The sequence below is a fragment of the Equus asinus genome, chromosome 8, assembly GCF_041296235.1.
Source record: "Equus asinus isolate D_3611 breed Donkey chromosome 8, EquAss-T2T_v2, whole genome shotgun sequence".
NCBI lineage: Eukaryota > Metazoa > Chordata > Mammalia > Perissodactyla > Equidae > Equus > Equus asinus.
In genome coordinates, this window is record NC_091797.1 from 21,339,358 (window position 1) to 21,392,071 (window position 52,714).

At 53.1% G+C, this 52,714-nt stretch overlaps 2 protein-coding genes across 14 annotated transcripts; one reads left to right on the top strand and one right to left on the bottom strand.

The window, feature by feature from the left end:
• Positions 1 to 3,221: 3,221 nt before the first annotated feature.
• On the bottom strand, positions 3,222 to 27,091 carry TMEM63B (transmembrane protein 63B). Of its 6 annotated transcripts, none has more exons than XM_044776757.2 (24): positions 26,852 to 27,091; positions 20,354 to 20,536; positions 19,994 to 20,073; positions 19,713 to 19,751; positions 18,686 to 18,776; positions 17,204 to 17,241; positions 16,065 to 16,207; positions 15,916 to 15,967; positions 15,351 to 15,459; positions 14,616 to 14,686; positions 11,278 to 11,358; positions 10,667 to 10,790; positions 9,926 to 10,059; positions 9,645 to 9,782; positions 9,344 to 9,497; positions 8,313 to 8,419; positions 7,978 to 8,064; positions 7,681 to 7,746; positions 6,214 to 6,376; positions 5,508 to 5,613; positions 4,362 to 4,529; positions 3,988 to 4,103; positions 3,733 to 3,813; positions 3,222 to 3,490 (listed from the first exon to the last, which is right to left on the bottom strand). In XM_044776757.2, the coding sequence occupies exons 2-24, from the start codon at positions 20,510 to 20,512 to the stop codon at positions 3,305 to 3,307; spliced, it is 2,493 nt and encodes an 830-aa protein (XP_044632692.1). In that variant the 5' UTR covers positions 20,513 to 20,536; positions 26,852 to 27,091; the 3' UTR covers positions 3,222 to 3,304. The 6 variants fall into 6 exon arrangements, with proteins under 6 accessions (XP_044632692.1, XP_044632690.1, XP_044632691.1 ...); XM_044776755.2 differs by lacking the exon at positions 26,852 to 27,091 and adding an exon at positions 26,255 to 26,450; XM_044776756.2 differs by lacking the exon at positions 26,852 to 27,091 and adding an exon at positions 26,255 to 26,386 and having other exon boundaries at positions 20,354 to 20,679.
• On the top strand, positions 25,456 to 39,354 carry MRPL14 (mitochondrial ribosomal protein L14). Of its 8 annotated transcripts, XM_070514856.1 has the most exons (4): positions 26,485 to 26,589; positions 26,962 to 27,130; positions 36,419 to 36,510; positions 38,852 to 39,354. In XM_070514856.1, the coding sequence occupies exons 2-4, from the start codon at positions 27,044 to 27,046 to the stop codon at positions 39,216 to 39,218; spliced, it is 546 nt and encodes a 181-aa protein (XP_070370957.1). In that variant the 5' UTR covers positions 26,485 to 26,589; positions 26,962 to 27,043; the 3' UTR covers positions 39,219 to 39,354. The 8 variants fall into 8 exon arrangements, with proteins under 8 accessions (XP_044632697.1, XP_044632694.1, XP_014692948.2 ...); XM_044776762.2 differs by lacking the exons at positions 26,485 to 26,589; positions 26,962 to 27,130 and adding an exon at positions 25,456 to 25,949; XM_014837462.3 differs by lacking the exon at positions 26,962 to 27,130 and having other exon boundaries at positions 26,453 to 26,589.
• The last annotated feature ends 13,360 nt before the right edge of the window (positions 39,355 to 52,714 follow it).

A 52,714-nucleotide genomic window follows, 5' to 3' on the forward strand; every position in this document is an offset into this window, starting at 1 on the left:
TCCTTCCAGAAGCCCCTATAAGGTGGAGTTGGGAGACCCCTCCTCTGAGGGAAGCAGAGGCATGCCGGGCAGGTGAGGAACCCAGGGGTCTAGGCTGACCAGAGCCTCAGGCTGAGGTCTTTCAAGGCCACACTGTGCAGACAATGGGGTTGCCAGGCAAACGACGCTGGTGAGTCTGCCCATCCTTATAGGAAACAGGCTCAGGTATGCTAAGGGGCCTTCATGAGGCAAGGAGCTGTTTCAAAACCTGTCTGGTTCTTTCCATCCTCCTCTTATGTTCTGAAGAAATGATCTAGAGCCTATGGGACCTTGAGGCTGACCGTGGACCCCCCACCCCCACACCTGTCCCTGGTTGCCTCAGCCCTCACAGACCATGCCAGCCGGTCCTTACGTGGGACCCCCACCCCCTCCTCATCCATTCCCTGCCCCTCACCCCAGTTCCCCAGCCTCACCTGGTCTTCTGGACTTCTCTATCTGACCTGATGAGAGGTCACCTCACTGCCCTTTCCTCATTCCCAGACTCAGAGCAGGTGGTGGGGGCATTTCTGGTTTAACCCTATGACTCTGGGGCAGGTGTCTGGTACCACGCTGGCCATTTTGGCCTTAATAATTGTGGATCCTTGTCACTCCTCTTTGGATGTCAACTTTCTCAGCTGAGCAGTAAAAGTTTAAATGAGGCAAGATGTCCCGCCTTTGGGCTGCCACAGCATCCTAAGATTTTTCACCCTTGTCCTGGCTCCACTGCAGATGAGTTGTCTCAGCTGGGACAAGGGCCCTCACTGCTGTGTGCCTCGGCTCCTCGTCTGTACATTTGGGACAGGGCTCCTCCGAGGACTCAGTCAGTTCATAGAAAGTGCTGAGAACAGTGCTGGACCCAGGGAGTGCTCGGGTCTCTGTCTGGCTTGCCCACTGGGCCCTGGGTGCCTTGGAGGCAGCCTTGCTGCTCACGGTGTCCGCGGGGCCCCGCGCAGAGCCCGACACACGGGCGTTCAGGAGGGTCTGATGAAGTGATGAGGGTGAGACAGCTGTTGGCAGCCTCAGGGGCCCACTGTGCATGCTCTCTGCTGGAAACTCCACGCACCCACTGGCTGGCACTCTGCTCCCTTACCCTCGGCCTGGCAGCTCCTCCAGCCCTGGACTTTGGGGACCCCACCTGGGAGTCTAGATTTCACAAGACTGCAGATCTGACAGCCATGTGAAGGCTGAGTCCGGACTGAGGCCCTGGCCGTCATCTCCACTGTGTTTGTGCAGGCCACCAGGAAACCCTGGCCCTCCAAGCCGTGTTTGTCTTGCGGGTGGCATCTCTCCACAGCCTGGGGCTGGACCCAGGCACTGTTGGCCTTCCGCCCCTTGCCAGAGCTCCGGCAAGCTGTCTCCGGCTAGCTGTCTCCGGCTTTCAGCTGCGTGTGCCATCTCTGCTGTTTGTTTCTTGTTGAGTCTGCAGGCCTTTGTGGGACCTACTTCTTCTCTTCCTTCTCTCCTGAGATCTCTTCTCCCCTCTGGGAGTTGCTTGCCTCACCTTCTTGTTTTCTGGGCCCTTGCGGTGGGTGGCGGATGGGCAGGACATGCTCCAGACTGTTAGGGGTCACCTGGTTGTGCTCCCTGATTTTACTAATGAGGAAACAGGTCCAGAGATGAGACGTGGTTTTCCCAGGGTTGCACAGCGAGTTAGTGAGAGAACCAGGACTGGAGCCCAGGTCTCCTGGCTCTGGTTGTGCACGCAGTATGTACTGTGTGTGATGCACGGCTCTGTGCGCCTCTGGAGGGTGAGCAAGAGTGGTCACGGGAAATTTCTTAGAAAAGGTGAATTTGAGTTGGGTCTTAGAGGACGGATAAGATGCTTTTGACGGGAGGGCGCTTTTCAGGGAGGGGCTCCTGGGGAATGGACAGATGGGCTGGAGCCAGCTCACTGAGGACCTTTCTGAGATCTCTCCCAGGCCGGTAACCTTGGGCAAACTCCATACCCTCTCTGGGCCTGTGTCCTCACTCATCAAAAGAGGAAAACCACAACTGCTTTGTAGGTCCTGTTAATGATCACCGAATTAATTACAGTTGACGTTTATTGGGTGTTTACCATGTACCAGGCGCTGGGCCAAGTGAGCACTTGACACACATTATCTCATGTAATCCTCGCAGTAAGCCCACGCCTGACCTCAGAGCAAGCTCTCTGAGGAGTCAGCGCTTCAAAGCACGGCAGTCACTTAGCATAATCCAGGTACGTAATAACCACTCAGTAAGTCATAGCAACGATGACAGCAAATAATGATGACAGTATTTGCTTGGCTACTGTGGCCCCATTTTCTTGCCTCTCCGCTTCCAGAGCAGTCCGTTAAGAGTCCTTTACTGGAAGCAGCCCTCTTCCTGGACCAGCGTGGAACGTGTGGCTTTGCATGGACTTTCTCCCCGAATCTCTGTCCGTTTGTGTGGCTCTCAGGGACTCAGTGTTGGGCCCGTGTCCCTGTCCCCCAGTTTCCTCAGGGTAGGGGGCAGAGGCAGAGCTGAGAGATGCAGGGGAAGGGTGGAGGGGGGCTGGCAGCATGCACATAGCAAGCCCCTCCCGCCACTCTCTCCTCTCACGGATGGAGAAACTGAGGCTCTGCACTGGAAGCCTCCTCCCTAGGTCATGTGGGGACGCTGAACCATCCTCCAGAGGGACAGAAGGGAGGTGGGACCCAGCCATGTGTCCAGGGCAGCAGCACAAATCACACACCTGCCTCAGAGCTTTTCTTTCCATTTTTATTTTAAAGGAAAAAAAAAAAAACAGTGCAAAAACCCATTTTCCAGTGTCAGCCATGCCCACCCCCCACCCCCAGGTCACCCCCCTGGCTCGGGGCCTGATGCTTCCTCCCTCTCAGCACCCCCTCCCCTCTCATGCAACCCATAGGGGCTGGAGGCTCTGCTTCCCTGGAGGTTCCAGGGGGACTCGGCGGGAGGAAAGAACTGGGGGGCAGCCCCTGATCCGCCTGCCCCCCCCCGTCTCCAGCCATGGCACCAGGTACCCCCTTGGCTCTCATTAACCCTTTCCTGACCACACTACTAGCCTGGGGGCACTGATCTGGGGGAGCCCTGTCCACACCCCTCTTTGCCCCGGGGCCGGCTCGGGGCTCTCCTCACTGAGGTTGGGGGGTTCCCTCCCTCCCTCTGTGGTGGGGGAGAGCGGTGAAATCCCCAGGTTTAAATATCTTAATGAAAGCAGGGGATAGGGAGGAAGGGGCTTTAGATCTAATAAATTATTAGCGTTTTAGTGTCCGTGGGGGGCGAGTGGGGCGGGGCAGGGCGTGGCCTCCAGGGCCCCTCCCTCCCCTTACTGGTGAATCTCATTCTCTATGAGGCTGTCCTCGCAAGACTGGAAGTCTGTGTCCGTGAGGCCGTCAGGCGGCATCAGCAGCTCCTCATCTTGGGACGAAGATGACGGGGGCTCATCCCCCGAGCTCCCGGGACCCCCATCCCCATCCACTTCTGAGTCCTGCAGCACCTGAGCGATGTATTTCTGAAGGGCGAGAGGAGCGGGAGTGAGAGTGGACAGCTGCCCCTATGGGGAAGGGCATGGGGGATCTCAGGGCCCCGGAACAGCCGCCCAGTGAAGCCCGGCCTCTCCCTGCCCCATTTCCCACTGCCCCTGGGGTCTGGGACAGGCTTCCCTTTCTGGAGGACTAGTGGGACACCCAGCTTTGGGGCTGAGTCCCAGTCAGAGGCCCCTCCCCACCCCTGGCCATGGAGGGGGACACTCACCGCAGATTTGGGGACAGCAGCAGCAGTCGGGGGCCGTCCATTGCTTCTGGGGTCCACGATATCTGTCTCCGTGTGCTCAATCTAGAGGGGCCCAGAATGAGTCAGGGAGTGGGGGGAATGCCCTGCCCTCAGCCACAACCATGACCCTACACCCTCTCAGCACCCCTGTTGCCCCTGCCCTCGGCTCCCAACCATCCCCTTGCCCCCACGTTGAGCCCCTGCCCTCGGCCATCCCCCTGCCCCCTCGCCCCACACCTTGTAGTTGTGGGCACTGAGGTATTTGAAGTGTCCAAAGCAGACGTGGCAGAGGCAGATGACGATGGTGATGACCAGGACCACGAATGTGAACATGGATGTGGGGGCCAGAAACCCTGGTGTGGGGGGGCAAAAAATGGGGCTGCTATACCTCTCCTCCAGGCCCCCTCCCAGTGGCCCACGCCCGGCTTTGGCCCCCTTCTGAATGCAGTCCCACACTCCCATATGCTATGGCCTCACCCTGGCCTCTCCCAGGTGCCCTGCCTGCGACCCCTGGCCATTGTGGACCATCTCATGGCCTGCTCTACTGTGACTCCGCAGGGCATCCCCCCCACCCCCCAGCTCCCTGAGCGAGCGTCGGGGCCGGCCCTCACCCGTGCGCATGGTGGAGAAGAAGAGCAGCCAGAATAGGCAGAGGATGGGCGCGGCCACCACCTGGTTCACAGCCCCTGAGTGGATCTTCTTGTCCAGCTTGGCTGGCAGGTAGGCGTAGTAGAGATTGTACCTGTCCACCAGGTGCTTCAGCAGCATGTACATGAGCCCTGGGGGAAGCCACATGGGCCCTGACCTCGGAACCAGTGCTGCCGGACCTCTGCGTGTCCGTCACAGGTTGGCCGGGTCCTTCTGAGGCCACTGCAGGGCTGGCCTCCCTCCTGCTGCCCCGGCCCCAGTACGGGATAGAGCCCAAGCCCCCGCGGATCAGAGAACTTTGGCTTCTTCTGCTTCAACCCCTTCATCCCGCAGCCCTTCTCTAGGAATTCTACTGTTAGAAATGCATTCTTTTGGTTCAACAAGCATCCTCTTAAAACCCAGCTGACTGTTTTTCTAACCTTATCCCTAAACAGATTAGTAATTAGGTGGTAAGTTCTATTTTCCTGGAGGCTGAGGGGGTGGGAGCTTTAGACTGAAGACAAGGTTAGTCTGGGAGTCTGGAGCCTTCAACAACCAGGGAGGGTGGTTGGGGGTGGGGGAGGATGTTACCAGGGGGAAAGTAGAGGCCACTAGAGGGGGTGAGAGTTGAAGAGAAACTTTGCTAAATTTCTTCAGGAGGAAGAGGGAATGGCCAGGTCACATGGCTCAGCTGTAGCGGGGTATCTCTGGCAAGGACCCAACCCCACCCTGGAATCCAAAGGTCTTTCCTGAGTTTACAGGGCTGTGTACAAGTGTGCCCATGGATCTTGTGTAGGAGCGTGTGTGTGTGTGTGTGTGTGTATGTGACGCGTGTCCAAGTATATCCATCCAGTTGAGTGAAGGCATTGGTGGGGGTGAGTAGGGCCATGTTGGGGTGACTGCCCAGGGGCCCAGCACACCAGCTGAGTCCCGCCTCAGCCGAGATGGCTTGCCCCTCCTCCCCCACAGGCCAGGCCCCAGACTGAGCCAGGGACCGGGCGGGAGGCCCGAGGGGCCGGTCTCCCAGCCGGGGCCCTGTCCATTCGGGGTGGCCTGCCTTACTAGAGTGATGCGGGTGAGGTCCTGGGTCCCCCCGAGCAGGGCCCAGGTCCCGGCGCGGCGGTGCCTACCGAAGGGCACGATGATGGGGCAGGTGATACTGTAGGTCATGACCACCGTGAAGACGCACATCATCCAGGCGTAGGCTGCGCCAAACTGGAACTCGTAGGCCTGATGCTGGGGGGGAGATGGGCAGGAGGGGGGCTCAGGGAGGGGAGGGACAGACTGGAGGGGCGCAGGGCAGGGAGGAGGGGGAGGGGGAGGGGCCAGGATCTCTGGGGCCAGGAAAGAAGCTAGGGGGAAGAGGAGCCCAATGTCCAGGGTAGGGCAGGGCAAAGAGGGGGAGAGAGCAGCTGTGGAGGAGACAGAGGTGGAAGAGACGGAGAGCAGGGTAGGCACAGTGACAGAGCGTGGGGAGGGGCCTTCAAGGGATCAGGGACTGGCAGGTGGTGGGCTTGGGAATGGGATACCCAGAGCCTCGTGTGGGGTTAGGGCAGAGGGACCCTAGATCTAGGGACCCGGACCTCCCCCAACTCCCATCATAGAACACTAGACGGTTAGAACTGGCAGGGCCTTCAGCGTTATCTATGTCAACCCATCGCTGTACATATGGGAAAGCTGAGGTCCCAGATGGGAAGGGGAAAGCCCAGGGCCGCGGAAGTCGGCTCCCTGAGTCCCAGCACCCCTGCGCCCCACACCCTAGCACGACTGCCGCTGTTTCTGGTTGGGCCCACCAGGGGGCGCTGTGCGGGCCGCGGCGGCCCCAGGCGGCCGTACCCGCTTCACGTTGCGCCTCTCGGCGGCAGAGCGCGCCAGGCAGAGCCGGATCATGTACATGAGCAGGCCCGGGATGCGCAGCAGGTCCATGGCGTTGCCGATAAAGGCTGAGGCAATGACGTAGTTCACGAAGAAGGCGCCGTTGTCGGGCAGGAACACACACCTGCGGGCACCAGGTGCTCCAGCACTGCACCCCTGGGGCACCGGTGGCCGCCTGCCCACTGCCAGCATGACCTCACAGCACACCTTCACCCCCAACATGCCTTCTTCCAGGTGGACCCCCGAGCTCAGCCCTGAAGCACCTGTGTCCCAGTCCTCCAAGAGTGTGAACCCCAGAGGCAGATGCCAGAGTGTCAAGAGACACCTCCAAAGTAAGCCCCAGACACCCTCAGTGTGAGTGGACATGGCCTCAGAGTGTGAGCCCAGAGGCACCCCTAGAACTTGTGGCCCATAAACACCCATGGAGAAAGTGCTCGAGACCCCTAAGGCCACCAGAATGTTCAGGGTATGACAGCCCAACATCTCCATAGATGACCCTGTGAGACCCCCAAAAACTCCCACGGGGTGTGAGCCCCAAGAACACCCAGAAGGCTCCTGCCTTGGAGCTTAACTTGACCCAGAGTTCCCCCAGAGTCAGCCTCAGACACCTCCAGAACACAAGCTCCAGAGACCCTCCCCCACAGGTCTTCAGAGTGGGGAGCCCAGGAACCTTTATCAATGCCCCTGACACACCAAGCGTGAGCCCAAGGTTACCACACATGGTCTAGAGCAGGAGCCCTGGAGCCTGCGGCCACATACACTGCCATGGTACGCGTCCCCCAAGACACCTTCACACTCCCAGAGCAGGTGCCCCATAAGAACACTACAGTACCCCTCTGAATAAGATCCCCAACTTCAGAGATGTTCCCAGAACTCGTGCCCCATAAATACCCCAAAGTGTGAGTCCCGAGTCTCCACAGACACTCCCAGATTTGTGAACCCAAGAGCCGTCCTTAGATACTTAAAAGTGTGGACCCCAGAGCCTGCAGGGAAACCTCTAGGAACCCCCGAGTCAGTCCCAAAGTATGACTAAGATCCCACTGCAGACACCTCTCCAAGCCTGAGAGAAACTCCCGACTCCCAGTGAGACTCAGCATACGAGCCCTAGAAGCCCTCACAGAAACCCCCCGAGTGTGGGCCCCATAGCCCCAAATATACCTTGAGGGTACCTCAGAATCCAGGAGGTCCCCGGAGAATGAGTCCCGAGAGGCCCCAGGGACATCTCCCACGTACACAACCAAGACACTCTGTGGCTGAACCTTAGGGATGACCCTGCCGGACCGCGGTGCAAGCCCCTCCCTCCTCTCCCCTCCTCCCCACTGCAGGGGTGGAAGCTTTGCCGCACCCTCCCATGGGGGCTGGCAGTGCCTCTCAGGCATACCCACTCCCACCTTCCGGTCTCTTTCCCTGGGGGCCCCGGTCACTCACTCAAACCGAATAGCTGCCTCAGCCAAGAATTTCTTGTCAAAGAGCCAGCGGAAGAAGAGGTCCAAGCTGGAGGGGAGGAGAGGAGAAGTGTGGTGGTGGGCTGGAATGGCCCAGAACACCAGGGGAGGGGAGTCCTACCCATGAGCCTCTGGGGATGCCCCCCAGACACAGGGGAGGTAAGTCAGGAGGCCTGGGGATGGCCAGGCTTCTTGTCTTGTGCCCCTAGCTCTGCAGGGGAGGTGGGAACCTGTCCAGCAGTCCCCCACCCGGGCTCCCATCCCATTCTCCAAAACCCACCTGCTCAGTCCCAGCGAGGGCAGGAGCAGCACCATAAAGATGAGGAAGGTGTAGCACTTGTGCATGGTGGTCCTGTTCTCCCCGGAGCTGGGGCAGGGGGCACAGGGGCAGAGGTCAGGGGAGCCAGCCCCTCACCTCTGCTCCCCCAGCCCGTACAGTGTCCCAGGAGGGTTCCCTAGGAAGGGGGGGCTTCCCAAGGAGAGGATGCTGGCCACCATCCCTTCCATGCCAGCTCTGGGACTGCCGGGGCAGGGAGCCTGAAGGGCAGAGGGCTGCCCAATGGGATGGGTGTCCACCTAGGAGGGCCATGGCGCAGCATGTGAGGGGTGTCTCACCGTGTCCAGTGGGCTTCAAAGAAGGCAGAGTAGTAGACGATGGTGGGGAGCAGGGCTGAGAAGCACCACAGCAGCAGGGTGGGGAAGAACTGGGTGATGATGGGGTTCTGCAGTGGCATACAGGGCAGGTGTCGGGCGGGGGCAGTGGAGTGGGCCCAGCTTGCTCTGCTGAAGCGCCCCCTTGCCCACTGAGCCCTGGGCCCCACAGCTCTCAGGGCCGCCATGGCAGTAGTCCAGAACGTCTGGAGCGCCAAGGGTGAGGTGGGGCAGGGCCATATGTACAGCCCCCCGGTGAATATCAGTGGTTAGCATTTGCGGAACACATACCACGTGCCAAGCACCGATCGTGTGCTTTACACGCATTAATCCTCCAAACGTTACCCCATTTTACAGATGAGCAAAACTGAGGCAAAAAAAGAGATTCCACGGCTTATCCAGCCAGTAAGAAGTGGGGTGGGGATTTGATTCTGCTATTATCACTCAGTGATTTTCAAACTGTCTTTGAGGTTCTAAGGAGATATGCTGTGTGTGAGGCGGGAGGGGTGAGGGGAGACCAGGCACTGTGGCCCCCTCTGCTGCCATCTGAGCAACCCTACTTTTCCACATCAGGTTTCATGTAAGATTCCTTTTGATAAAGGCATCAGAATCTAAGTCTAGAAGCCAGTGATCTGGTCTGAACCTTCCACTCTTCTGTGGGAGAGATCGAGGGTTGAGGAGAAGGGACCAATCCGAGGCCACAGGGTCAGTTAGGCCTGGGCCTGGGCTCGCTCTTCCCTGGGTGTCTCTCTAGCTGTGTGCAAACTCAAGGGTGGCCTCTCCTAGGGGAAGGTGGGGAAACCAAATGGAAGTGTGCAGAGGGGTTTCAGCCCCTGGTTGTGTGGGAGCTTCCCGGTGGGGCCGGGCTGGAAGAGCAGAACAGGAGCTGGACTGGGCGGGAGGGCATCTGGTTGTCCCCCTGAGGAGGGATCTGGGGCTTGGTATCTGTGTCTTGTGACAGAGCGTGGAGGGCTGCAGTGGGGTGTGGGCCTCACGTTGAGGTACTCCACAGGCTTGGTGACGTTGAACTTGTCCATGGTGGTGATGATGATGGCGGGGGTGGTGAGGAAGAAGAGGAGGATGAAGAGGACCACGTTGATGACCAGGCAGCGCAGCCACCAGATGAAGCCACGGATGGAGAGGTGCTCCCTGGGAAGGCAGGGGTGGCGGTTGCTACAGGGACCGAACGCCTGATTGCTCCCCAATGACACCTAGGACCTCCCTTCTCCTTCCCCCTACCCACTGGAGCCCACCAGGGCTCCATGAAGCCTGCCCCTGCCATCCCCATTTGCTCACCAGTAGATGTTCTGGGGGTCGGGGGCATAGGACACGGTCCAGTTGGAGATATGCAGGGACTCGCTGCAGGACGAGGAGCGTGGCTCCCCGCGGCAGGTGCAACCCTGGCACTTACACACGTTGAAGTCCTTTAGGATGCTGGGGGGATGGGCACTGGTTACTGCGGCACCAGCTGCTGGGGACCCCTCTGCCGACAGCTGGTCGTGAGCGGAGGAACCTGGGAGCCCCAGCTGCTCACTGGGGGACAAGGGCCGGGGTGGGCAGGCAGGGTGGGGGCTCACATGGCGGTGATGGTCTCATTGTGGAACGTGACAAAGGCCATGCCAAGAGGCTTCTCGTTCACCTTCTCCTTCTCCCGCTTGTAGTCTTCCTTCAGCTTCTGCTCCAGCTTCGTGTAGTACTCAATGGCCTCCACCTGCCGAGGACGGGTGAGGCAGGGGCTCTGGTCAGAGAGCTGGGCAGGTCCCCACAGCACCCACTCAGCACCACAGGCCAGGTGCTGCTTTAAGCTCTTTCTGTGTTAACTCACTTAATCCTTACAACAATCTTACAAGGAAGGTACAGTTAGCCCCATCCTACAGATGAGGAAACTGAGGCACAGAGCAGTCTAGAAACTTGCCTAAAGCCAGAGCTAGTAAATAGAGCACAATGCTGTCCTCTTGGCTGACCTTTTCTGATTTGGAGTTTGAAAACTTGGTCACTGCAGGGACAGGGGACAAACCCAAACAGTGTGAACTGGGGCAATGATTGTAGGAACAGGTGGGGACCTGCTGAGGGAGGGGCTGCACCCCACTCCCAGCCTGGCCCCAGCCTTGCCTCCTCTGGGAGTCTATTTACCTTTGGGTATTTACGTGCAAGGCTGGATTGTGTACGTGGGGTTGTGGGACAGACTCCACCATACGGTGCATCCATCTCTGCTGTGACCTGTCTCCCCAGGACCTTCCAACTCCTCCCCGGGAGCTCTGGGGGCCCTGAGGTCTGAGCTGAGGCCAGGTCCACCCCACAGTCAGCCCACCTCTTACCTGCTCACAGCCTCGCACCACGCAGCAGCAGAGGTGGCCACAGGGCTTGGGGTTGATCATGGTGGGGACATTCTCCTTGCTCTGGAGGTTTGTGAAGTAGAGCTTTCCCCGCTCGGCCTTCTTCCTGTGGGGCCAGATGCCCAGTCACCCACCATCCAGCTGGGGCTGGGTCACTGGGAGGATGGGTATGGAGCCCAGCTCTGGGGTCATCTAGTCCACTCCTTAAGGACAGGGGCTATCTTGCTCTTGGGTTTGTTTAGGGTGCATGGTTCAGACATGTCCCCATTCCAGGGTCTCGCCACCCATCCCTGGAGGGCCAGAAGTTCTTCCTGTAGTCTGGCCTGTAGTCAGTCTCATACTGTAGCTGAAAAAGGGTATGTCCTCAGATGGGGTGGGGACGGTGGGCCCCTTTTCTCTTGCAACAAACTCTAACCTCCAGGCCTTGCTCTTTCCAGGGCTGAATTGACAGGAACTCTGGGGGCTGAATTAAAATCAAACGCCCTAGGAAACACCTGGAAGGGGAGCCAGGCTCCAGTGTGGCAGGCAAGATGCCCTCCACAATGGGCAGGGGGCCCTCGGGTGTTGCCCCCCTGCCACCCCCAGCCCCATACCTTTCTGCATCAAGGAACATGAGGCGAGCCACGTTGTAACATGGGCGGGCTTCAAGAACCGTGCAGTTGGGGTAGGCCTCCCTGAAACACAGTCCAGCGTCACCTGCAGGACCCCACCCACCTGCCTCTGACTTTCATCCATGACCCCATCACCTTCAAGACACACCCCCCAATTCAAGCTCTCTCTTTCTTAGTCTGTGAAAATGAAAGTTCCTTAAGAATAAAACATTGACATTCCTCCTCATGCTTCTCTGAGCGGGGGAGGGTGCACTCAGAGGTGTGGAGGGCTGTGTAAGAGCAGTGTGGGCTGATGACCTGGATGTCAGTGCACACGTGCATGGCGCTGGGGAAGCCACAGCTGTGGTCTGACTCTTGTGCGAGGCTGTGACCTTTAAGACGAGAGAAACTGTTTCTAGCTGTGGGTTGTTCTCTTACCCCTGTTCCCAGATGACCTGGTTACAGTCCAGCATTTAGCCTTGACCACGGACTGACCCCAACCAATACACAGCCCAGTCTATAGAATGATCCCTGGGCCAAGACTAACCAGAGATTGATCCTGAACCCTGACCTGAGATTGACTTCTAACCCTGGCCAGAGACTGACTTTAACCCTGACCCAAACAGACCCATAACCCACAGCCAAGACTGAACCTTTAACCCTGACCCAAGATTGACCTCAACCTTGACTTGAAAATGACGAGAGATAGACTGGCCCCAACTCTCACTCCCTGGCACCTAGCAGGGCTCGAGGGATGCTTGCTGGCTGAGTGAAGGAGTAGTTGCTTTTCAGTGCTGCTCAGACACTGCTTCTTGATCCTAATCCCTAATCTAGACTGAGCCCCATCTTTTTTTTTTCCGAGGAAGATTAGCCCTGAGCTAACATCTGTCAATCCTCCTCTTTTTGCTGAGGAAGACTGGCCCTGAGCTAACATCCATGCCCATCATCCTCTACTTTATATGTGGGATGCCTACCATGGCATGGCTTGCCAAGCGGTGCCATGTCTGCCGCATCCGGGATCCGAACCAGTAAACCCCGGGCCGCTGAAGCGGAACGTGCGCACTTAACTGCTGCACCACCGGGCTGGCCCCGAGCCCCATCTTTTCAAAACAAATTTTAATGAAAAACAACCTGGTGTTAAAGATGCACAAGATATGGTTCTAAGGAACAAGATGGCCCACACAAACCCATGAGAATTTGGAAACTTACATCTGGGATGGAGGCCTTGAAATGTACTTCCCAGGAGGTGACAGACCTTTGCCCTGACACTGTTGCTGCTCAACCCATTTTAGGATTCCTCTCTGGAAGGGCCTTCACCCCTGTGGCAGGCCGAACCTCATTCTCACCTGACTAATCTCTAATCTCCACAACACAGGTTCCCTGATTTTGCACATAGGATATTCCCTAATTCTGCTGGCTGGGTCCTCCAATCCAGATAGACCCCAGACCTGGACCACAAACCCGGCCCAATACTGACAACTAGTCCATGACTCCATGAAGACAAAGGCTGACTCTTGCTCATCACCATATACCCAGGGCCCGCAGTAAGAACAGTAAGTTCTCGATAAACATGTGCTGAATGACTGGATCAATGAGACGGCTGCTCCAGAATGCTTGATCCTCTGATCCTCATCATGCCAGTTGGGACTACAGTCTCCCTAAGTCCTGCTTTTTGCTGACCACTGATTCTAATCATGGACTGTTTCCTAAACAAAACCACAGACCAACCCCTGAAGCAGACAACGTGGACCGTGAGCTCTCCATGGACACCCATCAGGCCTGGTTCTTTGTCTTGCTGGCATAAAGCACACAGTAGGTGTAAACAAATGTGTGCTGAATGAATGGATGGATGCTTGACTAGCAGGGTCCCCTCCCTTACCACACGAAGGTCTCTGGTCAAATGTCATCCTGTCAGAGTCCCCCTTGCCCATCCCACTGAAAACAGTAGCCCCTCCTGACTCCTCTCACTCTGTCCCTCTCCCTGCCTTGGTTTTCTTCTAGCACCCACTCTCCTTGGCATCCTGTTACTAGTCCATTTGTTTATTAGCTGCCTTGTCCCACTAGCAGGTACGCAGATGGGGGCAAAGCCTTTTCCTTTTCTGCTTTCTGCTCTATCCTCCTCCTACCCCAGGGCAGGTACACAGCAGGTGCATGACAGGTATTTGCTATTAAAGGGCTTGTCCGAACAGCTGACAGCTGATTCCAACTGGAGGGTAATAGTAAAATATCCCCTAACTCTGAGCACACATTGTCCTTAATCCCCACCCAGACTGCCCCCTAATGCTAATCACAGCTTGAATCCCAAATAGGACCCCAAATCGTTCTCTCATACTGACCAAGGATGATCTGAGTTTGACTGCTGGTCTGTAAATTGTATGAGGGTAGGGCCTGTTTCTATTTATTCATGCCTGGTGCACAGAAAGTGACCAATAATGCGTGCCGAATGAATGACTATTCACCTACTAATGCTGATCACAAACCAGCCATTTTCCTGAAATGCAGGGGTCTGGAAGCTGACCCTGACCAGACACCGACTCCCAATCCTGTCCTGATCCAGGACAGTGACTGGCCTCTGATCCAGGCCAACTGACAGTGGATCTGGACCTCACCAAATCCTGATCCAGACCACCAAAGTCCCTTATCAGGACCACTGGCCAACTCCTAATTCTGACCACAGACCAACATCAGACCCTGGACTGGCTCCTAAAGCTGACTTCCACACCCTGACCCCCAAGAGCCCGATGACTTTTATTCATCCTCACAGTCTCAGGGCGCACCCTTGTGACTTATGCCAAATAGCACATGAGAAAGTCGTAGAGTGGACGGATGAATGCATGATAGGACCCCTAACCCTGCACACAGACGGTCCTGACCACCTGGCACTCCTGGAAGTGCATGTTCCCAGCCCCCAAGACAGAGTTGCAGAGCTGAAAAGAGCCTCAGACGACATGCAGCCCAAGTTCTCCCGGGCCCCTTGAGGATGCAGTGAAAGCCACAGAGCTTCTCCCTGCACACAAACTCCAGAATGTCTCACACATTCTGAGGCAGCCATATACCTCAAAGGGCCCATGGACCCTGAGCCAACAACCCATGAGCCAGTTCAAGTGGGAGAGCCCTGGGGGACTCACTTTTCAAGTATTTCTCCTGTTCTTAGAAGGGCCTATCACCCAGCCCAAGTGCCAGACGGCCCTGGAGTCAGAGGATTCTTCCTCAGTCTGACCTCCACCCCCCAGTGCAGCCCCAGGCATCCAAGTGAGAGGTGTGGGTAAAGATGTCCTGGGAGCTGAAAGGCAAAGAAAGGTCTGCAGGGCCTTGGGTTGGTGGTAGGGGTGGCTACTCACTCAAAATGCTTCTTGATCTTTTCTGACTCTGCGTATTTGGAGATGCCATTGATGAAGAGCGTCCGCTTCACCTGGGGTGAGAGGGGAGTGGGTTTGCCTTCCTGAGACTGGACCCCCGAGGAGCCGGAGAATGCAGGGAGGGGCTGGGGAGTGGGGTGAGCAGAGAGGAGCAGATAGGGGCGGCAGGAGGCCTTAGGGATAAGCCAGGTCCAAGGAAAGCAGGGGAAGTGTTTCTAACAGAAATCAGGCAACGAGCCTAATGAAAGAGCCGTCAGGCCCCTTGCTCCCGAGGGTTACAGAGGGGGCGGGGGTGGGGGGGACTACTCTCAGATCCTCAGGCCATGGAGGACCCAGCACAGTGGCTGGCCTGGAGTGGGCGTTCAGTGCTGGTTTGGTGAATGAATACAGACGAGGAGGGAATAGCACCACCATAAGGTCGACCAAGCTATTTCCCAAGTGCCCAGCACAGCACTGGTGCTTTCCACATCTCGCCTCGCTGCATCTTCCCACTGACCTCAAGAGAGGTACTGCTGCTGTCTCATTTACAGATGAAGAAACTGAGGCTTGGAGATGTCACTTAACTTGCAGGATGGGGGCTCCTGAGCTGCTGGGCCCAGATGCAGAGCCAGCTGGCCTAACCCCGGAGCTGCCGCCCCTTAGGGCTGAGGCAAGAGAGGCCCAGAGGGAAGGGAAGAGGCTGGGGGTGGGGGTGGACCTGGGTTCTGCTCCACTCACCAGGTCGTCCTCCTTGTAGCGCATCTTGGAGGTGTGTCTACGCATGCTGTAGACAGTGAGCAGCAGGTACAGGAAGGCGAAGGAGGTGTGCAGCCATAGCAGGTTGTTCCTGGGGGGAGCAGAGGGGTACATGGAACCCCCAGGGCTAGGAACACATTCAGATACCCCTAAACCCCCAGGGTTAATTAAACCCTGGTACAGGGACCCTCTGCTGCCACCAGTCTTCTGGCAATGACTCTCTCAGGAGCCGGGGCACCACACCCCACATCCTCTACACCCCAAGATTGTTCCATTCCAACTGAAATGTCCCAAGAGGTCTTCTCTCCGTGCCCTGCCTGCTGGCTACATTGCCCTCTAACTGGCCGGCAGTATCCCCTGGCCCAAGGGTGCACACTCCTCTTCTTTATCCAGTCATCCCTGGGGATCTACCTCCTGTCTCCAACCCAAGCCCCTCAGGGCCCCACAGCCATCTCTGCAGCCTCAGCACCTCTCCCTTGAACACCCTCCTTCCCCCCTCCTTGCTGGCCGCAGACCCTGGCCTCACTGACCAGCTTCCCAACCGTACCCTGATTTCAAGTTGGCAATGGTGGTTCTCCCGAAGCTGTAGGCATTGTTCTCTAGGGGATGGGAGGAGGGAGAGGACAATGGCAGGGTCAGGGCACATGCTCACTGTCCCCTCCTCTCTCCGCCCCACCCATCCTGGCCCTCGCTGACCCAGCAGGTCCCCTGAGAAGTTGACAGGCAGCACGATGCCTACGGAGAGGACACCCACGACAACCAGCAGCCCGATGATGTGCCGCTGGAAGGACAGGTAGTGCACAGCATCGCCCCCACACTTGTCCCGGATCTCATCATCCCTGCGGGTAGTGGGGACAGAGGAATTAGATGAGGGCTAGGGCAACAGAGGGGCCACAATCTGCCTGCCCTTGCCCACCCCATCCCACACCCACCCTAGCCCCTGCCAACGTGGCAGTAGGACGGGGCTGAAATGGGGTCTCTGGGCCCCCTATTCTCTGGGAGGGGAGGGAGGAAAGGAAGGATGCAGGGAGAAAGGGAGGGGAAGGGGAAGAAGAGAGAGAAAAGGAGAGGGATGAGAGATGGGAACAGGAAGGAAGGAAGGAAGGAAGGAAGGAAGGAAGGAGGAAGGAAGGAAGGAGGGAAGAAGGGAAGAAAGGGGTAAAGAACGGGGAAGACTACAGAGAGAGGAAGAAGAAGAAAAATGAGGACTGGGGAGCAAAGGGAGAGGAGAAGAGGCAGATGTGAAAGGGAGGTTGGGGAGGGAGGCTGGGGAGGGAGGATGGAGGCTGGGGAAGCACTGGCGCCTTATGGGAGCTGGTGCAGCGTGACAGGTGGGGGAGGGCTGGGGCTGGGGCACGGGCGGGGCGGTGCTGACCTGTCCGGCTTCCTGCCTCTCTCAGGCCTCACTGCCTGCCTGCCGCACTCTGGCTCGATCTCCTGACTTCTGCCTGCTGGATACTGGCTCCTGCCTGTTGCTGGCTGGCTGCTCCCAGCCTGCCTGCTGCCCCCACCCGCTGGCTGCACGGAAGCTCTGAGGCGGGGGCTCCAGCCCCTGCTCTCACAGGGTGGCAGGGGCTGGGAGAGCTGAGGGCAGAGCGGGCCCCCCAGGCAGGGGAGCACATAGGAGACTGTGGGGTAAAGTGAGGCCAGCTCAGGGGACAGCAGAGGCCGGGAGCCCAGGGCCTGGCCTCCTGGAGGAGGGAGGAAGGTGCTGGGCTGGCTAGGAGCACTAAGGCCCTCAAAGCTGCTGGCCTCTGGACTTTGTAGGGAGATGACAGGTCTGAAGTTTCTCTCTGTTTCTCTCTTTCTTTAGAGTCTGCAGACCGTTCACTTACTTTATCCTGAAGATGGCTGTCAGCCAGGAACAGAAACCCTGGGGGCACAGAGCAGTATCAGCCGGAGTCCTCCTCCCACCGCCCCGAGCCTCCCGGCCCCGCAAAGCCCCCCACCCCAGTCTCACAATCACCTCCAGGCTGTGGCTCAGCTTCCACAACCTCCCCAAGAAGCTAGCTCATCCCCAGAGAGGGGAGAAGGAAGGCACCAGCCCTCAAAGACAAAGGATCAAGGCCAAATTGGGTTCTCTGTGGACTCTCAGGCCCAGAGCTACTGTCCCCGCAAATGCCCAGCAGGGCAGCAGAACCGGATGAAGTCTTGCAGTGCAGTGGGCCAGTGGGGATGGTGGGGTTTGGGGTTCTAGGAAGGGTAATGAGGACCTCCAGACCTGCAGCTAACAAGAATTTGCAACATGGCTGCCAAAAGCAGAGAGGTGGGCCACGCTGCCCAAGTTCCTGCCACCCATCTTCTAGTACACTCCAGAGGGACCAAAACCCAGGGTCACTGTGAGCTGCAATCTCCCCCTGTTGAACCCCCAGGCCTGCCTTCAGGCAGAGACCCCACTCAGAGCAGGGTGAGGATATGTGGGGGAAGGCTGGGCAGAGAGAACCCTCCCCCAACTCCCTGCCAGGAGAAGGCGCAGACTTAAGACGGGGGTGAGGGGAGGGCCTCCAGCCAAGACGCAGGCCTGTGCTGCCTGCTGCCGCCACCTGAGTCTGGGGACCACCTGGACGCCTCTGGCTGGCAGGGGCGATACCTTTGCTTCACCACTTACCAGTGTGATTCCAGCTCAGGAAGCTGGCAGGCTTCTTCCACTACGGCTACTACAGGAGTGCCATCCCCAGGACCCCCAGCATAAGCTGGACTGACCGGGGCCACCCTTGGTCTGAGCATTAGAGTTCAGACCAGGACCCTCACCCGCACAGAACAATAGGGGGCCAGGCATGTGATGCCGCCACAGTATTGGGTCTGACCTGAAAGGGGGCCTGGGGCCTGCTGTGAATCATCAAGCTCATGCCTTGTCTACAGGGGCCACTGTCACTCAGCTCCAATCCACAAGCAGGTCAATGTAACCCCGTAGCCAGGGGCCACCAGCCTGCAAACTCTGAGCATCACAATGGATTCTGTATATTTTGCTAGGTGGGCCTGAAAGGCTCATTATTACTTCTAAAACCATGTTCAAGGAAAAAGGTGTCCTTAGCTGTCCTCAGTCAGCAGAGGTGGGCACAGAGCTCTATCGTGGAACAAAGTATGGAACTCACAGATGTCAGGCTCATGCTAGTTGGGAGGCTGACTTGGAAGATAGAGCCAGGAGCTCTGGGTCCGGGAGGTTATCCTGTGGCTCCTAGACAAGCCTTTCCCTTGCTGAGGAGACAGCCACACTCCGAAGATCCCTGACTCCACATCACTGGAAGCTAGAGGCTGCTGAGCCCATCAGCCCTGGAGGAGGACGGGGGCTGAGAAGTTCAGGGGAGGGCACTCACATTGTCTCTTTGGTCAAAGTCGACGGAGCTGGAGACAGACGTGAGACGCTCATACCGGTCATGACTGTCCCCGTGCATAGCTGAGGCCACACTGGGGGTGGGGGAGAGGAGAGGTCAGAGAGCCTGGTGAGGCTGAGCCCCTTGGGGCAGGGATGAAGTGGGGGGGTTCCCACTCCAGCACTCCAGGCGTAAGACAAGGCACAGAAAGCGCAGAGGCTGAAGCGGGGAGGAGAGAGTGCCGTCCCTACCCCCTTAAATCTCCCTCTTCCCTGAGGGCCTGGGGGCACCAACGGGCAGTGGGCAAAGGGAGGGTGTCTTCGTCATGGTGGAGGTTGAAGTGAGAATGTGAGTGGTCCCTGCAGTCTGGAGCTGACCAGCAGGGGCCGGGGCAACAGAGCCAAAATGAGGCACAGGGCAGTGGGGAGTGAAGGGAAGGATGGACTAGCAGAGCCCCAGAAGGGTGAGGGGAAGCGGGGGCTGGGAGATGCCTCCCAGGCGGGCCCCTACCCTCCCTCTCCAACCCCAGCAGCTGCTGCAACTCCAACTCCAGTCCTATGGACAGAGACCGTGATGTGACACAAAGGGCCAGGATCAGGGCTCCTCAGGCAGCCCCCCTCCCAGTCTCCAGAAGGGGTGAGCAGGGAACCCTGGAATGTGAAGAACTAGCTGTTAGGGGACAGGAAGCCACTGGAGACGCCCAATCTTGTCTCTGCAACCAACAGGGTGAGTATACTGGGGTTTCCGGGAGGATGGCCCCTGCACCCCAGCCAACCAGGGCCAGGAAGAAGGCTGGGCATGGGGAGGGACTGGCCCCAGGCAGAGAGCCAGAGGGAGAGAGAGGGGGTGAGGCAGAGACAAGTTAGGGAGCCTCCCGTTCTGCAAAGCACACCGCCTGCGTTAATCCGAAACGTGAGTCTGCAGAGAAGAAAACTGCAAAAAGAAACGTGGCAGGATGAGAAGAGAAGCACAAGAGAAGAGGAAAGGGGCAGCTGGTTTAGTAAGGTGAGGGGCCTGGGGCCCCACATACTATTCCTGTTCCACTCGGTCCCTCTCCTGCCGCCGACGCCTGGGGACAGAGAACAGACAGGGTTAGCAGGGCGGGGGAGGGCCCCTGGGGAGTAGCAAGGGACAAAGGCCCAACTGAGGGTCCTCATGTCTTCCATGCCTGCTCTGGGACTGGTCCCTCTTCATCCCCCCAACAAAGGGGGATGAGAGAGGGCTGGCTCTTTCCTATCCCTGAGGAGTGTGGAACAAATAGTGTGTGTGTGTGTGTTTGTGTGTGTGTAGGGGTGGGTCCCAGAGCCTTACCTGTCTGCATCTGTCACCAAGGCCAGCCGCCCATAGTCCCAGGCCACCTTCCGGAGGATGGAGAACAAGAACAGTAGTGCCTGAGGGAAGCGGGGGTGGGTGGCAAGTGGAGAGGCTGTCTGCCTAGCCCCTGGACTAGCCAGGAAGGCAGGGTCAGAGGAGCTGGAATCTTGTCTTAGAAGGGGATGTCCCCAGCTTGGGCACATGGTCAGAGGCTAGGATTGGGCTGGGTGATGGGGATACCTCCTGCAGTTAAGCTTGGGGAGTTGGGTCAGGTGGGAGTGGTTAGAGCTGCAGGTGTTGGCTAGTTATTTACAAAGCGTGGGTGGCAAGGGTGGGTGGTGGAATGTGGGGACTCACCAGGAAGCACATGAAGTCAAGAGCCAGCACAGTGGGGACACCCCCAAAGGGCAGGCCCTGCAGGACGGTGCTGCGGATGCGGGCACTGTAGCAGTAGTCCTTGGGGTTGCTGTTGTTGAGGGCCGTGGTGCCCAGTGTGGCCAGCAGGAAGGGCAGCATGGCTGCTATTGCCGCATGGTCCTCCTGGGCAGAGGGCAGAGCAGTCTGCTGGGCTCAGCCCCTATTCCCTTCATGGCTCCGGCAGGGTGCGTGTGGGGAAGGGGCAGTGAGGGCAGATCCCCAGGCGGCCTGGGCGGGTGGAAGCTCTGGCCTCCAGAGATAAGGGCCTGGGGAGGGGAGGGTTGAGTCATGTGGATTTACCTTCAGTGGCTCTCCGGCTGCCACCCCACCCTGGGTCTGGGGAACTCGGCCCAGATCTGGACTGGGGAGACTGGTTATTCTAAGCTGGTAGTTGTCTGTGAGTCTCTAACATTTACCTCCTACCACCACAATATATACACACAAACACTCTCCACACACACACACACACACAAACACACTTGTTCTCTCTCCCTCTCTCTCTCCCTCCCCCTTCTCTCACCCCCAGGCCCCCCTCTGTCTTAGGCAGGGGTGAGGTGGGGTGGGGTGAGGCAGAGTTGAGCCTGAGGGGAGATGGGGAGGGGTCTTAGGCCTGAGGATCCAAGGCTAAGAGGAAGGGTCTCTAGGCCAGGGGAGGACGGGTCAGGAGCCAGCTAGCTCATCCTGATACTCTCTTTCTACCCCTATTAGAAAAATGGCACAGTTTCATTTACTTAAGAGTTTTCAACTCTGTTAATCACCTTCCCAATATCACTGGCTTCAAAATAAGCTGTTGAGCTTCAGAGCTGCCCCTCTGCCCTCAGGTAGGGGTCTGAGGATGGGGTCAGACTGGGAAGTCAGTTAAAAAGTAGGACTTCTGGGTTTGTGTTACCTGCCTAGCCCCAGCCACTCCTGCTTACTCTCTTTCCTTTTCCCCTGCCGTGGCAGCAGCTACACTTTTATCCCTTCCAGCTTCATCACCCCTCTCCAATTATGTCCGCACTGGGGTCACTTGAGTGGTAGGAGGACTACAACTCCCAGAGTGCCCTGTTCCTGCCTCCAGAGCAGGGCAGGCTGGGAATGCCCTGCCCTCCAGCGAGCTTTTCCATTGGCAAAAGAAGGGAGAGTGGGCAGGGGCCTCTTAGCCTGCCCAAGCCTCCTGCAGCCAGGGTCCTTCCCTCCAGCCAGGTTCCCTGCCACTGCCGGGCTGTCCAGCACTCAATGGTCCGGGTGGATGGGGCAGGGAGAAGGAGAGAAGGGGCAGCCAGCCTGGATGCCTGGGTTCTGGAAGTGCCTGGGGACGGAGTGGAGCAGGGCTCTGGGGAGGCTCTCAGGGCTGAGAAGTGTGGCTGAGGCACCGCTGCCCCACCCCATCATATTGGAGGGCCTCTGGGGGCCCCTTCTGCTGACAACACTGAAGCTCTGCCTTGGTTGGGGCGGGGGGAGGGTGGTCTCCAGGGAAGAAAGGAAACCAGACAAAGAGAGAGAACAACAAACCTGGAATCGTGACTGCAACTCTGGGAGGAAGCGTCCCCCAGCCCCCCCGAGGTGACTCAGAGGGGTTCCCCTGCCCACCAGTCCCTGGTTTTCCCCCAGCCTCTTCCTAATACTTCAACTGCAGGGCAAAGAAGCACAGCTCTCAGACGGAGGGGGAAGCCGGGTTTGTTTATGTGTTTGACTTGGTCGCAGGGAGTCTCTCAAAAGCCCGCGTAGGAAGGCTACGGGAGTAACTGCGCTGGGTGTCATGCCTCCCTCTCCCTTTCCAGCCCAGTTGCCTTCAAATAAAACACTAACTTAGTAATTGTAGCAGGCGCCATTTATCAACTGCCCACTGTTTCAAGAATAATACATAAATGATTTCATTTACTCCTTGACAATCCTGAGACGGATGTCATTGCCATGTTAAGATGAGGGCACGGGGGGCTGAGAGAGGTTAAATATCTTTCCCAAAGTCACACTGATAATAAAATGATGAACCCAGGGTTCAAACCTAGGTCAACTTCTTTCCAAAGCTAGAACACTTTTCAGGGGGCCACAATGCTTTTCTGATGTGCCTAGAACAGGACTCTGCAGACCATGGAAGCTTCATAAATGCCCATTAAATGTTCTCTGGCTAGGGAACGCCAGAGCACTGTGGGCATGTGGGTGTTTAGGTGTGTAAATGTGTGTTGATGTGTGTATCTGTGTGTGGGGGAGGGAGCTAGGTGACTGCATGGCAGTCCACTGAAATGAAGGGAGGTACTGGTCTCTAAGTGGGGACATGTATGTGGGTGTGTCTAGGAGCCTCTGTAAACATAAGGGTCACAGAACCCTGGGGTACCAGGGGAGGTTAAAGGTAGGTATAGGTATCTTTGGTCTGTGGTGGTTGGGGGGGTCTCTACATTCGCCCCCCCACTTAACCCCCAACTCCAATGCACTCCAGAAATCAAGACAGCCCATTCCGACTCCTTGTTTGTTCTCTCCCCAGCTCCAAGGTTCCACCAGGTCAGAATGCAATGCTACAAACCCCTGGAGTGCCACGCCACCCCTCTCCCCTCCTCTGCTCTCAGAAGGAAGGTGGAACATTCCGGGAGTTTCTACATGAAGGGGACCAGGTAGGGTGGGTGAGGGTCCAGGTAGATGCTTAATAACTGAAATTACTGCTTCCCTCGCAGAGTGCTCTCCCCTGCACAAGAGCATTGAGCATCCCTCCACCACGAGGAAGGCAGGGCACAGTCATCCCCACTTTACAGGGGAAGAAGCAGGGACCCAGGGAGGAGAAGTGACTCACAAGAGGTCACAGGGCAGGTAAAGGGCGGAGCTAGGGCTTGCGGCTCTGCTTGCTGACAGGGTTACTCCAGGAGCTTAATTGTGGGGGCGGGGCTGCTGGGCGAGTTTCACCAAGGGCAGCTGCTCTCGCAGGCTTCACTGAGAGCAGCTGAGGAGGGCCAAGAGGCAGAATATCCGGGCTGGTGGGGAAGGAGGCAAGGGGGCAGTTCCTCCACTCCACTGGGCTGCCCAGTCAGCTATATCCCAGAATTTCTCTAGTCTGACACTGAGGCTTTTAGCTGGAAGTGTGTAGAGAGAGTGATGAAAGATTTTATTTCTAGCTAACTGAAGGTTGTTATTTTCCCATTAAGAAGTGTGTGCACGGTGGGGGTGGAGGAGTTCTAAGTTAAAAGGTTTTCTTAGAGTTACTTGGGAAGACTCAGCTTAGGGCTTGGATTCATAGGAAAGCAGTGTGGTCTGAGGGGAGGAGATGAAGACTGGAGGCTAGCTCTGTTACTATGTAACCTGGGCCTCAGTCTTCCAATCTGTAACAAAGAGATAGTAATATCCTCGATTCACCTTCATCAGCTTCAGAGGGATGGGCAAAAATGTATCCACAAGGAAGATAAAAGTAGTAGGAAATGAATGTATTGATTAAACACTTCTTTAACTCTTATTTTGAGCTGAGCACTGTTCTAAGCACTTTACAAATGTTAACTCATTTACCCCCCATCACAATCCTAGGAGGACAATGAGGCACAGAGAGGGTACATAACTTGCCCAGTGTCACACAGCCGGTCTGTGGTAGATCTGGATATGGACCCAGGCAGCCTGGCTGGGGTCTATGCTCTTAACCACTGCACTGTGCTGCCTCGGCCAGCAGAGGAGCCACTTTCACTGGGGAGCTGGGGGCTGCCAGCTATGCCCTGGAGAAATGCCACACCCTGTTTCTACCTGTTTCCCTCCCTCCTGCTTGTAGCTCCCAGGCCCTCCCCTCAGGCCTTGGGTTTGTGATTTCAGTTCTGAGGCAGGTGTAGGGACAGGCAACAAAGCCTGGTGGTTCTGAGCACAGGCTCTATGATAAAACAGATCTGCCTTCCGACCTGGGCAAATTACTTCATCACGGTGAGCCTCGGTTCCTTCATCTGTAAATGGGGATGATAATTCAGTTGTGTGGTTGTTTTGTGGACTAAACAAGATGACTTATGTAAAGCTCTGAATACAGTTCAAGGCATGTAATGGGTTGTAAAAAATTAGCTACTGTTATTAATAAAATGTGGAATAAAACAGGTTGGTCTAATAGAGGAAAACTGGTAAAAGTCAAAATCAAAGAAAACATAAAATTTAATATGACAGAGCCTCTTGGTCAGGATGGGCTTCTTGTTTACACCAAAGGGCTTATATTGCATTTGGGACATTGCCACTGAGTGGCAGAGAATGTTCCCAAACTCTTCAAACACACCCCATCCATGTGTAGCAGGCTGGGAGGTGGGGGCACGGGAGGGTGATGTTATGCTAAGACGGGTCAGAAGTTCAGAGAAGAGAACCTATTGATCACCTCCCAGGCAGAGTGCCAGGCTCTTTACCTGTGTTACCCAGTTTGATTCCTATGATAACTCTTGTAAGGAGGTGGTAGTAAACACATTTTTTAGATTGAAACCAAGGTTCATACAGGTTAAATAACTTGTCAAGGTCACACAGCTAAAGAACGGCAGAGCTGGAATTTGAACCCAGGTCTCCAAGACTCTGTTATAATTGGAGGAAACTTATAGGTTGTCCAAAAAGGGGTTCTTAGCTACCCACCACCTGCCTTCTGCCTTGCCGCATCCCCACCCACCCACCCATAAGCGAAGACCAAGTTGAGTGAGCCAACAGCAGGCCTCAGCTTGTGCCACCTGGGGCATGCCAGGGCCTGGACCCTCTGGTGCCCTGGAGGACAGTCATGATGCAAGCACAGTCCCCCCCGCCCCAGCAGCCTGGCAGACACTCCTACTCCCCTCCTCACATGTGCCTGGGAGCAGGACTGGGGGGCCCTCCTCAGGAGGTGCTGGGCACAGCCTCATTCTTCCTGGGCTGCTGCAGACCCAGGGAGAGGCTAGAGAGTGGTATTGGGCAGAGAAGCCCAGGCCCTCTGGCTGCCCCCTCACCCAGGGAAGTGGAGCAGGGAGCAGCCAGACCTCTGCCCAGGGACCCAGGCAGGTGGCAGCACAGAGCCCCAAGGGCAGCTGGCCCCTCTGACCTCTCCTCTCCACTTCCCAAGCGTCTTTCTCTTCTGGGGAACAAGGCGCCAAAGCTTTGGAATTGTCCTCCCCAAGCGGTCAAGAAGGCCAGGAGGGACAAGGGGCACCCCCTCCCCCCAACAGGGCCTTTGCCCCACTCCCAGTTCCGCGTCTGAATCCTCTTCCCACCGCACCCTCCGACGCAGGCCCGGGCGGCTCATGAATGAACTGCACTGTGTGGGGCGCAAGGAGAGGACACGCTCCCGGGGCCAGCCGCCTCCTCAGCCCGCCGACCAGTCCCCAGACCGGCCGGGGGCAGCGGCCGGCCTCGTGCCAGCACCTGAGAACCCTGCCCTTGCCCGAGCTCGAATCCCTGCTCCGGGCCGGCCTCGGGGGTACTTGGCCCCGGGAGCAAGAGACAAGATAAAAGAGACCGAGGCCATCGGACTTGGCGACCCTGGAATTCAAAACTCGGGGGCGGGGGCGGCCGGTTCCCAAAGCGGCGGCGGGCTGATGGGGCGCAGCTGGAAACCCGGAGGGGCGCAGAGCGGACGCGCACCTGGACCGGGCAGGTGGGCGAAGAGTGGCGCTAGGCGGGCGGGGGCGGGGGTCCCATCTCTCAGGATCTCCCAAGGGGTGGGGACAGAGGGCGGTGCACATCTGGACCCCCCGCGGGGATCGGAGGACTCCTATTTGGCTCAGGATGGTGCGGGGTTGGGGGCAGCGCGCGGCACCACCGGGTCCCGCGGGCCCGGGCACCTCTGAGTCCCGCAGGAGGCTGAAGGGAGGGGACGCGCAGCTGAGTCCGGGGTTTTTCTTTGGGTGGTGGTGGGATCCTCAAAGAAAAGAGGGGGCTCGGAAAGGGTCGCGTACTCACCCCCAGGCGCAGACTCGGCTCCGGCTCGGAGCCCCGGGCTGGGGCGGGGCGGGGCTGGGGGAGGGGGAGGGGGAGTCGCTGGGCGGCTCGAGCTCCGGGCTCCTGCGGCGGCCGCGGCAGCGTCTGGGGGAGGGGGAGCGGGAGCGGGAGGGGGAGGAGAAGGGGCGGAGCCTCACAGGCCCCACCCCCTACGCCGAACACGCAAGGCGCGCGCGCACGCTCAGATCGCCGCCGCCCGGCGGGCCCGGCGCGCAGGCGCATTGGCAGGCCGCGTGGGGGCAGGCGGCCCCTGGCGAGTGCTGCCCGTGGCTGGATAGTCCAGGGCGGCCGGAGCGGTACGGTGGGGCGGGAACGGGGCGTCGCGCTCCCAGCTTCACTTCCCCTCTCCTTCCCTCCAGCGATAGAGGGGGCTCTCCCCGGGGTGGCGAGTAAGGCTAGAGTGGGAGCATACTGGGCCCTTAGCGGCAGAGGGACAGTGGGAGGGTCCCGACGGGGAGGGGAGGCCTCTGAGCCGGACCCTCCTCCTCCTCTGCCCTCCCCGAGGGCGGCCGGAGCTCCCGCGGCCTGGCCGACCCCGCGCCCCGGGCCCGCGCTCACCTGCCTTCCCGGGGATGTGCGGCCAGGCCTGGGCGCCGTGGCCTCCGCCGGTCCCGCGGGCGCGGCTCCTCGAGTTTGTCTGCGTTTCTCGTCCTCCTCCCCGCTCCCAGGTTGTGCTAAGATGACCGTGACTCGTTTGCCAGGCGCTTCTGTGGTGCGGAGAGTGAGTCCACGGCTTTAACTGTCTTGCCGATGAGTGGCTCCCCCGGTTCCAGGGGGTTCCCTGGTTTCTCATTTCACCAGAGGCTGCGTCTGTCGGGAATTAAGACTGGAAAGAGGGTGAGAGAGAGGGGGTGTGCACACTCCTGTAGATCGCCCACACAGACAGATCACAAAAGCATGCGGAGTACCAACGTCCGTTTGATTTTGGGTTCCTGGAAGGCTCTCTTCCCTCCAAGCTTGAAGTGGGGTGGTTTGGGGACAAAAAGGAAGTACTATTGCTTTCCACAGTGGACAGTAAATGAACTTTGCCACCCGAAGAGATTGAATGGACTGAATTTATAAAGAAGTTAACAAAGGGCATATGACAGAGTCACCTTGGGTTACTTACGAAAAGCTGGGAGGTTGGGATATACTTAAACCCAGGTCCTGGACAGGGAAGGACACTGCCTACCTGGGTGTGTCATGTTCTGGTGGTTGGTCAGTGTTTCTGCTGTCTGCTGGCTTTTTGTTGTTGTTTTTTGCTGAAGAAGATTCACCCTGAGCTAACATCTTTTGCCAGTCTTCCTCTATTTTGTATGTGGGTTACTGCCACAACATGGCAACCGATGAGTGGCACAGGTCCAGGTCCACACTGGAGAACCGAACCTGGGCCATGGAAGTGGAGTGTGCCAAACTTAACCACTAGGCCACTTGCTGGCTCCTGTCTTTTTAAAGGGTTCATTAGTAGCTTGCAGAATGCAGCTGTAGGGTTTGATTTATTGCAGTTCAGACTGAACTGCCATTCAAACTGAATCCCGTTGGTTTATCAGAAATCAGTTTAGTGAAACACAACCATCATTAAAAAAAGTGGAATAAGATAGGAGAGAACATTGTACTTAGTAAGGGTAAGTGTTGTTTCTTGACATTTGCTTCAGGTATACACGTGCGTGTGAGTGCGTTAGAAGATGTTAGACAATGTGTTTCTGTGTCACAGAAAAGTTTGAAGCATACTGGTCTCCTGTGCCCTGCTGTTTGCCTTCTTGCCTCCCTCAGCCTGAGTTTTCAGTCACTAAGTCTTGTCCACGAGGATGCGGTTAGCACAGCAGGACTATCCCGTAAAGAACAGAGTGGATCTCTTTCCTGGGGGAGGTTACTGCCCAAAAAGAAAGACAGTTCACTCTTTACTCATTGGAATATGTGGAGTTGAAGAAGAGGGTTTTGTCGGGGGAGGAAGGAGTTTGGCTTACCTGGGAAGGACAGAAGGGAAGATGAGGTGAAGCCGTCTTTGGTCGACTGCCAGATGGGAGAGTCTAAGTTTGGATTCTGAGAGTTGTTTTGGGTGGGAGCAAGCAGTTTAGATGAAAAGGGATCTGCTCTAGTTGTTTTTCTCCCTTGGATGGAAGTGTCCGTTTTAACCTTAGAGCTTCTTGGATATTTATTTCGTGTGGAACTTTGTACATACTGTGTTGACTTTATGATTGTGAAGCTGGTATGATCCATTGCCAAATAGCACCTGTGATGGCTATCTGGAAAGTGGAAATGGAGGCCATGGTTACTCTGTTTTTGGACCTCTGAGGATCACTAGGAGGCATGTCTTTTTTTTTTTTTTTTTTTTCCTTTTTCTCCCCAAAGCCCCCCGGTACATAGTTGTACATTCTTAGTTGTGGGTCCCTCTAGTTGTGGCATGTGGGATGCCGCCTCAGCATGGCTTGATGAGCGGTGCCATGTCCGTGCCCAGGATTCGAACCTGCGAAACCCTGGGCTGCTGAAGTGGAGCGCACAAACTTAACCACTTGGCCACGGGACGGACCCAGGAGGCATTTCTTATGTATTATTATTTTTAATAATACAGTTATGAATCTGAACATGTGGTGGATTCCTAATCTATTTCTGCCTGTGCCTAATTAGGGTCACACATATTAACACAGAGAGAAGAGGAAACATTTCATAAGGCCTGAAATGAGAGTTGAATTAAGTGTACTGTGGAATCCATGAAGGCACAGTGGCCAAGATGTTTTATTATTGCCCCAGAATATCAAGGGTAGAAACCTTCCCAAGAGTCCATTTTTCAGGTGGTTCTCTGTTGGCCACTGAACATGATTATTTAGACTCTCCTCAGCATCTAGAATCTTAGATAATGCAAGAGTCCTTTAAAGCCTGTCTTGCCCCACTCTTATATTGGGGGATTATCACAGCTGGACCCACGTAAGATGGATTTTCCTCTTATTTCATTTTTATGGTTGTGTGGGGGCTTGAGGGGGAGATCTCAAAAACCAAGTTATCATTTAGCCTTCCTTTTTTTTAAATTTTTTCTTTTGAGGAAGATTAGCCCTGAGCTAACATCTGCCAATCCTCCTCTTTTTTTCTGAGGAAGACTAGCCCTTAGCTAACATCTGTGCCCATCTTCCTCTACTTTATATGTGGGATTCCTGCCACAGCATGGCTTATCATGCATGCCATGTCTGCACCCAGGATCGGAACCGCTGAACCCTGGGGCGCCAAAGCGGAACATGCAAACTTAACTGCTGCGCCACTGGGCTGACCCCTAGCCTTCCTTTTTATTTTTTATTTATTTATTTGCTGAAGACGATTTGCCTTGAGCTAACAACTGTTGCCAATCTTCCTCTTTTTGTATGTGAGCTGCTAGCACAGCATGGCTATGACCAGTGGTGTAGGTCCACACCCAGGGAACTGAACCTGGGCTGCCAAAGTGGAGCACGCTAATCTTAACCACTAGGCCACTGGGGCTGGCCCTTAGCCTTCCTTTTTAGAGGTTGATGGTTTGTTGTGGGTTGCCTATATTAACAATGACAACCAGCGTATAAGAGAGGACTATGATTCAGATCCCAGAAATGTTGCTCTGGGTTGGGTAATATGCTCTCTTATTACAAAAGGTGCTAGGTGGCTTATTATTCACTAGTGAAACAATGCAGAGTGGGAAAGTCTCCTTGTCAAATACTTAAATAAAATCACCTGTGTCTTTAGAAAAGAGGGAGCACTTTTCCATGTCTACTTTAAACTGAAAAACACTTTTACGACTGAGTGATTTTAAGGAGACTCCCATGGTGCTGCCCTGAGAATCAGGGAGTGAGGCTGTTCTCCCTGGTCAGGATCTGGGAAACAAACTGCGTATCCTACAGACCTGGTCCCTACTGGTTAATTCAGAGGGGGATTCCTCCCTTTAAAATGGTCACTTACAGAGGCCAGGCTGGTGGTGTAGTGGTTAAGTTTGTGTGCTCCCCTTTGGTGGCCCCAGGTTCACCGATTCTGATCCTGGGCGTGAACCAACACTGCTCATCAAGCCACGCTGTGGCAGCATCCCACATAAAGTAGAAGAAGATTGGCACAGATGTTAGCTCAGGGCCAATCTTCCTCACACACACACACACACACACACACACAAATCACTTACATGAGTGAAGCTAAAGCACCTTCACTTCCATGCCTCTTTGTCTTCCCAGTTACCCTTGCTTGACAGAGAATTTGATGCCTGGAGAAGTTGATTCCAAGGTCACAGACTTAACAAGAGAAGAGGGGCAGAGTGGGTGGAGGAGATATGCTTTCTATCAGCAGCATTCCCTCTTTGAGTCCAGGGACTCCCCGAGGCTTCTCCTTTCCCCCACTGCCCATCTACCCACTCGACAACTGCGTAAACCTGGCTCCTTGTCACTGGCCCACTAGAGATAGTAATAGGGAGGAAATATGTGTGTGATTAAGTAGGACTTAACTTTTCTTTGTGCAGTTTCTTTGAGTTTGACCATACTGATAATTACAAACTTATTTCTGGACTATAGGTATTTGCACACCTGTGAGGTGGGAATGGAGGGGGAGCAAAGCTAGAAGAGAGAAACTCTAGACACTGAAAAACCAGCTTGAATAATTGAGAACTGTCAGATATATTTAAGAACCACTGCTTTAAATACTTTTGTAACAAGGTGGGGCCTAAGGTAAATAAACAAATATAGGACAAGAACCCTGGAGATGTTTTTCTTTTGTGAACCAAATTGAGAAATGAGGTGCTCAGTGGCAGCCATAGTAGAAACAGTCCATCATGCATTGAGGGATGCGTTGCTTATTAATAGCGACACTGAAAACTCACACCTTGGCAGGTGAATCAGATGAGTTTCAGCTTTGGTCCTAGGCTGTGCTGGGTGTAGTGCAGATATTTATTGAAAAGATAGCCTTTTAATTTCTGAGTTTTTAAAGATTTTGTGGCAGCCTAGACAGGAGAAAGAGTACTTGCCCAGCGTGTGGTGTATTTGTTTCTGTGAAGTTTATTAGTGGTTAAAGCAGCGTCTCAGCTGTGCAGGCATTGTGCAAGGTGTAATGGAAACAGCCTTCTAACCTTGGACAAGTTAACAGTTGCTTAGCAATTCGGACTTCATTTCTCTATCTGCAAAATGATTCTTACTCTATTGAGCCCCCGGAACTGTTCAGAATCCTTAGTATCAAGCCCCTGCTGGCTGTTGCTCTTTGTTATTTGTGTTTCCCTTGGGTGCTCAGGAGTGAAATCATCCAAGAAAGTGATCTGTGGGAAAGTACTTGGAGAACTGTAACATGTTATACTATGTGAGGTTAAAAACCCCCAAAACTTCCTGAAAGAGAATCGTTGGACAACAAAACAGTGATGAGTTCTTAAGCAACAAATAAGAGTGCTTCTGGGTCCAGAATGGCTGGGGCGAAACCTGCAGAAGATGGGAGGGATTGTTTCTGTGTGGCACGGTGCAGGCTCCAGGGAGTTCCTTTTTCTGACCCCTGGAGGCTGCTAGGCCTCTGCTTTAATGCAGAACAACATTTTACACCTTTACACCAGGCGGAGTTTGTCCTCTTTGTGGCTGGGCGTGTATTTGACTTCTCTCAGTGTTTCTTTTCTCTTCCATTACTTACTAACAGAATCTCCTTTAAACACTCCTTTGTGATTGTGTGAACTTTTTATTTGTTTTGTCTCTTTTCTTTAGAACCCATTGCTCTTGAAAGACCTTTAAAATGTATATAGCATGCTGGGCACCTAAAGATGGCAATTGTTCAAGTGGAAACAATGTATAATTATATATAGGTCTGTGATACTAAGTACAACATTTTGATGATTCGAAAAGCTTAAGTAGTGGTACTTTCCAGCTTTCCACAAAGCATCAGAGGTGTAGGCTCTTTCTGTCTGCTTTTCCAGCTGAGTCTCTATGTATTAAAATTAGCTAAAAATGCGCTCCCAGGGCCTACGATGCTGTCTCAACTCTCTGGGAGCCTGGGTGAAGGGCACAAGAAAGGCCACCAACCCCCCAACATGGAGCCTCTCTGGAGCTAGAGGATGAATTGCAATTGCAAATTAATTTTATTCATTTAACAACTGCTCACTGAGCTCCGTTTGTGTGCCAGGCACTGTTCTGAGCCCTGAGTATGCCACACTATACAGAGTAGGCAGGCACGGTCCCTGTCCTCACAGAGCGTATACTTCCAATGGGACCTATAAGGTGATACCCAGTGAAAAACTCACCTGTGTGTCCTTGAAATCTACAGTCCCCTCTGGCCTCCCCAGCTGAAGGGAGATCTTAAACCAGGATGGAAAATGAGCACGGCTCTTGGAGTGTATTAAGTAGTTTCTTTTTCCTTTTTCCACCCTCCCTCCTTTCCTTCTTTCTCTCTCCTTCTCTCCCTTCCTCCCCTTTCTCTGGAGAGGTTGTGATTCATACTCTAAACCTGGAGGGCAGTACTCAGCGCTGACCGGGAAGTGGCATGAGAAGCCATGTTTGGCACTGGAGTCTCCGGAATACTTGGCCTCTTCTGAGTGAGAGTGTTGTAGAGGAGGAAATATCACTGGCATTACTTTCCGTGCAAACACAAGACTCAGAATAACATTACTTGTGAAACAAAGCATTGTATGTAGACTACATCTGAAGTGAATCAGGGCCTGTGTCTACAGGATGGATTTATGCTGGGAAATAACATCAAGGTCAATCAAAGTTGCTTTGAACTGAATTGCTGCTTCCATTACTCTTCCCTGCTCTGAACCAGTTATTTAGTGGGGGGATGAGGTGTTTTTCCATGGTGGGCAGTGTGGGCACCAGGCCCAGGAGATGATGTCAGGGGCCTGTAAACATAGCAGGGCTGACCCTCCCCTGGCCAGCACCATGGTCCTAAAGCAAGTTGTGTGTGATGTCCTTGGTTCCTGAGATACAGATAAGACGAGCCATGGGTGGGGAGCTGTCTTTCTGTTGGCTACCTCATTTATTTCATTCAACAAATGTTTATTGCACTCCTTCTCTATCAGGACCTATTGGGATCTTTGCTGGAGTGGGACTGGAGGGGACCACAGGTTGTTTTGTTGTTGTTGTTGTTTTTGAGAAATAAGAGACATAGAGTAAGTGAATATATTGGGTTCTTTTGTGCTGTCAAGTTCATAGGAATGCTTACTGTTGTCCATTGATGTCTTAAGTCCTTTGGGTCTGGAGGTCACTATCAGATACACCAAAGAGTTAGTGAAAAGTCTTTGAATCGGGCCTTTTCCTGTGAAAATGGAAGTGCTCCCTGGAGACAGTTATGTTCCTCTTGTGTCTGAGGGCAGTATAAGTCATCCTTACCACCTGAGTCTCTGATTCCGGAATTCCTGTAGTGAGTTCAAATGCCGTGCTATCAAGATTCCTGTGGTTTCTGAATTTTGGATATTGAGTATCAGGGACTAGAATGGTAAGGGATATCAGCCTTATCTCAAAAAAAATGTCCAGATTTGTTCAGTGTCTGCGTTTGGACAGTGAATGTGGGCGCAATGAGAGTCTCTTTGGCATGGGTACCCAGATGCCCTCAGGGTCAGGAGGGGTGGCAACTGATGTTGCAGTTTTGCACGAGGCTTCTTAGAGGAACTGTGTTTGGAGCTGGGTCGGACTAGGCTGGGCAGACATGGGTGTAGGTTGTGGGGTTGACTTGTGAGCAAGGCGTGGAGAGGAGGCCTGGGTTTGGGTTTGTGCACAGACTGCTGTGCAGGTTTTAGGGAGGTGCCTTGAGTGGTGGAGTTTGTTATACCCAAGTCAGGAAAGCTGTGGGAAGGCCCAGGCCCTTCTCCAGTTCTTGGACTAATGTAAGTGTTGTTGAGGAAGCGTGCAGTGGGGAGAGGCAGGATGCTCAGGAGAGGGGGTGTGGGTGGTGCCGGCTAATCTTGAGGGTTCTGTGGGGGAGCTGAGGAGCCTCTTTTCTCCCAGCGAGCGAGAGCACAGTCCTCCAGCATCAGATGGGAAAGCTTGGCTGAGATGGGAGGTAACTGCAGTGTGAACCAGAAAGACTGCTTTTAGAGCTTTTTTTTCCCTTTAAGCCAATTTTTAGTTATTGCTCAGAGTGTGGAGCTCTTCTTGCCACCTATACTGTGAATTGTCTTCAAAACTTAAATTGGATTAAAGTGAATAATTTTCACCTGGTCTTTGTCTACATTTCCGTTGATTCTTCAGGTGTTAAGTTGGATATGAGTAAAATGTGCCTGTAATGTCAGTATTCTTCATGGAACAAGGATGATTTAACAGTTGGAAAAATATTAATATTTAAATTAAAGTTACCTTGTTAACTGTTGAGTAAGAACATGGGCTCAGGAAGCTGACTACTGGGGTTCAAATTTCGACTTTGTTACTCCTAGCTCTGTGACTTTCGGCAAATTATCTAACCTCTCTGGGTCTCCTTTCCTTGCATATAAAATGGGGCTGATAATAGTCCCGTTTCGTTGAGTTCTTGTGAGGCTTAAATGAGATTATGGTGTAAAGCACTTGGCCTGGTGCCTGACACATTATTACTACTTGACACATTTCCGTAAGGAAAGACAACAGAAAGGGACCAGATGACCCTTAAAGCTGCTCCTCACCTTGAGCTCCCTTGTGTGTGTGAAGTGAGCTTTGTACAGCAGAGTGAGGCCATAGGGTGTGGTGGGAAGACCCTTGGATTGAAGCTGCGTCCACTTCTGGTTCTGGTTCTGCCCTTGGCTAGTTGTCGGGCTTTATGCAAGTCACTTCCTCTTTCTGTAGCTCAGTTTCCTAATCTGTGAAATGAGATGTGACTGGATGACGGCGATGCTGCTGCTGCTGCTGAAGACAGCTGATAGGTGCTGAGTGCCGGGCACTGTGCCCCGTGCTTGCATGGCTGTGCTCGTGACCGCCTTGTGAGTAGACGGTGCCGAAGGGATACCGAAGCTTGTAGTTGCTTGTCTGTGTCACCTAGCCGTAAAGGTAAAGCTGGCCTCATCTGATGGTCTTCCATCCTGTGTGTCAGGTATTAATAGTTCCATAAGTTAGCTGCCTTCTATTGCACTTAGTTTTCTGCTTATAGTTACATTTTGGCCAGTGCTTCCTGGGATGTCTTAAGGAAAACACTGGAGAGTAAGCTAGTGACTTGAGGCTAAATTGTAGTTAATAAGCATTTCTGGAGTGTCTAGATATTCCTGTGGAAGTAAATAGTGGGTTTCCCCCACCTTTATTAAATAAAATCTTATCTGAGCTGCTTTGAACTTAGGCGAGGCAAGGCTGTGTGTAAATAGCACAGTGGTAGAGGCCTTTCTCAGCACAGCTCTCGATGCGGCCCTCTGCAGCTGCACATTTAGATGGAACAACAGCGTGTTTTGCAGCCGGAATTACTAGCTGGCTGTGGGTTTTTCTTAAACATGCCCCTAACTGACGCCGTGGTGTTGCAGGAAACTGGGAGTTGCCGTATTTGTGGTGCCAGGGAGCCACAGGGTTCCGGTTCTGCCACTTGGAGTTATGGGTGTTGGGTTGGCATTTGCTCTTTCATCTCCAGCTTGCTCCCCAAACCCCACTTTCAGCCACAGTATGGGCTGGTAGTTTTTCTGTGTTCTAATGTTTGGGAGACTGACCCAATAGAGACCTTGGTCAGTGACTTGGTAAGGGAATCCCTTGGCTCTCCTTTGCCAGCCTTGAGCTATCCAGGTGCTCTAGCTTTTACACTTAGGGGAAAGGCGATGTGGTGACTGACAACCTGAGCAGTTGCTCAGATAATCTGCTTGCTTTCAGGGAGTAAAAGTTCTGGTTTCAGGAGGCCCATGAGTGTCCACAGGGGTGGGAGGGTGCAGGTTTTCGTCTGTGGAGGACTTGGCGAGCGGTCACTGGGTGTATACCAGAGGATTTCTGCTTTCCTGCTGCCAGTGGAAGTGATGTCCTGATGAAGGCGTTCTCTCTGCTGTGGTCTTACTTATGGCAAGAACTGTTGGGGGCCATTCCAGCTCTGACCCCAGTTAGAATATGAGTCAGCAGAATTGTAGCTGAAGTTCCATCTAATCGTTTGTGTATCTTTTAACCACTAAGATTTATATTTAGTGACTGATGATCTGTGCTAAAAGTGCCATCTCCCACACAAGCCCCCAACAGTCTTTTACAAAAAACACTGGCTCTGAGTGAGGACGCTGACTTAGAAATAAATCCTTTCCCTCCTCTTTTTCTGCAGGATTTGCCATCTTGGGATCCCATGGCTTTCTTTACTGGGCTCTGGGGCCCCCTTACCCATGTAAGCAGAGTACTCAGCCAGCGCTGTTTCAGGTAACTTTCCCATTAAGTTCTCAAAACCGTGTCTTTGAGTAAGCCTCCCATCAGGGCTGGGTATTATGGTGACTAGAAGGATAGTGGAAACTCAGGGAGGTAGGTTTGGGGTCAGGGAAAGCTAAAGGAATCAGACTCAGCTGGGGTTTGGTCTAGGCCAGGTGAGGGGACAGGTAAGGGGTGATGTTGCTCTGGGAGGTGGGGCAGGGAATGGCACATGGTCGAAGATGCAGCTTTCTAGTCCCTGCCATACTTGCGGTGAATCTGATGTCTCTCGACCCTGTTATTCCCCAAGTGCATTAAAACCTTCTCTTTTAAAAATGGAATCTTCTTTTGAAAGTTACATGCTTATTACCAAAAATTCAAACATGATAGAAGTGTGACAACCTTGCCTCCTTTTAGATGCTGAGCCAGGACGGAGAGCATGGCTTACATTCCTGTTGGCAAACATGCCTTTTGGCTCCATTCGTGCACTCATTCCACAAGCCTTTCCTGAGCACTGTGCTGGGGTTGGTCCTGGAGACATGAATAAGAACTGCTTCCTGCCCTGGAAGAGTTCTCACAGTTGGCCACGGGGGCAAACTTGGAAACAAATAACTAAGAAAATGTGACAAGTATAATAATAGAGGTTTGTGTGGTGCTTTGAAAGGCCTGAGACAGGAGTTGCTAATGGAGGAGGAAAGGAGAGTGGAGGCGGCCTTCCCAGAAGGGAAGTGGGAGCAGCCCTGTCCAGGCCTCCAGGGACAGCTGCGAGGCATGGCGTGCTTGGCGAGCTCCAGGGGTTCTTGGCCCCTGGGGCACAGAATGGGTGTGTGAGTGGTAGGAGATGGTGTGCTTGGCGAGCTCCAGAGGTTCTCGGCCCCTGGGGCACAGAATGGGTGTGTGAGTGGTAGGAGATGGTGTGCTTGGCGAGCTCCAGAGGTTCTCGGCCCCTGGGGCACAGAATGGGTGTGTGAGTGGTAGGAGATGATGGATCTCAGAAGGCAGGTAGATTGGGGCCAGGTTGTTGACAGTGTAGACAGTGGGGAACCATTGCACAATTCTAAGCAGGGGAGTGGCCTCAGTTTTATATTCCAAAAAGAGCTCTTTGTCAGCAGTCAGGCACACTGGGAACCAGTTAGGACACCAATGTAACAATCTTGGTGGAAGAGAGTGAGCTGCTGGATTCAGGAAGTGCCAATGGGGTGGAGGGAAAGGACAGAGGTGCTTGGGAGGTAGATCAGTAGGACTTGGCAGACAGTAGATGTTGATGGAAAGTGAGGTTTATGGCTTGGGAGCTGGAGTTTCTGGAGAAGTCATTGTCTAGCTAGGACATGCAGCAGTGGGAGGAGGTTTACAAGGCCGGGCAATGAGGTCAGTGTGGGACCTACTGAGCTTGCAGTATCTGTAGGACACATTGTGGGGAGTTTAGAGTGGAAATACAGGACTAGAATATAGGAGAGCAGTGAGGCTGGAGATGGAATTTACTAGTTGGAAGCAATGTGGAACGAGAGGAGAGGACCTAGGATTACTAGGGAGAACACTAGTGCTTAAAGTGCTAGCATCAGGAAAATAGAAATCCCACTGACATCAGGTTGCTTAATAATAGCTTAGCTGCCTTTAATAGGTACTCGTTAAAAAAAAATCCTTTTGGGGCTGGCCCCATGGCCTAGTGGTTACGTTCAGCACGCTCTGCTTCAGTGGCCCAGGTTCAGTTCCCTGGCATGGACCTGCACCACTAGTCAGTGGCCATGCTGTGGCGGCAACTCACATACAAAATAGAGGAAGACTGGCAACAGATGTTAGCTCAGGGTGAATCTTCCTCAGGAAAAAGAAAAAATTTCCTTTCTAGCTGGGAAAATTGCCTTAAAACAAAGATTGGCACCTTGACTTATTTCTGGTTTCTGCTATGTTGTTTCAAGGGACTCCCTTAGCAAACCTACTCATGCATGTCTTCTGGTTCCAGCAACACAAAGATGAGAAAATTTGGGAATCAGGTTTTACAGGCTAGGCAGTGGGTAAGGCTTGGCCTGTGGGTATTTCCTTCATCCTCAGAGTCTTTTTGGAAACCAAAGGCTTTAAGTTGAGGCTGCCATGAACTTTGTTGTAACAGAAAGTCAGGTTCTGTTTAAAACCCATCCAAATCGAGATATTGACCTGGCAGCAGAAGCTTTGGCTGTAAGGGAACTGTCTTGGGTACAGGGAAGTCTGCATGCACCCAACTCTGTCAAGGCCCTGGCTTGTGGTCTGTTGAGCATATGGTTGCTGATGTGTACCCTCTCCCAAGCTTTGCCCTCTTGGAAGCCTCTGCACCCTGACCAGGAGAGATATAGACCTCAGGCTTGTTTTTCTCTCCCACCAGCACCACTGGGAGCCTCAGTGCAATTCAGAAGATGACGCGGGTGCGTGTGGTAGACAACAGTGCCCTGGGGAACACCCCATACCATCGCCCTCCTCGTTGCATCCACGTCTATAACAAGAATGGGGTTGGCAAGGTGGGTGACCGGATACTGCTGGCCATCAAGGGACAGAAGAAAAAGGCACTCATTGTGGGGCATCGCATGCCTGGTCCTCGGATGACCCCGAGGTTTGACTCCAACAACGTGGTCCTCATTGAGGACAATGGCAACCCTGTGGGGACCCGAATTAAGACACCCATCCCTACCAGCCTACGCCAGAGGGAAGGCGAGTTTTCCAAGGTGCTGGCCATTGCGCAGAACTTTGTGTGAGCAGAGCCCAGGCCGCTGGCTGCCGTGGGGCTCACGAATGGAGCAGTTCTGAGAACTGTGCCTCTGCTGAGAGGGAGCTTGGGGCCCTGGGACTGGGGAACAGTGTCTTATGAGAAAATAAACATATTCATATATATTTCTTCCTGAGCTTTCTGGGATGTGGTTGTGAGGTAAATGGCACTGAAGCAGTTAAAGTTGGCTCACTTGTGTCTGGCCACACGAGATGGCAGTCTTTGCATGGGGTAGCCTGTGAGCATCCACGATTATCAGGCTTTGAAAATTGAGGTACAAACCAAATGCCAGTTTATGAATGTACAGTGGAATCTGTCACTTTCTAACCAGGCAGACTTTTTTTTTTTACTCCCACTATCCAAAGTATCCTCTTCCTGTGTCAGAGGGCCTGAGATGTTAAATGGTTATAAAGATTACTGGGTTAGCATGAAGAAGAGCAGAGGGACTTGTGTAATCTAGTGGAACATTGCCTTAGGCTTCAATAGAACCCGGGCAGTAATCCTTTCTCTACTGTGGAGTACCCTCTGCTAGGGACCAAAATGCTCCTCTGTGCCCATAGCAGAAAGCTTCCTTCTTTGACTGCCGGGAAGTGGACTAGCCCTTGTAGTTTGCAGATGACTTAATCTTGGGCCTGTGCAGGTGATTCAGTGACAATTATCTTCTGTTTATTTGTTGGTCTCCTTGGTGAGATTTGGGGGCTCCCTTAGTTTCTTTAATGGAATCTCATCAACTCATTTGTAAATTCATTGATTTACTCATTCAAAATGTCCTGGACACATACTCATTAAATATTCCACAGGCCTCTGAAAGCCAGAGTAGCATAATGGTTAAGAACACAGGCTCTGTAGCCAGACTGCCTAGTTTGAATCCTGACTCCATCACTTACCGCTTATTGACTCGGGCAAGTTATTTAACTTCTCTGTCCCTCAGTTACCTCACCTGTAAAATGAGGATGTAATAATGGTACCTGTGTGACAGGGTTGATTTGAGAATTGACTGAGGCAGGACCTATAAGTGCCTGACAATGAGCACTCGAAAGGTATTAGCTATTTTCTATTGTTGCTTTGCGTGTGCCAGTGCTTGGGAACAATGGTAAGTGTGAGCGATACGGTCCTTGCCCTTGTGGAGCTTGCAGTGTCCTGGGGAAGTCGATCCAGATCACATAATTGCTCCAACAAATGCAAATCCTCAAGTGTAACAAGTGCCTTTGGTAGAGGGTTACACCTTTCCATGGGGTTGCAGGCCACTTCCCTGAAAAAGGGTTGCATCAGCTGCATCCTAAGAACGATACGTACCATGATAGAAGTTGGAATGCTGGTTACCTGGCGGTGGAGAGAAGTATAGACTGGAAACGGGCAAGAGGGAATCTTGGGTGTTGGAAACATTCTAAATCCAGATCTGGGTGGGAGTTACATGAGTATGTGCATCTGTAAATAATTATGGAGCTATATACTTTAGTGCATTTGATGTAGTTTATACCTTAGTAAAAATAAATGGGTAAGCATTTAGCTAGGTGAGAGAGGAGGGGGAAAATGTTCCAGGGAGAGGGAGAGCATGTACAAAAACCCTGTGGCAGGAGGAAATGGGATAAGTACAAGGGACTCAAAAAAAAAAAAAAAAAAAAAAAAAAGCCAGTGTGGCTGGAGCACAGAGAGCAAGAGGGAGCATGGTGTAGGATGAGGCTGGAAGAGGAGCAGGGCCAGGCCATGCAGGGCCTCATGAGCCTGGGAAGGAGGTTTCCTTATCCTGAGGGCATTGGGATACTGTGGTAGAGTATTTAGCAAGTGGGGTAGGGGTGGTGGGAGGGGAGACATGGTTAGATTTGCTCTGTGGAGAGAGGCTGAGAGTGGCCAGAATGGATGAGCGTAGGCTTTGCAGACTGTGCAAGATGACGACATGTTGGACTAGGATGGTGGTAAAGGAGGGAAGTAGAAGCCTTTAGGAGACACAGTTGACTGGGCTTGGTAATGTGTTAATAGGGTGGGGAAGGGCCAAGAATGGGTCCTAGGTTTCTCTCTCTCATGCCTGGATGGATGGTTGGTCCTGCTGAACACCGAGCTGGGGCGCTCTAGGAGAGGCCCAAGAGTTGGGGAGGAAGAGCAGAGGGGTCATCTGAATGGAGGTGCCTTTGAGACATCCACGAAATGTCAAGTAGGTAGCTGGCTATAAATAATCTCTTAAATTAGAATAGCACTTAGTATCTATTTTGAAAGCATTTATGTATACGTATATTTTTGGTGTTCCTCAGTGTCTTCAGGTTTGGCAGATACTGGTCCCATTTTTTTAGATGAGGACACTGAGTTTCAGAGGTAATGTGATTTCTCAGGGTTCTACAAATAATAGGAGGTAAAGCTGATCTCAAAGCCAGATCCTGTTACTTCCAACTCAGGTCTTCCCACAACGTTGCGACATCTTACTTTTGTGGCTAGTGGGTCCTCTCCATCTTGAGTTGATTCTCACTACCTGTGATCCTGGAGGATAACTATCTGATTTTCCCAAATTCAAGAAATTTGTACACTTTGGAGCCTGTTGCTCACTAAGCCTCAACTGCAAGGAAGTTAGTTTTCTTCCAAATTGAGGGTTGAGGAGTGCACCAACCCTAGGGCTCCTCTGACTAAGCTTGATTCAGAGTACCTGTGGGTATGTTAGGAGCTAATACCCCTCTCCATGTGGCCCTTGGAAGGGCCAGGAGACTGGCTTACATGTTCTGCTACAGTGGCTGACCATGGCCGGGGAGGAGGACCCCACCCCGACTGGGGCCTGCTTTGTGAGTATGTATCTCCAGCTGCAGCAGCAGGTACTCAGCAAGCTCTTCATTTCTCTACTTTCTGGGCTGCTTCCCAAAGGCTGTGGGAAGAAGAGACCCCTGTCCTGAGGGAAGGGAAAGGTGGCATTGTTATTCTCAGTCTGGCACCATCTGCTCAAGGGCTGGGCCTTTGCTTTGACTGGGACAACTTGACTCGAGCTGCCCTCCAGCTTTGCAGGGCACTTGCTTTCTGGGGTCGAGCTCACTTCTTCCTCTGCGCTTAGTCAGCAGAAAGTGTTCATCCTTTCATGAGTTTCTGGGGTACTGGGTGCTCTGCTGCGTCCCCTCCCCCGCCTCCCTGCTGTTGAGGTTTACCCAAGTCATTCAAATGGCTGTCCTCGCTGTCCCCTCCTCTGGGCTTCCATGGCTTAAACCCTCCTCCCAAGGTGTTGTGTGCTGACCACTGGAAGGCTGTGGTTTCCACAGAGCCAGGTGGCCGGAGCCCGCTCTCCCACTGTGACGCAGGGCTCGCAGCACACAGCCCAGAATAGCCGCAGCGTTGCTGCTTTTCCAGCTGCCCTATCACTTTGCAAACTGGGATCTAATTTGCTGTCCACCCTCCCCACCCCGGTCTCTCTACCAGTACCGCTTTCTTTGCTCATGAAATATTTATAATCACAGATTATGTTTCCCTGTGAGTATAAACTTGCTTTTGTTTTTTTCCCTTTGTGCCCTTAAGAAGCTGCCCCTGATGAGTCAAAGAGGCTCCTCTCTCTGGGTTCATAGACTCCATTGCAGTGTCTGCTGGTGTCTGGCTCCACTCACAGTTCGACTCCCTCTGCTGCACCACTGCTGAAGAACTGTGCTAGAAAGGGCTGTAGATTAGTGGTTGTGGTTGGGAGAGCTGGGTTCCAGTTGGGGCTGTGCTGCTAACTAGATGTGTGACTTTGGGCAAGCTACAGCCTTGGGGACTTGCATGGGGCTTGGCGCTCAGGGGACCCAGCAGTGTTGGTGCCTCTGGAGTAGACCAGGCATGGCTCTGACTGCAGCCTTCACCCCAGCCACCTTGAAGGGCGATGGGGGTGTGGCCAAAGAATGTGCAGAGATCATCCTGTCACCATCAACACTCCTGGAAAAACAGTGAGAAGCCAACTACTTCTGCCAGAGGTGGCCAGGCCACTTGCTGGATAACAGGCAGTTCCCTCCTGAAACTCTCAGGCCCGGCCTTGTTTTAGTGAGGGCAGCAAGAGAGTCCACTGTTGGGCAGAATTCACCCAGGGCCCGCCTCCTCCTGTGTCAGCTGGGAAGCCAGCCCCCTGGGGCCGGGCAGGCCTCCCCCCGGTCCCACAGCTTCTCCACGCTTGGGCCTCACCTGGGCACAGCCTCTTAGCTTCCTCGCTTCATCCTCTCATTGCCTTTCCTGGCTTCTTCTCATGTCCTCTTGTGTTCTTTCTCAGCTGCTGAGAATTCGTATTTTTGACGAAAATTGCATAATATTGGAATCGATGCCTAACTGAAATTCAGGTCTGTCCTGGCAGCTGCATTTCTTTTCTTCCTCCAATTTTGTAATTCAATCTTTAACAGAAAGTTTCAGGATTTTGTTTTATTCTTTCCCGCTTGGAGGGTGGTTATAGATCACAATTCAGTTCCCCTTAGCCTTTTGGACACTTGCTGAATTGTTTTGACAAATATTAGTAATTTTCCAAATTATTTGGGCTTCTGAAGGCTCAAAGTGGCTTGAGTTTGTCACCTTTCAGCATCATGCCAGTTACTTTTATGATTTTTCCAGTCAGGTTCAGGAACAGTGATAATCTGTTCTCATTTGTTTGATAGTATGACAGCCTATCTCAGAAGACATACCACAAGCAGTTTTTTTTAAATGAAAGTGAATTTGAGCTTATTTTATTTTGAGAATTTCACAAGAGCTCTTGAATAATTGGGATACCTTTGGATATTATGAAACCTTGGTTGGCGGTTGATTTTAGGCCAAATGTTTACATGCCAAATAGAGGCAACTCTTGGTCAGTTGGGACTGACGATCCAGTGTTTGAGCAGAGCTGTCATCCCTGCTTCCACTTCCCTTGCTGGGCTCCCTGTTGATTTGTACCACCTCCTGAGGGCAGGAAGAGGAAGGAAAGGGAGACCTTCTTTCCCACTGCTGGCCTTTTCAGGGGATGCTGCGCCCGGCCTTTGGTGGGTTTCCTGGGCTGGGAGTAGGCTGTGCTGCCCTGTGCCCACAGGTAACCCCGTGCCCTTCCTGGCTGGCACACATGGGCCAGGGAGCGGAGCTTTCATCTGTCCACGTCCCTCACTGGCATTGTCCTTAACCAGCTGTGTTCACTCATTGTTTTGCTGCCAGCTCTGGTTAAAGGTTTGCTGGTGAAGAATAATGAAACCCTTTCTTGAAATGAGATTTTAGAGTTGTCTGTGAGTTTTGTCCCACAGGCTACCCTTTGTACCTAAATGTTTTTTGGTAGTTAACTGCTTGCAGAGAGACAGTACATGTATATATACTTTTTCTTCCTTTTGTTACACATATAAAAGTTAATTTTAGGGGCCGGTCCAGTGGCATAATGGTTAAGTTTGTGTTCTCCACTTTGGTGGCCCAGGGTTCACGGGTTTGAATCCCAGGCACAGACCTACCACCGCTCGTCAAGCCATGCTGTGGCAGCATCCCACATACAAAATAGAGGAGGATTGGCACAGATGTTAGCTCAGGGCCAATCTTCCTCACCAAAAAAAATTAATTTTAGTCTTATTCTCTTTATTTATAAGATCATGTGCTTATGTTTTTAAAAAGCCTGATGCTGAAGTACTTAGGAGTTGTGTCATGATGTTTGCAAAAAACGATCAGTTGATGAATCTAAATGAGGAGTTTATGGTGATTGTACTATTCTTTCAACTTTTTTTAGATTTGACAGATTCAAAATAATATTAGGGATAAAAGAAATAAAAAGGAATTATGCTTTTTTTAAAAAAAAATTCTGATGATAAAATCAAACTTGCGTTTGAAATGTGTTCCCCCTGGCCAGTGCCCACACTGGAGCCCCTGAGCTCGTGGCTCTGCACTGGCTGCTGGGGACCGGACAGTTCAGATGGCAGGAGCAGGAGCTGCCCAAGTCCACTCGCTGCTGCCCACTCCCCAGCTTCCGGCCCAGCCTTTCTCGCTGCCCCCGCCCTCTCCCTGGGGCCTGGGCTCTGGCTGTAGTCTTTCCTTCTTCCAGTTAAGGCAATCTTACCTAAGTCTGTGTTCCCAACATCTGGCACATAGTAGGTATGCAGTAAATGTCGAATGCATAAATTACTTCTGTTCAAGGTGGTGGTGAGTTTTTAAGGGAAAGGAGAACAGTGTACTTCCTAAGTACTGTTGGCTGTGTGCTCTGAGTTTTCCCTTTCATGACACGTGGTCAGAAATGCATGGGGGGGCCTTTCCCACCGAGGGCAAGGGCATGCCAGCACTCACCTGCCTGTGGCTTGAGTTTATTTCAAAATAAAACTGGTCTGGTTTGAACCTTTCACTGTGACCATGTGTGTACACTTGGGGGGCTGGAGAGCCCCCAGATTTTACAGATGAAAATAGCGGATTCAGGATGAGAGCTCGAATTTTCTGGTTCCCAGTCCAGTTCTTTTCACTGCACCTCACAGCATCACTGAGTACTTTCTTCCACCACTGAGTTAAAAAATACGATGAACTTTCTGAAAAACACTTTGGATGGGGCCAGCCCTACGCAGCCTGTAGGGGTAGAAAGCAGCCTTGCTTGTGAGGAGTTGGGAGGATCTCAGCTGCCCTGACGAGCGTGCGATTTCCCAAGGTGTGGTGACTGGAGACTTGGGTGTGCAGTGCTGACGGATGGGGAAGGGCAGGGCGTGTCGTTCCACGCCGGGTTCGAGAGCTTCAGAGCCCACCTCACGGCCTTCTCTTCCTTCTCCCGAGCAGCAGAGTGCTCCCTCATTGGATCCTCGTGATTTCTGCATGCCACTGCTGGCACACCTCTGCCTCTGCAGAGCATGTCCACTTTGTGATCCTACCTCTCGCTTACTGCCAAGCCTTCCTCCAGCCTGAACTTCTATGACTCCAGCCTCAGTGACGACTCTGGGTGGTAGATAGGGCTGATGGCCTTATTTTATAGATAGAAGAGTCAGTAAGTTAGTAGTGGAGTTGGACCCAGTGTTCTTTCCATTACTCCGTGGTGCCCCTGCTGTGCCCGATATCCCCTCCAGCATAGCACTTTTCACGCCGCTTTGTAATTGGGCAAGCCCCATGAGCTCAGGAACAGAGTCCATCTTATTCACTGCTGTCTTCCTGGTGCTCAGGAGGTCCACAAAAAGTATTGAGAGTTCAAAGGTTAAAATTTGGATTCTCAATTTAGGAAACTTTGTACAGATGTCTAGTATAGATGTTGGCAAAAATTAAGACATTTACGAGGTATTTCCAAGGACCAGCTCTGGACAGGGTTGCATACATCTGTGTAGATTCTTACCCAGTGGACCTCACCCACACTGGCCAGATGCCCAGTGTTTCTTGCTCATAGGATGTCTTCCCATGCCAAGTCTAGACTGATAACCCTGTTAAACTGGAGTTCAGATTCACATCCAAAGAAATCAGTGTGTGCCCTCTTGGAGAGAACCCATGACGAGGTGTGGCTTTTGGCCATACCTTTAATGCCTCTTTCCAGGACTAGCCAGGATGAAAAAGGAGCTCTTAACTGGAACTTGGTTTCTTTCTTTTCCAAATATAGTAGTCCCCCCTTATTTGCGTTCTTCCTTTCTGCGGTTTCAGTTGCCCATGTCAACTGCAGTCTGAAAATATTAAATGGAAAATTCCAGAAATAAACAATTCATAAGTTTTAAGTTGTGTGCCATTCTGAGTAGTGAGGTGAAATCTCACGCTGCTCCGCTCTGTCCTACCTGGGACATGAATCATCCCTTTGTCCAGTGTATCCACACTGAATACACAACTCACCATTAGTCACTTAGTCACTGTTTTGGTTATCAGATCAACTGTCATGATATTGCAGTGCTTGTGTTCAAGTAATCCTTATTTTACTTAATAATGGTCCCAAAGCACAAGAGTAGCGATCCTGGCAATTTGGATATGCCTAAGAGAAGCCATCAAGTGCTTTCTTTAAGTGAAAAGGTAAAAGTCCTTGACTTAGTAAGGAAAGGAAAAAATCTTATGCTGAGGTTGCTAAGACCTATGGTAACTTTTATTAAAATATATTGTTATAATTGGTCTACTTTATTATTAGTTATTGTTGATAATCTCTTACTGTACCTAATTTATAAATTAAATTTTATCATACGTATGTTTGTCTAGGAATAAACAGTAGATATAGGGCTTGGTACTGTCCATGGTTTCAGGCATCTACTGGGCGTCCTCTATGGATAAGGGGAGACTGCTGTATAAAATACTATATCCTACCCTAAACTTGCTTTCAATCACACAAAAATTTTGATACCTTCAAATGTTCAGGCAACAATAAAAAAGATAGTTACAAGGTGGCTTATGAGGCAGTTGTTTCTACAGAGGTTCGGACAGCAGCAATCCCTTTAGGCTGGGTGAATATCTGTGGGGTGGATGGAAGAGGTAAGATGAACTTTAACAGCTCAATCCTTGGCTCAAGTTAATTGGGTTTACATGATGTCCTTGGAAGCAGTCAGCAGTCCTCAGGCTTAGGCAGGGGACAGAAAGAAAGGGAGTAAGAGTAGAAAAGAAAGAGGAGGGGCCAGCCCCATGGCCGAGTGGTTAAGTTCACATGCTCCGCTTCGGCAGCCCAGGTTTTTGCGTTCGGATCCTGAGCATGGACCTAGCACCGCTCATCAGGCCGTGCTGAGGCGGGGTCCCGCATAGCACAACCAGAAGGACCTACAACTAGGATATACAGCTGTGTACTGGGGGGCTTTGGGCAGAAGAAAAAAGAGAAAATAGAGGAAGATTGGTAACAGATGTTAGCTCAGAGCCAATCTTAAAGAAAGAGGAAGAGATGTGGGTGACGGAGAGTGACAATGTGTCGCCATAAATTGGCTTCAGTGCCCAGGCTGTTGGTTACTTCTTGTTGAGAAAGCTTTTACACCCACCCTACCCAGAAGGATGTTGAATAAACAAGCTTACTAATGGGCTAAAGTTGAATTTTTTAATCTCCATTGTGTTTAGGAGAAAAGAGCTGTGCAAGGGATAAGGCAGTGGTTCTCAACAGGAGACATTTGGCAATGTCTGGTGACATTGTTGGTTGTCACAACTCGGGGTGACATCTAGTGGGTAGAGACCAGGGACGCTGGTAGACATGGTACAATGTATAGGACAGCCCCCACAACAAAGAACCATCCAGCCCCCAAGTGTTGATAGTGCCAAGGATGAGAAACCCTGGGGTGAGACCTGTTGCGTGTAAGGGGACAGGGAGCTCTGGGAATCAGAGTGAACCATTGGTTCCTAAATAATTGTATAGAATTATAGGAATGAAACCCACACTGAAATCCATGAAACCCTTCACTTGGCCACTGTTTATCTGCCCACTGTCCTGACTTGAGCCCTAGAGGTGGAGCAGGTAATGGAGAATTTAGAAAGGCTGCAACTTACTGAAGGGTTGAGAATAGACCGACAGAGTCAAGGCCATCGGGGGACTGGGGCATTTGGCTCACAGTGCAGATGGAGGCACTCAGTCTACATGAGAGAGCATGAACAAAGGCTCCAGGCTGAGGGTAGAGGTCAAGGCTGTAGGTCAGGCTTAGCCACGGGTTGGGTCACCTTGGCTAGTCACTTTCTTGGAGCTTTGGCTTCTGCCCCTGCCTTCATTCTCCGTGGCTTTCCTAGCAGTGGCACCAGCAATCTTCCCACCTTACGAATCTTACAATATTTGGAGTCACTTTTGGGTTGGTCGTTCTCCCTGTCCATTTCTGCTTTTCACAAAGTGCTGCCCATTCTCCTACAGTAGAGTGATACTCCTCCTCCTCCGTCCCAGAGCCCCAACCCAGTCTTGGCACGCTGCTGCTACTCCTGAGTTACTTGCTGAGTGACAATCCAGCCGCCCCCCTGGAGGCAGCTCTCGGTGTAGAAATCAAATCTCTTTCAGCTGGGCTCTCTAGCACATGGTAGTAGGAGCAGAGAGGAGAAACAAGTGTATGGAGGGCTTGTGTTGTGCCCAGCACATTACATGTGCTGTTCTAAGTAGTACTCACGATGATACCGCAATCCTTGTTGTCCTGATGTACAGGTGAGAAAACTCAGGCTGAGAAGATTCAGAGGCATATATAAGTGGCAGGCTGGGATTTGAAGTCAGGCCCATCTGAGCTCATCCTGCTCTTTCTGCTGCACTGACCTGTGGTGGAAATATTTCTTGGTAATGTGCCCTCCCTCGGCTATTAAAGTCATTTTCCGGAAACAGCAGTTGGATGACCACTGCGGATACTCGCAGTTGCTTCCCGTTGCCTCTTAGGTCAGCTCCTTCCAGCCAGCCAAGGGCAGTGCTTCCCACTGGAGGCCCGTTCCCTGCCCTATTTAACAGCACGGTTTCCTGTCCCTCACCACCTGGGTGCTCCTCTGGCCAAGGAAGCGGGGTTCCACCTTCCGCTTACTGCGCCCAGCCAACCGTGGGCTCCCTGCGCCAGCGCCCTGTGTTGGCTCACCACTCAGCTCTCAGCCTGGTACCCAGCAGGCTCTCAATGTTTGCTGAATGAGTTCTCAGACAAAGGGCACAGATCCTTCCCCACCCTGTGAAAGGCTGCCTCTCTGCTTCTCCAAACACCTTCCTCAGCCAGAAAACCCAGGCCAAGGAAGCCCTGTATAGGCCAGCTAAATAGCGCTCCACACCGGTCCCCTGCAGGTGGGGTTTTGTCCTGCTCAGAGACCTCTACCCTGTTTGTTTCTCCAGCCCTATCCTCTCGACTGCTGCCTTTCCCGCCCAGCATAAGCCATGCTGAGCCCCCAGCTCTGCCTTGGCACAGGGTTGTCGTGGATTGTCCTTTTCTCCTGGAGAGGCGACTGCCTCTGGAGCCCTGCTCAGACATCTCATCAGCTAAATTCTGATCAACTGACATGGACCGAGCCCCGAGCTGGACATCTTAATTTGCCTCTCAGGGTCCCTCTTGCCTCTTTCTGCCCTGCTCTGTGCCCAGGAGGCTGACCTGTACAAACTGCCTCTGGGGCTCCCGTGCCCTCTGACTTCCAGTCGGGTGTGGCCAGTGGGAGACATCAGCAGGAGCTGGAAGAACAGGAGGAAAGAGAGGGTTTGGGGTATTCGTCGCTGCTGCCCCCACTTCTCCCTGCAGGGCTGGCCACATCCCTCAGGGGTATGTCACAGCTCCTCTCATGGCAGCTTTCTCACCACACTCTCCTTCCTGGGACTTTGGCCCCAGGGCACTGCAGTGCCCACTGTACTGTCCTACAGCTTTGTAAAGTCCCTGTTGAACCCTCCTCAAGTTCTCCTAACTGGAGTGGCTCACTTCTTACCTGCTCGGACTCTGCTTGATACAAACACTTACTGTGAACCCGGATGGGCACAATATGGTTCCTGCCCTGGAGAAGCTCCTGGGAGTGACGCCTTCAGTTTGCTCTATGGTGAGTGTCAGATGCCTGTGTGCCACAGCGGCCGTTATCTGGCAGATTCAGAAAGGCTTCCTGAGGAGATTCCTGGAAGCTGGGAGGTTAGACTTAGCCAAGTGACAGTCTAAAGTGGGAGCGCCTTTTGTCCCAGCCAAAACCAGAGGCGCGACACTGAGTGAGATGTACCGGGACCTGCCAGCAGTTTGGGGGTCCTAGAGGGTGGCAGTGAGTGAGGAGGCAGGTGAAGGCCTGGTGCCTTAGACCTTGTCACTGCCCTGCTTTAAATACCGGGTGGCTTTTCCTCCCAGATGTGCGTTTATCAAGATGGCCCCGCTGCTGTGCAGAGCACCCTCGGAGGGGATGGCGTGAGGGGCCAGGCAGGTGACAGGAAAATCAGTACATTCAAGAGATGATAAGAGCAGAAGAGTAGGGCAAGGCAGGGGCAGAGGATGGGAGTCAAGATATTTCTGGTAAAATAGGTATTTAGCAGGTTGAGGTGGCTTGGCATAGAGAAGGGTCATATCGGGAGACAGGGCAGGGGTCTAGAAATTCAAATGAGCACAACTAGCTATTTGCAGATAGGTTATTGAGAGGTGAGCTTTGTATTCAGAGGCACTGGGCTGGGGAACAGGGAGATGGCTGGGGAGGGAAGGACCTGAGCATGGGGCAAGCTGCAGGCTGTGCCTGTGCAAGGGATCTTGGCCAGCTTGGGGTGACTGGTGGCCTGGGCTGAGAAGGGAGAGAGACCAGGGATGCTACAGCTGGGGCCTGTAGGGAGGCCTGGTCAGACTGCCGTGCGACTCCACTCATGTGGCTTGCTCCCCCTCCGCTGCCCTTGGCTCCTTCTCAGCCCTGCCCTTGCGCTCTGGAGCTGCCCCTCTGAGCCACGTCCTTGAAATAAAGTGCATCCATGCGTCCTGCACCATGAATCTTAAACCTGCCGGGCCACCCAATTGTTAAACTGCCCCAAAGGCGGAATGGGCAGGATCTGGTGAATGTTTGGAGGTGGAAGGAGGCGAGGGTGCCTTCTAGGTCTGCTGGCGTATGGGGCTGGTGGGGCTCCTCATGGAGTCCGGGGTCCTGGGAGGGGAGAGGAGGGGACGAAGGGAGCTCTCTCCCGGTTGTTGAGTTGCATGTGTTTCGGGGACAGTGGGCTACACTCAACACCAAGTCAGGGGAGAGAACAGAGTGGGAGATTTCGGAGGCATCAGGACATATGTGGTCCTTCAAACCATAAGGTCACCCGAGGAGAGGAGGAAAGAGGATTAGTAAGCCAAGGGCAGAGTGCTGGAGAACACTGATGTTTAAGAGGCCGGGGCAGGAGGAGGAAGCTGGGCAGGAGATCAAGAAGAAATGGTTGGGGAGGGAGGAGGAGGACTGGGGAGTGGAGTCCTGGAGGCAGAGAGGCAAGATTCGAGGAGGAAGTGGTCAACCTAGCCAGACGCGGCAAGTCCCCTTTGAAGTGAGGTCTGCAGAGGGACAGGTGAGGTGACCGCATGGCTGTCACTTGTGGGGAGCCAGGTCAGAAGCAGCCCACAGTGGGGCAAGAAGGGAATGTGGGCGAGGGATTGTCACCAGGAGGTGGAGGACTTCTTCAGAAGAAGTGGGGTGTAGCTGCAGGACGACATAAGGAGCTTTTAGGTTTCAGTGGCCCTGATTTGGTTCCTGGGCACAGTCCTACACCGCTCTGTTAGTGGCCCACATACTAAAAAATAGAGGAAGAGTGGCGTGGATGTTAGCTCAGAGTGAATCTTCCTCAGCAAAAACAAAAAACAAAAAACAAAATGGAGACCTACCTTGAAAATTCCCTGAGCAGACAAGACCAGTTTAGTCATACAGGCGAAGCTTAATGTAGCTTATTTTGTAAGACTAACTTAACCTGGGTCATTTCTTGTTTATGCCTCTGCAAATCATAAGCAAAATTTAAACTGTTTCTCAGGGTTGGTATGAGGTAACACTGACCAATTCCCTATCATTTAGGAAAATTCTAATAATATAATCAATCTCTGTGAAGAATGAACAGTCACTGCCTTCTCACTGTGTAAGCTGCTTTATAACAATATGCCCCTGAGCCTCACTCCACATTTTGGTTTGAGTTCCTCCAGTTTGCAAACTGTCTTTTTGGTGTGTGCACAATAAACTTTACTACGGCAGTTCATTGGTTTGACTTGTGTTATTTCTGAACTTTTGACACGTGTA

Bases quoted from the DNA above. Each gene is read 5' to 3' on its own strand.
- TMEM63B (XM_044776757.2), bottom strand. From the start codon at position 20,512: ATGCTGCCCTTCCTGCTGGCCACACTGGGCACCACGGCCCTCAACAAC. The intron at 5,614-6,213 runs GTACGGCCGCCT...TCTCCCCCCCAG, and splicing joins AGAGGCGCAACGTGAAGCGG to CATCAGGCCTACGAGTTCCA. The intron at 3,491-3,732 runs GTGAGTGTCCCC...CTCGCCCTTCAG, and splicing joins CTGCTGTCCCCAAATCTGCG to AAATACATCGCTCAGGTGCT.
- MRPL14 (XM_070514856.1), top strand. From the start codon at position 27,044: ATGAGTGGCTCCCCCGGTTCCAGGGGGTTCCCTGGTTTCTCATTTCAC. The intron at 27,131-36,418 runs GTGAGAGAGAGG...CTTTTTCTGCAG, and splicing joins GAATTAAGACTGGAAAGAGG to GATTTGCCATCTTGGGATCC. The intron at 36,511-38,851 runs GTAACTTTCCCA...CTCTCCCACCAG, and splicing joins CTCAGCCAGCGCTGTTTCAG to CACCACTGGGAGCCTCAGTG.